Below are 54,415 nucleotides of genomic sequence, written 5' to 3'. Positions count from 1 at the left end.
CCTTGACTTCCCAGGCCCAAGCGATCCTCCCACCTCAGCCTCATGAGTAGCTGAGACTACAGGCACTTGCCACCATGTAAAGCTAAATTTTAAATTTTTTGTAGAGATGAGGTTTTGCCATGTTGCTCAGGCTAGCCTCGAACTCCTGGGCTCAAGCGATCCTCTGACCTCAGCCTCTCAGAGTGCTAGGATTACAGGTGTGAGCCACCTGGCCAAGATGTACAATCGCAGTTCAGAATCCATTAAATCTCCATGGTGCTATATGACCTCGGCCAAGCCACAGGCTCTTTGATCTTCAGTTTCCAGGGATATTTCCCCATTGTTCCATAATGTTACCTTACTCCTAGAACTGAACCCCTGAGGTATTCAGCATTTTGGAATTTTTGACCTAGAGAACAACCATTCCTTCAACCTTTCCCCTTCCTGATCTCTTCCATTCTTCTCTGTGCAAGGCCCAGGTAAGCTGTGCCTACCTTTATGCAGCTGGCTTCAGTTACTAACAGCTCCAGGGACCGCTCTCTCATCTCCCAAAAGCCCTGCTGGTTTGACCCCATCAAGTTCTACTTACCCAAGTGTTATACAACCCTCCCCTTAATTACACACTCAATCAGTTCCTCCCAAGCTCAGCAATTTGTGGTCTCTGGGCATCCCCCAGCTGCTTTTCCGGAGGTAGCTCCCAGGCTGGGTCCTGGCAAGCCTCTGAAGCACTGCTTGGGTTTTTAAGGCCATGGTACCCAGAGTTGAAAGCCTTGCTGTTATTTCACACTCTATTTCCTTCCAAATTAATTCTCTGATGAATACTGTCCTTTGCAGTGATTCAGTGCAGGCCATTTCCTTACATCTTTCCCCTACCTTTGAGACTTTTAATCTCTCTCAAATCCAGATTTTCCTTTGTGAAAGGCTTGCCTCAGAGAAAAATGCCCTGCTTTCCTACCAATATAAACAGCTCTACCAACACTGGCCCCAGCCTCCCAGCACACTCCCTTTACTGGTTGACTTAGCTATAGGCTAGTAGCACACATACTTGCCTTCTCTAAAAATCTCTGTACAACACAGAGCGACTCAAACTTCTTGGCTTACAGTAAGCTGCTGGACCCTAGTTTCCTTAAGCCCCAAATACAAGAAGATGCAGGTTCAAAATTTGTATCTGAGGAGGTAGCGCCTTCCATACCCTTTCACATGGTTATTTTGCTTACATCCCCCTCCCCTAACCCCAGCAGATAGTATCACCATCCTTCCATGTGGATAAACAGAAACTCTGCCATGCTAAAGGAGTTGCCCAAGGTCACAGGGCCCAGGAAAGTGGTAAAACTGGAATCCAAATCCCTGGCTCTTATCTCCAAGGTAGGTGCTTCTTTCAGCATCCTTCATGTGGCTTAAACACCCCTGAAACAGCCTAGTCTTCAGCCACCAAGATCTTACCACCCAGGGGCAAGCCATCTAGGTCCCCAGGCACCCACTGCCCACAGCCCTGAGGAATGCTCCGGAGGAGCCACAAAGAGGCTCCTCTGGCATAGCAGGAGCAATGGCTTATATTTGTATAACACTTTTCATATTAGGAAGTGCTTTCCATACCTAATCTAAGTGATTCCTAGGATAATTCCATGAGGGAGATGCTATATTAGAGTCCCATTGCACAAATAAAGATATACAGGCTTATCAACAGGAAATTAATGGACTTGCCCAAAGTCACACAGGTAGTAGGTACAGAGCAGGACTTGAACTCAGAGCACATGACTCCAAGATGAGTGGTCTCTTGAGTTCTCAGACATGGTGACTGTGGGCCACTGCCCCCCTCCCAATTTCTTCAGGAAAAGGTACATTTTATTTAAAGGCCAAATGGAGAGCGGAATCCTGAGAAGACCAGCTTTTTACTGGGGAAAGTGTTTTTCAGTTCTCTCCAGCCAGCCTTAGACAGGGGTCAGGTTTCTAGAGGCTGGCAGGGTGGACTGGGAGGGGCCGGGCTGCAAAGTCCCCTTGGCCACTAGAGGGCAGGGTCTGAAGAGAGCACACAGCCATCTCCCCGGGGAATTCCCCACCCAGCAGAAGAGACTCATCGCTGCCTAGCAGCCCCAGGACACGCTCTAGCCCAAAGCCGAAGAATGATCCCTTCCTGGCATGTAGTAGACAGGGTAGGTGCCCTTAGCCCACCCCTGCCCCCACAGCCCGCCCAGCCTCCTCTGCAGGTAGATGGCGGTGCCCTAGAGGATTCCAGCTGAGGAAAAGGGGTGCCAGGTGCCACTGACAAAGACCTGAGTTTCCTACAATGAAAATAAACAGGTCAGCACTCCAGGTCCCGGTGCTTCGAGGACTAGGGGAGGGTGGGACGGGAACTCTCTCCTCCTCCCTCTTCAGTTGGGCCCTTCAGGGTTTCTGTCCTCTTGCTGTAGTTTTTAACGATCCACGTGGAAGTAACTGTTACAGGGGAATAGGCACATGGCAGTGAAGGGTCTTGTCTAATGACAGTCCTTCATCCCAGGGCCTGCCAGAGCCAAGAGCTCTGTAAGATAAGCCACGAGGCCCTCGGGAAGAACTATCAGGGGAGCCGCAGATGAAGTCAGCCTTCCCTGGCAAGCCTGGCTCTCCTCCCTCCTGGGAGGCCTTTCACTTTGCCATACACGGGTGAGAGCCTCCTGTGGGAATTCTTTAAACTTCAACAGCACTCTGAGGCCCCTTAGAGAAAGGAGTCAAGGCAGGGACAGGTTAGGAATTTATGAAGAGCTTTTCACACCCTATTTTCCATCCTCAGGACAAATCGTCAGGTAGATAAACATTAACTTCCCCGCTTTATAGTTGGGAAAATGGAAGCTCAGAGAAATTAAGTGACATGCCCACAGTCACACAACTGGTGAGTGAGGAAGCCAGGGTTCTGTACAAATCTCCTGCACACACAGGCACAGTGCCCCGGGAAGGGCAGGCGGAGGCGGGGCGCTGCCTGCAGAGGAGCATCCCCAAAGGCTCCCTTGGCTTGCGAAACCTACCACAGTTAAGAATCTCGTGGGAAGTGAGATGAAAGAGAAAAGGGAAAATAAGAATACTTGAAGGCACTTATACGTTTCCTTAATTGATTCTCACAACAACCCTAATTAGTACGTATCATTATGCCCATTTTTACACGAGAGGAAAAACAGGCTCAGAAACACCCGTCCAAGCGTTGCAAGGAAATAAATACGCTGTCAGAATTTGAACCCAGCGAAAGCCTTGGTGTTTTCCTTTACTCCATGCTTCCCCCTAGTGGTGAGTGGAAGGAGAGTGCATAGAAGCCACCTGGGTGCCAACAGAAGGGTTGTCAGCGTTCTGAACTCATTTATTCATTCATTAAATCTTTGCTGAGGTCCACTTTGTACAGTCTCTGCACTTGGTTCTAGAAATACAATAAAAGACAAGACAAACAACCTTCTATTGAAGGACAAATAGAAACACGGGAGGCCTAGAGATAATTGGACTACACAGGAGAAGGGAGTGTGGGTCAGGGGTCAGGTGATGGAAAAATGTGTGCCAAGGTAAAGAGGCCAGAGGAGTGCGATTTCCTTTTTTTTTTAAAACATACTATAGGTCTGGCTAGGGAGATATGTGAGGGTTGAAGCTGGAGAGGTAGGCAGGGGCCAGGTCTCAGGGGGTGATGGAAAGCAAGTGAGGGTATAGCCCATTAGGAAGCCACTGTGGTAACCTAGGAGGGTGGCCTTGGGCCCCAGAGAGAAGTGACAGAGGGGATATGTCATTCAAATGTCCAAGTGTCTGAGCACTGGCATGCACTAGGCACTATTCCAGGTGCTGGGGACACATCAGTGAACAAGAGGAAATCTGCCTTCATGGAGCTTCCATTTTAGTCAGGGAGATAAGCATATAGATACACAAATATGTAATATTCAGCACTGATAAATATCGCAGGACGGGGGAAAGACAAGACAAAGTGTATTCATTTGCTAGGGCCTGCCGTAGCAAAGTATCACAGACTAGGTGGCTTAAACAACAGAAATTTATTTCCTCACAGTGCTAGAGGCTAGAAGTCCAAGATCGTGGTGTCAGCAGCATTGGTTTCTTCTGAGGCCTCTCTCCTTGACTTGTAGATAGTCATCTTCCCTCTGTGTCTGTCTCCTCATTTCCTCTTCTTATAAGGATTCCAGTCATATTGGATTACAGCCTACCCATATGACCTCATTTACTTTACCTCTTAAAAGGCCCTATCTCCAAATACATTACACCTGAGGTACATTCAGTCCTCAACATCATTGATAGGTTCTTGGAAACTGCAGCTTTAAGTAAAACAACATATTAGAGAACCAACTGTTTTGCTCATCAGTGTTACAAGGCAACGATGTTGAACAAAACACAACGTTATTCAAGGACCTGCTATATGTCCTTTCACTGAAAGCTGACATTTCCAAGAGCCTATTGATAGCATCAAGTGAGGACTTACTGTACTAGGGGTTAAGATGTCAACATATGGATTTAGGGGGGACACAATTCAGCCCATGACAGAAGGTGGCAGAGTATACCTAAGGCAGGAGGTAGAAGGAGGGCAAGGAGGGCCTCTCTGAGATGACAATGAGCTGAGATCTGAATGAAGAGAGGGAGCTAGCCACGCAAATGTCTAGGAGAGCATTCCAGGCACAGGAACAACAGGTGCTCACCCCGAGGTGAGGACATGGCTCAGGGCTACTTGGCATACTCCATCTTCAACGATAGTAAGAATGGGATGGGATGATGGGAAAAAGGGAGATGTTAGTCAAAATGTACAAAGTTTCAGTTAAACAGGAGAAATAAGTTTTTGTGATCTAGTGCACAGCATGGTGACCATAGTTCATAACAGTATACTGTTGTCTTAGTCCATTTTGTGTTGCTATAACAGAATAGCACAGATGGGGTAATTTGTAATGAACAGAAATTTATTCTCTCACAGTTCTGGAAGCTGAGAAGTCCAAGATCAAGGCACCAGAAGGTTAGGGCCTGGTCTCTCTGCTTCAAAGATGGTGCCTGTTGCTGCATCCTCCAGAGAGGAGGAACACTTTGTCATCATATGGCAGAAAAGCAAAAGAGAAGGAACCCATTCCTGCAAGCCCTTTTTATAATGGCATTAATCCATTAAACATCCCCATTAGGCTCCACCTCCCAGTAACATTGTACTGGGCACTAAGTGTCAACATCAAATTTAGAGAAGACAAAACCACTCAAACCACAGCGACTGTACACCTGAAAACTACTAAAGAGTATATCTGAAACATTTTCACCACAAGAAAGTGATGAGTAGATGAAGTGATGAATATGTTAATTAGCTTGATTTAATCATTCCCTTATGCATACATATATCAAAACATCACATTGTACTCCATAAATATATGCAATTATTATCTGTCAACTAAAAAGAAAGTAAAAAGTTTTTATTACAAAAAAGAAGAAGAATGGTAAGATGGCGAGTATGGCTGGGGTGCAGTGAGATGTCATAGGACCGTGAGGGCATTATGACTGGCCCTTAGTTTGAGATGAGAAACCAATGGGGAATTTAGAGCAGAAGAGTGGCACGATCTTACTTTGTTTTAAAAGCAACACTGTGTTGAGAATAGATGGGCAGAGAAGGGAAGGGCAGAAACAGGAAGACTAGTTACGAGGCCTTTACAATCATCCAGGTAAAAGATGACACTGGGACTAAGACAGTAGCAATGGAAGTATTGGGACATGGTCAATTCTGGATATAGTTTGAAGAGAGATACAACAGGAGTTACTGATGTAGTAGAGGTAGGATATGAGAAAAAGAGGGGAGTCAAGGGCAGTTCTAAAGTTCTTGGCCAAAGCAACAGGGTGAATGGTGGTGTCATTTACCTAGATGGGAAAGCCTGTGGAAGGAGTAAGTTTGAAAAGGCACAGAAATTGAGAGTTTATTGTGGACAATGGGAAGTTTGATACCTATTGTATATCTTAAACATCCAAATAGAGACATTGATTAGACTGTTGGAAATGAGACTGGGATTCACAGGGAAAGGTCTAGGTTGAAGGTATAAATTTAGGAGACATTGTGTAAATATTTAAAACTGGAAATTCTTTTTTTTTTTTTTTTTGAGATGTTATTTCTCTCTTGTTGCCCAGGCTGGAGTGCAATGGCGCGATCTTGGCTCACCACAACCTCTGCCTCCTAGGTTGAAGTGATACTCCTGCCTCAGCCTCCCAAGTAGCTGGGATTACAGGCACATTGTACTCCATAAATAGACACATACAGCCTTCCGAGTAGCTGGGATTACATCACATTGTACTCCATAAATATAATAATTTTATAAAAATATAATAATTTTATAAAATTATAATAATTTTATAAAAATATAATAATTTTATAAAATTATAATAATTTTATAAAAATATAATAATTTTATAAAATTATAATAATTTTATAAAAATATAATAATTTTATAAAATTATAATAATTTTATAAAAATATAATAATTTTATAAAAATATAATAATTTTATAAAAATATAATAATTTTATAAAATTATAATAATTTTACAAAATTATAATAATTTTACAAAAATATAATAATTTTTGTATTTTTAGTAGAGGCAGGTTTAGTGGAGACAGGGTTTTGCCATGTTGGCCAGGCTGGTCTCGAACTCCTGGCCTCAGGTGATCTGCCTGCCTTGGCCTCCCAAAGTGCTGGGATTACAGGCGTGAGCCACCGCGCCCGGCCTCAAACTGGAAATTCTTGAGATCACCTAGTGGGTGAGTGTAGGGGAAAAGGTGGAAAAAAGGTCCAAGGAGTAAGCCCTGGGACACCCCAACACTTACAGATTAGAAAAAGGTAGATTCAGCAGGAACAAAGTCAAGAAACTGGAGGAAAACCAAGAAAGCATTTGTCGAAGCCAGTGAAGGAAATAGTCTAGGAATACTGATGAGAAGCTTAGTAAGAAGAATGAAAACTGGCTATTGGATTCACCACACAAAGGCTATTGATGATTTTGACAAGAGCAGTTTCCATGGAGTGGTGGGGGTGAATACTTAATTGTAGCTGGTTCATGAGAGAACTGGAAGGGAAGAATCAGAGGTAGCAACTCTTTTGAGGAGTTCTGCTATAAAGGGGAGAAGGAAAAGAGAACAGCAGTTCAAAGATGCAGAGAAAAAAGTTTAAGACAGGAGATTTTACAGCATATTTGTATTGCTAATAGAATAATTGGTCAGGAAAAAAATTGACAATCCAGAAAAAAGATTCTAGGAGTCAATGTAAAGCTAGAGGGTTGGGCTTTGATAGGAATAGTGTTGGTTCATTCTTAGTAAGAGGGAGGAAGGAAGGCTATAAAAGCACCAATGCAACTGGGTTAGCAGATTTGGTGGTTGGGTGTTGGGGGATGTGGAAGTTTTCTTCTGATCTCTTTTAGATTCTTAGTAAAATAAGAAATACAGTAACCAGCAGACTGAGGATGGGAAGGGGATACTGAAGACTGAGGATAAAGATATGCGAATAGATTAAAGAAATAAACAGGTAGTATTGATAAAACTTAACTGATTAGACATAGGAAAATGTGAGACAAAGAAGACAAAGACAGATTTCTGATTTGGCAACTGGGTGGAGAGTGGAGGTGTCTTTCATTCAGATAGGGAAGTGTGTGGGAGAAGCAGGTCTGGGAGGAGGGGGGTTTGATTCTAACATGGAAAGTTTTGTGCCAGTGAAATCCAAGTGGATAAAAGTGTCTGAAGCTCAGAAGAGAAACCTGAGCTTGAGATATCTCAGCTCCCTGATCTGGAAGTTGTCAATATTAAGATAGTAGGAAGTGGAGAGGCTTTTGTGGTTGCTGTTTTCTCTGAGAGGTAAAGGGACTGGTGGTTTGAAATCAGAGAAGGGTTGAAATGATTCTGGAGAAGAACGGCAACATTGACAAGGAGATAGGGGGATCATCAGGTACTCTTAGGGGGCACAGTTAAAGGTGGAGCTCTTATGTTGAGTAGTTCCAGCCTTACCATTGCAGAGCCCTGGGGTCCACATTTGTTTCTGGAACTAAAACCACCAGGGGCCCAGTGTCCTTCCTGCTTCTTCCTGCTGAGCCTCCACATCAGGGTTCCATCTCACCACCCAGCAACGTTCCCTGACCTTGAAGCCTATCCTTTACCCAAACGCAACACGCTTTCGTCCTTGCTTTCCTGGTTAACTCCTACCCACCTTTCTCTACTCAGATCAGGCCAGGACTTTTTCAGAAGCCTTCCCTGACTGTTCCCCACATCCCCTGCCATGTGAGCAGGAAGTTTCTTCTCTATACCCAAATAGCCCCTCAAATACCTATTACAGCATAAAACATACAGCACTGTATCACTGATTTACTTGGCTGCCTCTCCCACTGGACTGCAACAACTTGAGGGCAGAATGTTTTCACCTTTATAATGATCACTACTTAGTAGGTAGCTCAATACATGTGAAATTAATATAGGAGAAAAGAACTAAAGTCCAAAACCAACACAATTCTACAGGGTCATGATGTCCCCAGCCCGTGTCACACAAAGATGCTTCTAACCTTAGAAACCAACTCACAAAATAGAGAAATATCCTTTTGGTCTCAATATTATACCCCTTTTCCGTTCAGGAAGAAATCTTAGTAAACCCACAAAAAGGAAATATCCTTACCTTATATTAAAGTACATTACCCCTTGCTCTCTCCTCTTCCCAAACACACAAAGCAGGAGGCATTGTATAAAGGCACTTTATTTTAAAATCAACACATCCTGCTTGTATAAATCAGTTACTCTTCATTTCCAACTTCCATCACCTGAGTTTGAGAGCAGAGTGCGTGGTATTTTTCTGGGCTTAAGGTATAAACTGACATGGCATTCAAGAACATGTCCAGCGGGCAGAGCCCATCAGGGCAACCTCTTGGCACCTGCTCCTGCAGAAGAAACATAACTCAGCAGGTCCGCCGAGGAACCCGTCCTTCTGCTATTTCCAGCTAAGCCCAGAGATCTGAAAGGTTCTGATCCATGTGGTATACATGTGCATACATATTACAGACAGGAAGGCCCCACTACCCAGTGAGCTTCCAGAATAAAAGCACTATGCTCTGCTTGTAAAAGTCACTCAAAAAGTGTTGAATTGACTGGGAAGAAAGAGTTGAGTTACATCCCTGAGCTGGGAGAACCAACAGGCTCATCCCTGGGGCGTGCTCTGGCCTCTGCCCTGGACCCCAGCCCTGATGAAGCAGCCAACACCACGGGTGCTAACAGCAGCACACATCACCTCCCAAAGATACCACCAACAATCTCCAAAACAGGTCTCACAGCCAGGAGGTGACATCCTGACAGGGACGCTCAGGAGAAGAGGAGGGGGACCCTGTTCCTAGGAGTCTGTAACAGAACTGGGATAAGGCTGAAGCCCCATCCTGCCACCATCTGTCAAGTTCTGCCTGACCCCTGGGCCATAGCCAGGAGTTGCCCTATAGGATTCAGAAAGCTGACTGTACCAAGAGAGACTCCACTGGGCCTGAGGAGGGAGACTTGGTGCTAACTCAGGTGGGTGGGTTTTGCAGGAGGGTGCCTCACCACCACCCAACCCCACCTCAGGGGTATTACCTTCCCATGGTAATAGAGCTGCACAAACCACTCCTTAGATTCCAGGTGCTGGTAGAGTTCCATGGTCAGGTCAACAGCAAACGGTGGCCATTTGTGGTCAAAAATCCCCAGGGTCATTAAGAGCGGTATGAAGGTCACATCATGAGCCGCATAGAGATACAGCTTTCTGCAAGAGGAAACAGCTCTCCACAATTCTCTGCCTCTGGACTCTGAAGGTCAGGATGTGGCCTGCCTCCTTTACGTAAGACACACTTGCCTCAGAAACTAGGTGACATCTAGAAATCAGCTGAGCCTGGTATAAAAGTCCTTTGCAGTAGATCGTGGGAAGAACCCTTGTTCCCACTCCCCGTGTCTTCATGACGAGGGTCCCCGCCCGAGAAATTCTCCTGGCCTCCGCCTTGCCACCTACTCACTCCTCCCTGGTGAGTTTCAAAGAAGAAACTGAGCATTTGTGGCTTAGACCCCACCTCTCTTCTCTCTTTGGGTCCTGCCAGCCTACATGAATGCCCTTCCTACTCTCAGCCATGGGATGAGTTTAGTAGGGCTCCTTGTTGGGGAAGCTTGAAGTTTTGGGGTATTAAGTTTATTTCAAAATAATATTCACAAGCCCATTTGGCCTTCAGCACATTCTCCAAATGGCTTTAATCTGTAATAAGAATGCCATTTTAATCTACATCTGCCTGACACCAGTATCCATCTCTTAGGAAAGACCAAGGATTTTATTTATGGACCCCTATCCTAGAAGACTAGCATTGGATCCTGTGGTGTTCTAAAGATCCAAGGCAGAAGATGGCAAGGTGGCAAAAGCCAGAAAAAAATGTACTGTCATTGCAGGTACTGTGAAGGACAGGAAATGGTATTCACAAGATTTGCTATTACAAATCTTGGCCCAAAGTTCCTGTTTCAACTCACTGTCCCCTATTCCTCTTACGCCATCATGAGTTTCTAGCTGTAATACCACAACAGTGCTTCTCCAAAATTCAGGTGACTATCAGTCACCTGGGGATCTTGTTAAACTGCAGATGCTGATTCAGTAGATCAGGCTGGAGCCTGAGAACCTGATGAGTTCTTGGGCAACGGTGAAGCTGTTTTTCTGCAGAACGCACTTAGCAAGTGCCTAGGACACATAATATTCCACAGCCGTAGTCCCAACCTTGGATTCAAGGCTCCAAAAGTGGCAATGGAGGCTCATGAGCTACTTCCAACATTTTTTTTTTTTTTTTTTTTTTGAGACAGAGCCTGGCTCTGTCACCAGGCTGGAGTACAGTGGTGTGATCTTGGCTAACCGCAACCTCCGCCTCCTGGGTTCAAGCAACTCTCCTGACTCAACCTCCTGAGTAGCTGAGACTAAAGGTGCGTGCCACCATGCCCGGATAATTTTTGTATTTTTAGTAGAGCAGGGTTTCACCATGTTGGCCAGGATGTTTTCGATCTCCTGACCTCGTGATCCACTCACCTTGGCCTCCCAAAGTGCTGGGATTACAGGCGTGAGCCACTGCACCTGGCCACTTCCAGTATTTTTAAATGCCTTATGGATATCATACCTTCTTTACACTCAATGAAAGTGGTTCAAACTACACAATCCATTAAGCAGTTTATCTTTGTTTTGGACTATTATCATATCAAATCAGTGTGATATCATAATTGGCTACTGTTTAACATATCTTCGATTAATAAAAAAAAGAGAGAAAGCAAAAATAAAATTTTCAAAACATGGTAGGAGGGGTGCAGCAGGAAGAAAGGTTAAAAGATTGTGAACCTCTTTGAGACTTGAGGCCTGTTAAACATTACCTTCGGTCACTGACAGCCTGGTTCTTGCCTCACTAAGATTCGGGTTCCCTCCCTACAGCCAGAAGTTCCCACGGCCCTTAGCTGCACAAAGCAGAGTTGCTGTGCCAGGTACCTGATCTTGTCGGGGGCAGTGGCAGAGTCCATGGCTTTCAGCAGGTTGCTCTCTAGGATGTGGAGGAATGGGCCTACTGCCATCTGAAGACTTTCCCTGTGAAAAGTGAACAACATTTAAGCACGTAGAGGGCACTCAGCATTCAGGGGACACAGACTGATTCTGCCCCCAGGACCTCATGAGTCCAGACAGAGCTGAGAAAAAGGCAAGTAATGCATAAGGGCCAGCAACGGGCCAGAAGGAGAGAAATGACACCGAGTCCAGTCTTGGGGTCCTCTGCGAATAAAGACTCCCAACAACACAGGCACCAGCACACAGACCTGTTGTGAACACAACTGAGATGGGAGGGGCTGAGGGAGCAGGAGAGTGGTAACCTGGATAAACCGTGACCAACTAGGCCTTGGGGAATCAAAGAACAAAGCTGACAAGCTGGGAAGAAGAAGGGGTAATAATTTCCAGGAATTCTAGAAGGCCCTTAGAAAAATAATCAGAAGGAACAAGAACATCCTTAATTTTGTTTCCTATGTGCCAGCCTTCCTTCTTTTGGAGTTTGGGCCATAAGGACATTTCTTATTTATGTCTTATTTATTTTACAGAAGAAGTTCAGTGGTCGTGCTCCCAGGCTTGGCTGTGTGGCTCCACCACTTTCATTCTCAGGCCTGTCACATCACGGCCACAGGTGACTACTGCAGCTTAAAGCATGTTCACTCACAGTAGTGAACAAAGTCCACTTACTATAGAAGAAAGAAATGTCTCTCATCTACTCATCCTAGCAGCTGATCAGCTTCCATGGAGACTTCAGGGACTGGTCTTCTCCTTGATTTTGTGCTTCTCACTTTTTATCAAAGAGAAAAAAACACCCCTCCTAGAATTCCCAGAACCCAGTCACTGACAAATGAAAACAAGGTTGCCATGATTGGCTTAGACAAATCCTTATTTGTGGTGATTGGGTAAATGACCATCTTTGTAAGTCAAGGAATGTTGCAGCAATGGATGAAGAGCAGGCAACCAACACTGTATGCAACATATACTTTTCAGAAGAATGTATACAGGCAAAGCCAAGTTGGATGGCCTTGTGAGGTTGTAACCATTTGTCCTTGAAGAAATGTTAGTTTTACAAAACCAGAGCTAATTGGAATGGAATAGACAAGGTCCTGTTTAAAATGATTTACACCAGAATAAAGCAAACTATACCAGAGGCCAAATCTGACCAGTTTTGGTAAATAAATTTTACTGGCACACAGCCATGTCTATTTGTTTGCATATTGTCTTTGGTTGCTTCATGTTACAAGGGCGGAGATGAGTAGTTGTAACAGAAATTGCATGATCCTGACAGCTTAAAATATTTACTAAATATGTGTGTGTGTGTTGATAAAGGAGAGGGAAGTAAGTAACAATTTAGGTACGGTGGCACCCCTTCACAAGCAGAAAAGGGAAGCTGGCAAGTCCCAGGGAGTGGCAGCAAGCTGTGTGGCCTGGCAGGAACCTTCTAGATGCCCTAGGCTTGCACAGAAGTGGACACACTGACCCTGAGTGGAAGGAATGCAGTCAGGGGCTCTTATCCTTGGGCACCCAACCGTGCAAATTCTTGAACTGTTAGATGCCTTTCCCCCCTACTCATCTTTCCCAGGGCTACTTCCTACCTCCCCTCCTCTATCAAGTCACCTATTTTTAGTGCAAGTTGAATGCTCTCAACCAATCAGAAAAAAAGGTGTCTTCCGAAATTTGGTAAGAGAAAAACTTTCCATTCTGGTAGTCAGGAAACAGACCTAGAAACAGAACCCTAACTGCTAGTAATATAGCGAAAACACAGAATAGGCAGTCAGTGGATCTGGGTCCAAGTTCTGGCTCCATCACTTGCTAGCTGGGCCTAGACCAGGTAGGCAATATCTCCCAGCCTCAGTTTCTTTATCTATAAAGCCAGGGAGAAAGGTATCTCTCTCACCTCACAGTGAGAATGTGAAAATGGTTTGCAAATTGTAACATGATGACTAAAGACAGAAATGAATATTTTTTCTTCAGCTCCCCCAACCCAAATCCTTTAAACCTTAAAGCAAAAGGAAAAGGCAAGTGATAAAGTCATGAGGGTGGTGGCTCCTGGTTCTGCATAACAGGGAACAGAAGCACTAGGCCACCAGTCCCAGCTGCAGAAGTGCGAGGACCTAGGGCCTACTGGTAGGTGGGCAGAATGGGGTTCAGCCTCCTTACACGAGGAGACATCAGATGTCAGGTGTGAGTGGGCCTGATGAACTCCTCTTCCCCATACACTTGGATGTCTGACCAAGCGTGACTTCATGCCAGCAGTGAGAGCCCCTCACCTGTCTTCCTTGGGCAGTATGTACAAGGATGTGTCCACAGCTCTCTGTTCGATCATCCGTGCAAATCTCTTCAGCATGGGGCAGCTTGGGAGGCTGTGTGCCTGAAAGGGCCACATGTAGTTTTAGAAAAAAATGCTTCTCACCTACTGATTCTGGCAGCTGATCAGCTTCCATGGAACCTGCAGGAGCCCATCTTCTCCTGGGGAAGAGAAGACGGGCTCAAGAACAGCTACGTCTGTTAACAGGTCAAGAAGCTACGTCTCTAAAGCTCTTCCAAAGCTATTACTAGATACCTGAAGGCCAGGAAAAAAAAAAAAAAAAAAAGAAAGGGTTTCTTCCCTTTCTGATGACTCCTCATCCACTCAAAAATGAAAAGCATTTTTGTTGTTTTTTTGCTTTTTTTTTTGAGACGGAGTCCCGCTCTATCGCCCAGGCTGGAGTGCAGTGGCACGATCTCGGCTCACTGCAAGCTCCGCCTCCCGGGTTCACGCCATTTTCCTGTCTCAGCCTCCTGAGTAGCTGGGACTACAGGTGCCCGCCACCACGCCCGGCTAATTTTTTTGTATTTTTAGTAGAGACGGGATTTCACCGTGTTAGCCAGGATGGTCTCGATCTCCTGACCTCGTGATCCACCCTTCTCGGCCTCCCAAATTGCTGGGATTACAGGTGTGAGCCACCACGCCCGGCCTGTTTTACTGTTGTTGTTTTTTTTTTTTTTGAGATGGAGTCTTGCCCTGTCGCCCAGGTTGGAATGCAGTGGCGTGATCTCGGCTCACTGCAACCCCTGCCTCCCAGGTTCAAGCAAGTATTCTGCCTCAGCCTCCTGAGTGGCTGGGACTACAGACGTGCGCCACCACACCCGGCTAAATTTTGTATTTTTAGTAGAGACAGGGTTTCTCCATATTGGCCAGGCTGCTCTCGAAATCCTGACCTTGTGATCCTCCCACCTCAGCCTCCCAAAGTGCTGGGATTACAGGCATGAGCCGCCATGCCTGGCCTGTATTTTTTAACTTAAAAAAAAAAAAAAAAGATGAATAAAATACAAGGCAAGGAATTCATAAATTCCTACTTGATCTTCATTTTCCCAAAATGACGTCTAAAAAATACGCCATACAAATACATGATATGAACTCTTGCCTTCTAACCTTAAACCTATTTTACACATAAAAGCAAGGTGCGTTTCTGCCTTTAGGGTACACTGTCATTTTATTTTCACAAGATGGGGGAGGATCCTATATAACTTTGGATGTCCAACTTTTAAATCTAGAGAAACCTTTCCCATTGTTAGTCTTCTTTATGTATTTATTACAGAAAAAAGATCCTATGGCTAAATAAGCTTAAGGAAAACAGATTTAAAGATTAACCAGCTTTCTTTATGAAGGGCATCTCAGATTTTTTTAATATGCTGATGTACATATAGTACTCTCAAGAAGTGATACAATAAATAAGGATTCCAAAATTTTTAGACCCTACTCATCCCTCCCTACCCATTGCCCCCGCCTGCCCAAACACACACTGCATATTGGGTGTTCTGGGGAACATGCCTCAAGAAGCTCTGGTCTAGAGTTCAGTGTCTGTGTTCCTACCTGGGTAAGGAGTCTTCCTCGACTGCTCCCTATCCCTCAGTCCCCACATCCATTCTATCTGTAGGTCCTATCACAGTTGCCTTCAAACCAGGAGGCCTCCACCCACTTCTCTCCACCCAGTTCTAACTCCGGAGCCAGCCCACCAAGGCTATTATCCCAGGCTCCCCAACCCCAGGACTCACCTGCTCGGCAGCCATGTTGTCCAGGAGGATGAAGAAGTCCACTTTATCACTACTGTCAATGCCCATCCTGTCCTTCACCTTTTTCAAATCCTCTGAGATTCCTGGCTGTAAAGAGGCAGACTGCCTCCGGCCTCTGACAAAAAATAAAAAGTAATGCCTTATATTCTATAGTGATTAACAGTTTACAAAGTGTGCTTCACACTTGCGTTATCATTTGGGATATCATTTAATCCCCACAACCCAATGGGGTTAGCTGGTATTATCCCAATTTTATAGATGAATAAACTAAGGCTCTATAACGTCAAATGACTTATAACGTTAAGTTAGCAAGTACCAGGGTTAGGATAACAGGATGAAATTTTCCAAATCTCACTCTAGCATTTGCATTATATCAAAAATGATGCAAGCATGGCCCAGGTCTGTCTGAAAACAGCATTTTCTTTTCTTTATGGAATAAATACCATATAGTCTTAGTGCAGCCTAGAGATACCTGAAAAGTGTCATCAGCCCAAACCGATCTATCTTACATAGAAACATATTGGTAAGAGAAGAAAAATCTGTGTCTTGTTGGGCTTGTACAACTGGACTTGCCGGTTAAAGACAGTCTCAATCATCTTTTATTTAACCTGTTGGTTTTCTCATTTGCCCCACCTGAGAGACCGGGGTTGTCAGAAGGATCATACTTTGTAAATGGCAAAGGCCCACTCGTGGCTGTATGTATCATCTCGCTAGCCCAGTGTGCGGCTCTTCCCAGAATTCCTGGCCTTCACCATGGGTCTGTCATTGTGAACAAGACTTCTTCGCTTCCTAGACAGCTGATATCACACTTAAGTGTAATTTAAACCTTCCCATCCATTATTCGCCAGTGGGGTAAGCCTGGACAGGCCCTCAGCACAGACAGAGTTCTGCCAGCAAAGGTTGTAAAAGGTTGTCCCCAACTGGTGAGCAAGAATCCAGGGGCAGTTACCTGGTTCTCTGCCTCAGGCTCCAGCAGCTTTGGTAGTTAGGATACAAGACTTCTGAATCTGCTTCATCAGTGTGGATGATGATGGGTCCTGGAAGAAAGGTAGGAAGCACAGGCAGGCAGAGGCTTCAGCTTGTTCTTCCCAGCATCTCCACCCCCTTCTCTTTGTCTACAGAGACGGAGCAGAGATCTGCTCTGAGAGGCAGATCATCAAGGTTACTCCTTAAGGACAGAAAATGCCTTCAACATGCCCTGGCCCTGCCAAAGGAGGCTCTCCTATAATCTGAGCAATGAAAAAAGTTAGTGGCAGCAGCCTTGTTCTGTCTAGCGCAAGCCCTCCTATTGGGCCACAAATAGACTAGAGCAGGTAATAGACCTGAAACAGACTGGCAACTCCGTGACGCCTTCCAAAAAATCCCTGCTGTAAAGCACTACCAGCATTTGGGCATTCTAATAAAGAATAGTGTTATCAGAACTAAGTTGCTTCCTGAAGCCTGATCCTATAGGCCACTATGGTGACTTATCACATAACAAACAGAAAAGTGGACACAAGGCCACAGATCCTCTCAGAGACCCCATAGCCTGGCCCAAAATAAAAAGCCAGGCTTTTAGATGAATTGCTGGTCTAACCAAAGATCTAACCAAAGAAACTACAAACAATGTTTCTCATATATCTCATGGCAGTTCACTGCTATTCAGACCTCCTCAGTACCATTGTCCCCTCCCGTCAATGCCCGAAGAAAGTGTCCTAATGCCTTCCCATGCTTTGCTCTGTGCCAGAGATGGCAAGTGCCATCTCTGTGTGGTAGGTTCTTTTTCCACACTGCTCAAGCCTGATGGCAAAAGAAGGAGCTCCCCAGCAGCAATTTGGGATTCACTGAGGTCCATCTACAGAGTGATCAGCTGAATCAAAGTCCCAAAGGGGTATTTATTCCCAAATTATTGATAGTCAGAACCAAGGGCTTTAAAAATAGCCTATAACTTTACTAGAATATCAGAATTCACACACACATCGTTGGTCTGGACAGAAGAAACCACACTGAAAGTCATGAGTTTAGTCTTCAGTCCAGAACTAACCAGCAGTCGCCCTGGGAAGTCACTACCATTCTCTGGGGTTCATCTGTAAATCGAAGGGGTGGGACTATATCAGCCACAGAACCTCCTCCAACCTACGACTATTATGTGAAGTATAATAATAAAAGAAGAGGTGCTGATGGCTGCAAGGTGGAGATCGAAAGCATAGTCCACTTGCATGTCCCATCCCCTCCTTTTCTGTGCTTCCTCAGACCCCTCTGAAGAATCCTGGGGTTCTGCAAGATTTGTTGTGAAAAGGACAAACCAAATGATCCGATGCCGCCTCCAGATATACATGTTCTCAAATAAACAGTTGAGCATAAAAGGAAAAAGTAGGATTCTGAACCAAGACTGCCAGAGTTTGAATCCTAATTCCACCATTTACCAGTTTTGTGTCCCTGGGCAAGTCATTGAGCCTCTCTGTGTCTTGGTTCTCTTATCTGTAAAAGGGGATAATGACACCTATCTCATAGGGTTACTGAAAGAATTAAACAATATATGCGAAGTTCTTAGAACAAAGTTTGCTGCATACAATTGGTCCTCCATGTCCTTGGGTTTTACATCTATGGATTCAATCAACCATGGATTAACAATATTTGAGTAAAAAAGAACAATACAAAATAACACAATAAAAATAACATAAATTAGAAAATAGTACAGGATAATACACAGCATTTACATTGTATTGGGTATCATGTCATCTACAGATGATTTGAAGTACATGGGAGGATGGGCATAGGTTATATGCAAAGCTATGCCATTTTATAAAAGGGACTTGAGCATCTGTAGATTTTGGTATCTGCCCGGGGAGAGGGTTGTCCTGGAATCAATCCCTTTTGGATACTGTGGAATGACTGTACTAAGTCCTTTATGTGTTAGAATAACTATGACTTAAACTTATAATATATAACACTAATAATATTATAAACCTCTAATATTTCCATCTGGAGTCTGATATTGGTGTCTGGATTTTGGACCCACAGTTTATGATAAATAAGGCACACTTGAGTAGACAAATGTACATTGAGCAAATGACTTGGCCAGTGGGCAGACCAATAATCTCCAGCTTTCCCCATAGCCTGATTCTCTGTAGCCTACACGTAACCTCTGGGATTTTTCTAGGATTTTACTCCTAAAGCAATATTCCAAAGTTGCACCATTTCCATCAACAGTGCCACCTTCTGGGATTCTTTTTTTGTTTGTTTTTTGAGATGGAGTCTCACTGTCACCGAGGCTGGAGTGCAGTGGTGCGATCTTGGCTCACTGCAACCTCCGCCTCCTGAGTTCAAACGATTCTCCTGCCTCAGCCTCCTGAATAGCTGGGATTACAGGCGCCCACCACCATGCCTGGCTAATTTTTGTATTTTTAGTAGAGATGGGGTTTCACCATCTTGGCCAGGCTGGTCTTGAACTCCTGATCTCATGATCCACCTGCCTCAGCCTCCCAAAGTGCTAGGATTACAAGCGTGAGCCACTGTGCCTGGCCCCTTCTGGGATTCTTTGTTCAAGTCCCTTCATATAGGAAAGGCATGGAAGTAGCTACGAAAGAACCCAAACTGGAGTCCCAACAACTATGGGTCCAGTGCAGGGAGCTACTACCAAGACACCTGCACCTGAGGCTAGTGATTTCCTTCCCTGATGGAAACCTGGGACATTCCCAGTCTGGGACCTGCCTAAAGAGAATGTTGCCACCAATAAACATCTTTCCTTCTCAGTACCACTTCTGATGTTTCTGAGAAGATCTTTGCCTTTTAGAAGCTGAGTAGTTGAGAGCTTTCAGAAGATCAGGTGCTGTGGATCATTCCTAAACTCAAGGCCTCCCAAGAAGTAAGGGGCAGCCCATCCTGCTTTATGTGACCTAGACACGTACTGTTTGTGTGCAGCAGCCAACTACAGCCAGAACTAGCAGCAGTATCCAACCCAGTTGGGGGCAAGACCAGATTCCTCTTTCCTGAAGGTTCCATTATTTTACATATTTCTTAAAAAATGTGATGGAAATTTTGTTTCTATTTGAGATACTGCCAAAAAGCTAAACAAAGTAACAAGAACCTTTGCTTTATGGCACCTTTTTAGTAAGGTCATGATGATCTGAAACTCAGACCAGTGATTAAATGTAAATTTGAGCCAATAACGAATGACAAAATGCAGCTTCATGTGATGGCCAAAGGCTCTCAACACATGGGATCCACGAGGGAAAATAATTAATGCAGTCCTTGGGGATGAAAAGGTTGGGAACCACTGACTGCAACCATTCAGGGGCTGAATGTATCAAAACCCAAACTCGATGGACTTTCTCAACTAGGAAAGGCTAGACGGAACAGTGTTCATGCTGTGGATTATCACCAAGATTAGGGCAGTAGCAGCAGTGTTGGGTCCCAGTGTCCTTCCTTTCCAGCAATGTCTCACCTAAACAAAAAGCCCCCTCGATTGTTCACAAAACATGGTTAGGGCTGCCTTGTGCAGCTTGTGTAGAAGCTTGAGGGGAGAAGCCAGGAGCCAGAGGCAGATCAGAGCAGCTGCTGCACTGCTGCTGCTGTGGAGGTCAGGCTGGCAGGGGCACCATAAGGCCAGACAGGGAAAGACCCACTGGACTAGGTACACACTGGAAATCACACATTCAGGAGAAAAAAAGTCAAGGGAACAGGCACCAAGAAAGAGATAGGGGCTTCGGAAGTGAGAAGCAAGAGCCCCTCAGGGACAGGGACTGACTGGGACCCCAAATACGAACCTTCTTTCTGACACTGGAAAAGCCCAGCCAGCAAACAACGGGTGGACTCCAGATTCCGAAAAATGTTAGTGGAACGAATACTGAAAAAAATGAGAAAATAGTGACACTCATAAAAGGAATATTTAATTATATACACTCTATTTTATTCCACATAGGCTCCAGGGGTCTTTCAAGAGTACATAAGGAGAGCTATGGAACCAGGAAGAATGCTTCACTTTTCTGTGGGATGTCAGCCCCTGAGAGACTCTGAGTGCAATGAATGTGACCTCCAGGAACGACCTGTTCACCAGATCCTGTGACATAAGGGTATGCAGCATGACAAGTTGTCCCCCAGAGTACCTTGGGTGACAGTGGGAACCATCTTGGGGAGTCAGGACAGTTATCCTCATGCTCAAGACCTTAAATTAAGTGCAACATCCCCTTTCAAGTGACTCACAAGACCTCCTGTGGGTTGAAGGTTGGTGAAAGAAAGGGAATGTCTTCCACATAGTTCTTCCTCAGTCTCTCTCCCAAGGCAAACATTTGCTGCATGCCCACCTTGGTCAGCTGCCCAGCAAACATGCCCCCCTAAAGTAGGGAAGGAAGAGAAAGAAGAATGAAAACACCTGACAGCCTGCTGAACTCAGCCCAGAGAAAACGACCCAACCTTTGCAGTGGGGCTCCCCAGAGCAAGGAAGCATTGCTCACCTTCAGGGTGGTCTCATGGTATTGAGAGTCGTAAGGAGAATATGGTTTCGGACCACCAGCTAGATTGGTGACTGTGTAATCAAACTGAGTTTGGGGTGGGACCTCTAATAGCTGGGGGTTCCACTCTACCTGTTAGTACAGAAAAAACACACCACATTGTTTAAAAATGGTTCTTGAAATGTACAGCATTAACATCTCAAGCACTCAGAACACATGGCTGGAATCACTGACACTAGGCCTGCAACCTTCCTATGGGATGGAAGGAAAGAAATGTTAGCTAAAATTAAGGGAAGAAAAGATGGTGATTTATTATTCCAGGTGTCCTTAGCCTATGTCCTGTTATTGCTACACTAGTAATGACTGCTAAGGGGCTGCTCTGGCACTTAGCCCACACTGAAGTAAAGGGGAGCAGTGACCAGAATGCCTGGCATGCGGATACGTGGTGAATGAATGAATGAATAGATGGATGAAAGAAATAAGATGTCAGTGACCATATGTAAGAATTTATAAGGAATTAATCTGGAGGTTTATATGCCCTATCCCAGCTTAAGGATTCTACTTAACGTCCCTTGTAACTAATATACTTTTTTCCTCCTTTCATGCAATTCGTGAAACAAGCAGCTGCCATCTCAGAAGATGTTGCTTTTTCATCATCTTCCATTATTCCTTGCAATCTGGCTCCTGCCCCAACTGTGCTGTAATGATTTCAAAACATCACTAGTGGCCACAGGTCTCATAGCTCCAACTGTCCATGAAACTCTGACACTCATTGAGTCAGATGTGATTACTTCAATTTTAAAAACAAGTCTAATCCCATAGACCAGTTCCCCTTCCCAATCTACTATGTCCCTCTCAATGTTACCACAGTTCTCCTAGGCCCCAAACCTCAAACCTTTGGCTCTCTGTGGATCCACTATCCCCACACCAAGCCCTGTTGATCACTGCCTAGAAGAAAAGTCCCTCCCAATGGTCCTTCCATTATCTTATTGTAGAATGTAAACCTTATTACTGCCTGTGACAAACTCCTCCCTTTGACCTGCACAATCCATCCATCCATAGCCAACTAATTAATCGTTTTGGAAAAAATATTTTTATTGCATTTAAATATTTTGTTTTATTTTTAATTGACAAATAATTGTATATTGTATATATTTATGGGGTACAATGTGATGTTTTCATATATATTTACATTTGATATATGGTTAACTAATGTAAACAAAATCCATCAGCTCACATACTTTCATTTTTACGTGATGAAAATATGTAAAGTCAACCTTTTAGTAACATAGGCATACATCATTTTATTGCTCTTTACAGAGATTGCATTTTTCACAAATTGAAGGTTTGGAGAACTCTGCATTGAGCAAGTCTATCAGTGCCATTTTTCCAACAGCATGTGCTCATTCATGTCTCTGTGTAAAATCTGGTAATTCTCATAATATTCCAAACTTTCTCATTACTATTAAATCTGTCAAGGTGATCTATGATTTATGATTTGTTTTTCTTTTTGAAATGGGGTCTGGCTCTGTTGCCCAGGCTGGAGTACAGTGGCATGATCTTGGCTCACTGAAACCTCTGCCTCCTGGAGTGCAGTGGCATTACCTTGGCTCATCCTCCCACCTCAGCCTCCCGAGCAGCTGGGACTACAGGCATATACCATCATGCTCAGCTAATTTTTTTTTTTCTGAGAGACAGGGTTTTGCCATGTTTCCCAGGCTGATCCTGAACTCTGTGATCTTTGATGTTACTATTTTAACTATTGGGAGCGCCACAAACCGCCCCCATATAAGATGGCAAACTTAGTCAATAAATGTTGTGTGTTTTCTGAGTGCTCTGCTGACTGGCTTTTCCCCCATCTCTCTCCCTCTCCTTGAGCCTCCTTATTTCCTGAGACACAACAATATTAAAATTAGTCCAGTTAATAACCCTACAATGGCCTCTAAGTGTTCAAGTGAAAGGAAAAGTTGCAAGTTTCTCACTTTAAATCCAAAGCTAGAAATGATTAAGCTTAGTAAGGAAGGCATGTAGAAAGCTAAGATAAGCCAAAACCTATGCCTCTTGCACCAAACAGCCAAGTTATGAATGCAAAGGAAAGGTTTTTGGAGGAAATTAAAAGTACTACTCTGGTGAACACACAAACAATAAGAAAGTGAAACAACCTTATTGATAACATGGAGATATTCAATGCAGAAGAAACAGCCTATATAGGAAGAAGATCCCAGCTAAGACTTTCATAGCTAGAGAGAAAAAGTCAATGCCTGGCTTCAAAGCTTCAAAGGACAGGCTGATTCTCATTAGGGATTAAGGCAGCTGGTTTCCTTAAGGTGAAGCCAAGGCTCATTTACTATTCTGCAAATCCTACAGCCCTTAAGAATTATGCTAAATGTACTCTGACTGTGCTGTATAAATGGAACAACAAAGCCTGCATGGCAGCACATCTGTTTACAGCATGGTCTACTTAATATTTTAAGCCCACTGTTGAGACCTACTGCTCAAAAGAAAAAAATCCTTTCCAAATATTACTGCTCATTGACAATGCACCTAGTCACCCAAAGGCACTAATGGAGATGCACAAAATTAATATTGTTTTTGTGCCTGCTAACACAATGTCCTTTCTGCAGCCCATGGCCCAAAGAGTAATTTCGACTTTCAAGTCTTTATTATTTAAGAAATACATTTTGTAAGGCTATTGTTGCCCTAGATAGTGATTCCTCTGATGAATCTGGGCAAAGTAAATTGAAAACCTTATGGAAAGAATTCACCATTCTAGATGTCATTAAGAACATTTATAAGGAGGAGGTCAAAATAGCAACATTAAGAGAAGTTTGGAAGATTTGATTCCAACCCTCATGGATGACTTTGAAGATTCAAGGCTTCCATGGAAGAAGTAACTGAAGATGTGATGGAAATAGCAAGAGAACTAGAATTAGATGTGGAACCTTAAGTTCTGACTGAATTACTGCAATCTCATGATAAAACTTGAATGCATGAGAAGTTACTACAAAGAAGTGGTTCCTTGAGAGGGAATCTAGTCCTGGTGAAGATAGTGTGAACACTGTTGAAATTACAACAGTGGATTTATTACATAAACTTAATTGATAAAGCAGTGGCAGAGTTTGAGAAGATTGACTCCAATTTCAAACGATGTTCTATAGTGGGTAAAATGCTATTAAACTGTGTCATAAGCTACAGAGAAATCTTTCATGAAAGGAAGAATCTATCAATGTGGCAAACTTTACTGTTGTCTTATTTTTAGAAATTGCCACAGCCACCCCAACCTTTAGCAACTACTACCCTGATCAGTCAGCAGCCATCAACATCAAGGCAAGACCCTCCACTGGCAAAAAGATCATGACTCACTGAAGGCTCAGGTAATCACTAGCACTTTTTAGGAATAAAGCATTTTTAAATTAAGGTATGTACATTTTTAGACATGCTATTGCATAATAGGATACAGAAGAGTGTAAACACAACTTTTATATGCACTGGGAAACAAAAAACAATTGTGGGTCTCATTTTATTGCGATATTTGCTTTATTGTGGTGGTCTAGACCTGAATCTGCAATATCTTCAAGGTATGCTTGTATGTGTAGAATCTAAAGAACTCAAACTCATAGAATTAGAGAGTAGAGTGATGGTTATCAGAGGCTGGGGGGGTGCAGTAAATGGGGAAAGAGAGATTTTTATCAATGGGTACAAAATTTCAGTTACACAGGAAGAATAAGCTTTAGTGATCTATTGTACAGGATGGTGACTACAATAAATAATAATGCATTGTATGTTTCAAAATCACCTAATTAATCTTGCTAAGCCAGTGTCATCCTATCAGTAGCTTTTTCCTAATGTCTCAGAGGAAAGCATCTGTCCTTCAAGGCCTTCTACATCGTGGCTGGGTGCAGTGGCTCATACCTGTAATCCTAGCACTTTGGGAGGCTGAGGTGGGAGCATCACTTGAGGCCAGGAGTTCAAGATCAGCCTGGGCAACACAGCAAGACCCCATCTCTTAAAAAAAATTTTAAAAAAGGACTTCTACCCCCTTTGTCCAGCCCCTGTACTCAGCTTCACTGCCTCTTTCCTCCCCTCCAACCTAGACCCTGCCCACTGTTTCTGCATCTTCTTCCAGCTTGCTTCTCTTGCTTGGAGGGACTCCTGTTCCTATCTGCCCATCACCTTGTCTTCAATGTTCAAGGATAGCTCAAGTCTTACTTCCCTATCACTGACCACTCCGGCTTTTGATGGTTATCTTTTAAATCTGAATTCCTATAACATTGATAACAAAAAAAAATTTAACTCAATTTCCTACTACTTTGTTTAGTTTTAAAACTAACATTTGGAAACCTACTATGTCACATATCGTCATATTTATCTTCATCCCTCCCCGAACTATCCCAGGAGAATGGTACTGGGAGCCTCAGATTCTCTTTGCATCTAGGGAGCACTCCATTCTTCCCAAAGGCATGTGTCAGTCCCACTGGCACCTGGTCTCCAACACCTGAACCTCCTTCTGACACATCAGAGGACCAGGTGTTCACAGAGAGGCCTTCTTCCTTCTTTCACAGTTAATCACTGCTCCCTCTTTCTGACCCTCTAACCCCTCTGGATAAAAAAAACCCTTCGAGGGTTCATGGCTCATGTGGCCCCACCTCCTCTCTAGCAGCCCCCTTACCACTTCTTCCCTATTCTACACACTTACTTACTAGCCACGCAACTTCGTTTCCTTTCTCATAGTTCATGGCCTTTCAGTATCATGTTTCTTATGCCTGGAATTTTCTCTCCTCATTTCATTTAGAAAGACTTTTGTTCATTCATTAAGACTTAGCTTAAGTGTTCCCAGAAACCTTGGTCATGGCCTTATGCTTTCACAGTAGCTTCAGTGGCTCTCTTTAGTAGCCTTTACCAAAGTGTATTAAACGAGCTCCTTTACTGGTCTGTCCTGTTCAGTAGACTTGGCTTCCTGAGAACAGAGACTCGGTCATCTATTGACTTCTGTTTCCCAGCAAAGGGCCTCACACACAGTAGGTACAATTAATAGCTCCAACAATTTGCCAGCTCCTGTGGAAGATACCCATCTTGAGAAAACTTGACCCTGCCTTTCCTGGGTGTTCAAGTTAGTAAGGAAAAAAGGCCAGCTGTGAATGTAAATGACAGCAATACCATAATAGAAGCTGACATGTGCTGCAAGAAACCATATGAAGGCCATAGCAGTTCAAAGGCAAGACAGACCTTCTCTTCTGGCTGGGGATTCAGGAGAAGTTTCATTGAGGGAATAGCATTTTAAATGAATAGTATTTAGACAAGCAAATACCTGTACTTATAAAGGGTGACATTCAGAATTCCAAAAATAACTAGAAAGCTTGCGCAAAGCAGAGATGGTAAAGAATGTGTATGGCAAAGAAGTGGTTTGGTTTGCCTCAACCTGGGAATGGTTTTCCAATTTTTAAATCAGAAAATACCACATAAAGTTTAACTTTAGATTTGTACGTATAAAGGCAAAAACTCGAATTTCTCTAGTTGAAGTAGGAGGGAATCCCACAGCCCCAGCCGCTCAACATCCTCTTAGCCCACAGGCTCCACAGAATAAATATGAAACCTGGCAGCATACATCACAATTGGAATGGGAAGACTAGATGCAGAAAAGCCCATTTTGAGATGTTAGCAATAGTCCACATGAGAGCCTAAGGCCTCATCTAAGCCAGTAGCAATAGAGGAGGTAGATGTAAGACATTTGAGTTAGACTTGGCAAGTGAGTAAATAAAAGCTTTATTTGGGGACTGTGTTGGTAGGTAAACACAGAAGAACAAAAAAGAGACTACTTTGATTTTTGAGCCTCGTAATGGAGATATTCCTTGACTAAAACTAAGACCAAGACAGAAAAACAGGTGGAAAGCTGATTTCAGTTTTGGACATTTGGAGACACCTCCTTTGTGTTCCCAGTGCTCCCAGCATATTGCCTTAATTGATATCTGTTGTCTCTGCTTTATCACATTGAAACTCCTTTAAAGGCAAGACTGAATTATCCATCCTTGTAGTTCCAGTGTCCACCACAGGGCCTGACACAAAGCTCCACAGGGCCATTCAGCCTCACTAAGAAATGTCCTGTTAGGCACATTCACCAAGAGAGGACCCTTGGCGTCTCCTAGGAGACTGGAGTCTAGGTCACGTCAAGTCTAAAGTACAGTTTTCAGATTTTCAAGAATGGATGATACATCAGTTTCATATAATAGTGTCCACCCCACATACACACTCTCATTCTCATTCCTGCTCTTAAGCTTCCCAGTTAGTGGCAAAGACTAACTTGACAATTTTACTTATTTTGTGTATACCCATCTTCAAGGGGTAATAAAGTAGATATAGCAAAAATTAAAATATAGTAAGACAACCAATTCAAAGTAGGCAAGAAAGACAAAAGCAAACAAATGTAGGGACAAAGAAATGGATGCAGTAACACGGTTACTAAAATATGTACACCATGAAGATCTGTTTACTTACTATAGGTGGGCCACAGACTTGGCACCCAGCTTCCTGACTTTTACATAAAGAAAGAAACTTGATCAGCTAGACTAGTTTAAAGAAAAAAGCAAGCCAATTGTTCAGGAGAAGCACACCATTCCTAATGCTAACAGACAAATTCCTCCCAAGGGTCCTCATAAAGGTGATAGAGTAATATAATGAACATCTTTTCAGCAGTCACAGCAATGAGTTCTGTGGGATTGTTTCTCCTGGTTCTCTCAACACAGAATGATAACCTCTTACCAAAGCACATTTCAGAGAAGGCAATTCTGTACTGGGATTGATATACTACATTCCAGGTAAAAGAACAAATCTACATAAAAGTAAACAAAAACCTTCCAGGTGTAGATTTTAAAATAAAGCAATCATATTAAACCTTGTCTGTACACTGGTATTACCAGGACATTTTTTTTTTTTTTTTTTTTTGAGACAGAGTCTTGCTCTGTCGCCCAGGCTGGAGTGCAGTGGCACAATCTCGGCTCACTGCAAGCTCCGCCTCCCAGGTTCACGCCATTCTCCTGCCTCAGCCTCCGAGTAGCTGGGACTACAGGTGCCCGCCAGCACGCCCGGCTAATTTTTTGTATTTTTTTAGTAGAGACGGGGTTTCACCGTGTTAGCCAGGATGGTCTCGATCTCCTGACCTCATGATCCGCCCGCCTCGGCCTCCCAAAGTGCTGAGATTACAGGCGTGAGCCACCGCGCCCAGCCTACCAGGACATTTTTAAAAAGTTACTGATGCCTGAGTCCCATCCTGGGATAACTGCATTTGCATTATCCCCCAAAAAAGTGGGGCCTCCACTTTTTTAATGCTCTTCAGTCCAGATAATTCTCAAGCTTCACCAGAGAGTCTTTTACATTATCTGGATACCCTGGACCAATTAAATTAGAATCCTTCGGAGGGAGACCCTAGCAAGTATATTTTTTAAAGCTTCCCAGTTGACTCCAATGTTCCACCACGGTTAAGAACCATCGATCCTGAAGAATGGGTGGACCTCATGTAATGCTTCTTGAATACCGCTTCTTTTAGCTGAGTTTTGGAAAGGTACTAAGCAATAAAAGATTCTTACATTATGCTTCCCAGCTCATCTATATTGTCAAATAAATAGGGACCCAAATGTCTTAATCAACAGTGAAGCTGGGGTAGGTTGGACTTTATTTTATAAAAACTGAGGAATCTCCCTGGGTGGAGGCCATCTTGACACCCAGGGGAGTTAAGGGAAGCCTGGAAGCAGTGCCAAATCTTTTCTTTTGATAGTGCATTTGGATCTGCTCTAATGATCAGGAAAAAAAATGGCCAATCAAGTTCTATGTTTTTATTTCCAAAGCACAATCTTTTAGCAAAACAGGTTAAACCAACAGCCATTCAAGCCATGAGAAAACAACCCAATAAAACATCTAGTTTTTTGTTTTTTGTTTTTGAGATGGAGTCTTGCTCTATCACCCAGGGTAGAGTGCAGTGGCCCAATCTTGGCTCACTGCAACCTCCACCTCCCGGGTTCAAGCAATTCTCCTGCCTCAGCCTCCCGAGTAGCTGGGATTACAGGCGCCCACCACCACACCGGGCTAATTTTTGTATTTTTAGTAGAGATGGGGTTTCACCATCTTGGCCGGGCTGATCTCGAACTCCTGACCTCTTGATCCACCTGCCTCAGCCTCCCAAAGTGCTGGGATTACAGGCATGAGCCACCACACCCAGCCAAAACATCTAGTTTTAAATCATGCTACTTTCTGAGAATTTGTGAGATGGCTGAATGAAGTGACTTGTCACATATATTAATCTATAAACCAGTCAGAAATCAGGAAACATGTACCAAAGACAAAAAATTTTTGCCAGGCAGTCCCTTCTGACTATAATTAATAGCAGAACCAAGAAGATTAAAAAATCCCAATAACGGCCGGGCACTGGCTCACGCCTGTAATCCCAGCACTTTGGGAGACTTGAAGCAGGCGGATCATGAGATCAAGATATCGAGACCATCCTGGCCAACATGATGAAACCTCGTCTCTAGTAAAAATAGAAAAATTAGCCGGGCCTGGTGCTGTGCACCTGTAGTCCCAGCTACTCGGGAGGCTGAGGCAAGAGAATTGCTTAAACCCGAGAGGCGGAGGTTGCAGTGAGCCGAGATCGCGTCACTGCACTCCAGCCTTGCAACAGAACAAGATTCTGTCTCAAAAAAAAAAAAAAAAAATCCCAATAACAACCTCTATCAAATTGGATCTTGAAATGAACACTGGACAGAGACTATCCAGAAACAAGTTTTAAGAGGCTAATATTTGCTCATAGCCTAAATTGAAAGAGAGTTGGTTCACCCCTGATTTTCACGCACACAACTTTATACTAGAGAGCCAAAGATGTTTAAAGCATCTGTCTAAAGTCTGGAGAATATGAGCAGAAAGGAGAGGTAATATGCCTTCTCTAATTGCAAAGTCAGGCCATGGATTCAGATGCTATTTTGTGGCTACACAGATTGAAGATGAATGAAGCTGGTATCCTAAGCTACAATGGACCTTTCAACCATAAAGGCAGAAGATATCCATCACACACCCACTCTCCCTTAGGGATAAAGCCCTAAAAGAATCTAAATCTTTTCCTAGGGCCTTCAGGATGTGTGTGTATATATATATATATATATATATATATATATATATATATATATATGGTACATACTAGGTCTAGGCCTACACATTCAAAGTTTTACTCTCCGTTACCACTGATAATTTTTTGTCTTCTACGTGAATATAATATATATTCCTACATGTGATTCCCCAGTCCTTCGGCACCAAGAATAAATAGAGAAGAATTGGGGGAAGGGGAGCATCAGAGATGGGCTGTATACAAAATCATAAGGAAAATTTAGTGATCTAATATAAAAAGGCAAAGTAAGAGACTGAAAAAAAAATCAAAGAATCAAAATGAAAGAAGAAATCCCGGTTCCAGAGAGCAAGTGGTAAAGCCAGAGTAAGGCTAACTAGAAACCTGGTAATAGAATTAAGTGCCTTCCAAATGTATTTATTTATGTGGAAAATGCTTTAGAAGTTTAATTTCATGTGCAGCCAACCTTGAAAAATGGGTTTCCAGTTGTACAATGTAAAGACACAATCCTGAAGGTTTCTAGAAAGCAACTGTTATTATGAAGAGTATACCTAACATCAATTTTGGACAATCTGTTCGACCTCCTCCAACATCAACCTGGAAGACCAACGATACAAAAGCACTCCACAGGTGTAATACCTGGGAGTTTGGGGATTTCAGGTTGCCTGTTCCTCTTCACTAGGCCTTTCTGCTATAAAAAGTCACATCCAGGAAAGATAATCATTTTTTTTTAAAACTGTGCTTTAGTCATAATTATCCTGACAAAACCAGACAGATTTTTAAAACATTACTGCCACAGACTAGCCCATTTTTAATTTGTTCCGACCTCAAATCCCTCCCACTATAGGTTTAGTAACCTTAAATAGAAAAGGAGAACCCTAGAATACAACACTTGTTACAAAAAAAAAAAACTTCAGGAGATCTCAAATGGCCTCCAGCAAACCCTGAGAAAAAGCAGTTATAAAGTTTGTTTCCAAAGGCAACGACCTCTTATCCACTGTAATCTCAGTTAAGAGTGGTTCCTATCACTAAACTCCCTTCAGCCCTTCAGCTCTGACAAACCACCTTCAAAATGGTCACACAGAAGTGCACTGCACCCTTGTATTCAAGTTCACCTAGACCCTTAATACAAATGCTGACCTGGGGCACTACTCCACACCTGCTGAATCAGAATCTGCAACGTAGCAGGATCCCCAGGCGACTCCCATGCGTCTTAAGCAGCGCTTACTGATGGCTGCGCCATCAGGGCAAAACTGGAAGTTCCGGGGCTGTCCTAACCCCAGCAGGTCCTTTGCTCAAGAGCCTGGGGAGTCACTGGCTACTGCTGTTTTCCCTTCTTCTGGACCCAACCCGAGCCCCGCTCCGCGCGAGTAAAGCTCTGAAGATATGTGTCAGGGCGAGACTCCTAGCCTGGCACACGGTCCTCGCCCCACCAGCCCGGGCCGACCTCTCACCTGCTCCTCCAGCGGGAGCGGCTTGAGAGGACTCCGAGCCCCGTGTCGAAACACGACCTGCACCATTTTCAACTTCAGCAGGCTGCGGTCGACCGGACGCTGGCCATCGGCCTCCTGCAGCTCGGCCAGGGCCACCCGCCGCTGGTGCAGGCAGTACGCCAGCGAGGTCAGGACGCCCACTGGGGTCCACAAGCGCATGCTGAACACACCAGTGATCATGGTGGTAGGCCCTCGCTGCCCTCCGGGTTGAGGCTGCAGGAGGCAAACAAGTCTTCTGCGGGCGCCGGGGCTCAGCGGGCGCCCCCAAGTCCGCGGGAACCTGCGGATGCGTACATCCAGCCCCTCAGCAAGCAGGGACCGCTGTGCCTCCCGGCCCTGAGGGAGACCCCGAGTGGGAACGGGGGAGAGAACAAGAGGTGGCAGCAGCGAAGAGTCCCTGGGAGTTTTAACCCGGGTTGGGGTTGGTCGCTCCTGCTGCACACCGGGCCAGGGGAGATCGGATCCTTATCTTTTGCCCGACGAGGAACATTAAACTTGTATTTCAAGTTTGGCCTCCAGCACTCTTGAAGGAACAGGAGCCGGCCCTGAGTTCCCTGGCGGCAGCGGCTCCACCAGCAAGGACTACTCGATTCCACTTTTCTATAAGCAAGCTCCTACCCACCTCCTCACCTACTCAGGGAGCCGTCCCAAGTGGACCCGCGCACAGGAGCACGGGAAAACGAGTCCTGTGGTGACACCTCGCCTGAAGACTCAGAGCTGCGGAAACTACAACTCCCACAAGGCTGCGCGGACCGCGGCTCCCAAGAAGTGGCTTGTACCCGCCCCCCTCGCCTGCGGGCCTCGCCCCTCCGGCCCAGCCAGCCGTTTTCCAGGCGTGGATGGCCCACGGACGTGCCTGGTCCGGCAGTGGAGTGGTAGTGAATCTGTCGGGCCATGGAGTTTGCCAGGCAGGAGGATCGCGAGCACAGGAGTAGAATTGGGTGGTGGAGGGGAGTAGTTTGAGTCTAGTTTTGAATGTAGAAGACTTCCTTCCAGTCCTGGAAGCCTGGTTGCTGCAGCGAGGAGCTGAGACACCTGCCGAGTGATTGCCATTTGCGAAACACAGCACTAGGTGCTTTATATTTAGTCATTTACTACTCCCTTCTCTGTTTTTAAAAAAATTCTCAAGCTTAAGTCATTGTAATCATGTAGAACTTTAAGCTCACTGATGTGTTTACTTCCATCCAGAATACTTCTTGTGGAAAAAGCCAGGCCTTGCCCGTGGGTGTCCCAGTGATTAAGAATCTAAGAGGCGCCATAGCTCACGCCTGTAATCCCAGCATTTTGGGAGGCCGAGGCGGGCAGATCATGAGGTCAGGAGATCGAGACCATCCTGGCTAACGCGGTGAAACCACGTCTCTACTAAAAATACAAAAAAAAAAAAAAAAAAAAAAAATTAGCCAGGCGTGGTGGCGGGCACCTGTAGTCCCAGCTACTCGTGAGGCTGAGGCAGGAGAATGGCGTGAACCCGGGAGGCGGAGCTTGCAGTGAGCCGAGATCGCGCCACACGACTCCAGCTTGGGCAACAGCGCAAGACTCCGTCTCAAAAAAAACAAAAACCTAAGAACACAGAACAATGCCAGCCTTACCACCTGCTAGTCTGGTTTCTGTTGATATACAGGTATCCCAAGCCTGTGTTTCCAGATCTTTGCAACAGGACACAATCTGGGACCCACTATGTGTCTATCTCCAAAGATCAAACTGGGCCAGATGTAAAGACAACATACTTACAGAGCATGGCTCCTGGCCTGAGAACAAATTCTGTTCACCAAGCTGGAAGGTTCTGAGTGCTCCCTGATGCAGGGACGAGGGTCATTTTGGAACACTACATATTGTCACAATTTTCTCCCTAGCCCAGCCAAGGGACTCACTTTTCAGAGTCTTATTGTGTGTGCTGATGTGATTAAAAATCGAATACTGTTTGCTATGGACTCAGTTGTGTCCCCCGCCAAATTCGTACCCACTAAGTGACTGCATTTGGACATAGGACTTTTAGAAGGTGATTCTGTCAGAGGCATTTGAACCATAGTGACTCCATCTTGAATAGCGGCTGGGTAAAATGAGGCTGAGACCTACTGGGCTGCATTCCCAGAAGGTTAGGCATTCTCAGTCACAGGATGAGGGGGGAGGTCAGCAGGACTGGTATCACAAGAAACCAGTCAAAAAGACCCTGCTGATAAAACAGGAAGTGGTAAAGAAGCTGGCCAACACCAACCAAATGCAAGATGTTGATGGAAGTGACCTATGGTCAAACTCACTGCTCATTTTACGTTAATTATAATGCATTAGCATGCTAAAAGACACTCCCATCAGCACTATGACAATTTACGAATGTCGGGGCCAGCAGTTACCCTATATGGCCTAAAGTGGGGAGGAACCCTCAGTTCCAGGAAATCCCACTCCTTTCCCAGAAAATTCATGAATAATCCACCCCTTGTTTGGCATATAATTAAGAAATAACCATAAGTATTTTCAGTTGAGCAGCCCATGCCCCTGCTCTGTCTATGGAGTAGCCATTCTTTTGTTTCTCTTTTTCTCTAATAAACTTGCTTTCACTTTATGGACTCACCCCAAATTCTTTCTTGCCCAAGGTCCAAGAACTCTCTCTTGGAGTCTGGATCAGGACCCCTTTCCAGTAGCAATTTTGGTTAAGTGAAGATATAAATGTGAGGTCCTAATCCAGTAGGATTGATGGCTTTATAAGAAGAGAAAGAAGGATCTCTCTCTTCACACAGGAGATCTGATGGTTTTATAAGTTTTTGGAAATTCCTCCTTCTTTCTCCTCTCTGGTCTGCCAACTTGTGAAAAAGGTGCCTGCTTCCCCTTCTGCCATGATTATAAGTTTCCTGAGGCCTCCCCCTGTCCCCAGCCATGCAGAACTGTGAGTAAATTTACTCCTTTGTTTATAAATTGTAGTATCTTTATAGCAGTGTGAAAACGGACTAATACAGCAATGGTCCTGTCAGGGCTCACGTGTTCTGTTGGAGGGGGAGTGTGGGGAAGTGTGGGGAACAACTTAGCAGCAGATCTCCAAAAGAAACCAGAGTGAGGGTGGAAAATAGCAGATTTCATGTGGTTGTTAAAAGCACTGTTTGTCAACACATGTGAGACAAACCATGGGGAGTCCAGATGTATTTTGTGTGTGATAGTAGTGGCAGTGAGCTGCAATTTAAAAGAGGCTGGGCCGGGCACGGTGGCTCACGCCTGTAATCCCAGCACTTTGGGAGGCTAAGGCAGGCAGATCACCTGAGGTCAGGAGTTTGAAACCACCCTGGGCAACATGGTGAAACGCTGTCTCTACCAAAAATACAAAAATTAGCCGGGTGTGGTGGCACACATCTGTAATCCCAGCTACTCGAGAGGCTGAGGCAGGAGAATCGCTTGAACCTGGGGGCAGAGGTTGTAGTGAGCCGAGATTGCACCACTGCCCTCCAGCCTGGGCGGCAAAGTGAGATTCCATCTCAAAAAAAAAAAAAAAAAAAAAAGAGAGAGAGAGAAAGAGAGAGACTGGAAGTCCTGACCCAGGGTAGGACCGTGTGGGTGGGGGTGTTAGGGTGGTTGCAGGAAGCAGGGGAACACTGAGTAGCTGTTATTTTGACCCTGGTTTTAAACTACCAGGCAGGGATGGCTCGGGAAATAAGCCATTTCCCAGCCAAATTGTCTTCAGAGGATTGCATTTAATATTATGTAAAAACTCAGTTTTAATAATGAGATTAGATAAGAAACAACCACATTCACATTTTTTTCCCCAGTGGTGAGCACAGTGCCTGGTTTGTAGTAAGTACTCCATAAATACTTGCCAAATGAAATTATAGGATATGTCATAGGAATGTTGTTGAGCCATTGCTCATTACATCATTTATTGCTTCCTTTATAAATCTCCTCCTGAGAAATTTGGTTTAGAGTGTTAGAATTAGAACAAGCATTAAGAAGTATGAAGATTACTTTTCCTTCAATTTTGTCTTGGTTGTCAGGAAGCTTGGTGCCTAATTTTCAAACTTACCTATAGCAAATATTTAGAATCTAGTGGCCAGTATAACTATGATCTTTCCCTCCAGAGTATTACTCTGGATTGGATGGGAGCAAAACTGGAGAAAGGACCGTTAGGAGGCTGTTGCAGCAATCCAGCTATGAAACATGTAAGAGGTAGTTAACAAGTGAGAAGGAGGAAGGAGTCAAGGATGACTACTCTACGTTTCTGGCTTGGACAACCTGCAGATGATGCCATGCACCTGGGAAGGAGGTTAAGCAGAAATTACCAAGTTAATTTTGAATATGTAGATCATAAGGTACTTAGGTATCAAGGAAGCCAAGAGAAAAAAGGTTTTTTAAAAAAAGAGAATGGACAATAGTGTCAAATGGAACTGAGAAGCCAAGTAATGTAAGGTCCAGTGTCCAATGGATTTAACAACAAAGTAATCTTCTGTTAGTTAAGTGAGAGCAGTCTCAGTGAAATAGTGGAATCCTAATCCAATAATGGGGCAGAAATGGAATGCAAGTGGGAAGTAAGTGTAGACATCTTTAAGAAGCTTAGCTGAGAAGAGGGAATGAAAAAATGCAGTAGCTGGAGGTGTTTGATTCATGAAATTAAGGGAGAATTGTCTTTTGAAGATGAGAGAAGCTTGTATATATGTTTAAATGTTGATAGAAATAAGTTTCCAGATAAGGAGAGACAGGATAATAGATCTGATTAAGTGCTTAGGAGGGCAGGATAAAATCAGAAATGAGCTTAAGTGGCATAATTAGCTTCAGAAAGGAAAAGTATGTATTTTCCATGTTTATAGGAGGGAAATAAGAAAGAATAGGCATGGGTGAAATACATTCATGGCATGGAGATTCATGGGGCTTTTTTCTTTGTTTTTTTTTTTTTTTTTTCTGCAAAATCAGAGTATGAGTTAGAGGGGTGGTGATTGGTGCTCTTGACAATTTGAGGAATGTGAGAAAGTAAAATACCCACAGTATACACAAGAGAGAGGGTCACAGCTAGGTAGCCAGAGGTTTGCCAGGTACCATGGAGAGCCCAATAGAGAACAGTTTTCTCCAACTTTATGGTACATCATAATCACTTGGCTTATTTGTTAGAATGTAGGTACAGGAGCACCAATATGTCTTACTATAGCCGAGTGGAGTCTGGAACTCTGTGTTTTAAACAAGCATCCAGGTGATTCTGATACAGAAGCTCTTCAGATCACACATTGAAAACTATGGATAGAGAGTCAAAGAGGGGTTAGTTTTAGTTTTAGTATGGAGGTGTTTTTTATAAAATGGGTACTATAGTTTGGATGTCTGTCCCCTCTAAACCTCATGCTGAAATTTGATCCAGTGTTAGAAGTGGGGCCTAATGGGAAGTGTTGGGTCATGGCAGTAGATCCCTCATGAGTAATAGATTGATGCCCTCCCTCAGAAGTGAATAAATTCTCACTCTCCAAAAGCTAGTTGTTAAAAAGAACCTGGAACCTCCCCACCTCCTTGCTTCATTTCTCATCATGTTATCTCTGCACTCACTGGCTCTCCTTCATCTTCCACCATGAGTGGAAGCAGCCTGTAGCCATCACCTAATGCATATGCCCAACCTTGAATTTTCCAGCCATCCAGAATTATGAGCCAAATAAACTTGTTTCTTTATAAATTATCCAGCTTCAGATATTCCCTTATAGCAACACAAAATGAACTAAGACAATGAGGACAATTCCCAATGGAGGGGAAACAAGAAGACAAAAAGAAATAATTAGTAGAGAAAAATTCCTAAGGAGTTGAGAGAATGTGTGATAAAGAAGAAAATAGGAAGGGTCACCCTCAGACAGGAGAGAAGGGTTGCATCTTTCATTAAGGGTCGTCACTTCTATTAAAATGAAGAGGAGGAGGTAAAGATAGATGGTGAAGCAGGGAAGATTGGTAGTTTCACCTCCAACAAATTATTTCCCCCAGTTATATCTCCAGGAAGCTTGGAAAAAGGAAAAACATCGATAATAGTAATTGAATTAAGTGCTTACCATAACCATATACATGGCATTATGTAATGTGACATTTAATCCTTATAGTAACTCCAGTTGTAGGTACTATCACCATTTTGTAAAGGAAGAAATTGAAATTAGAGAACAGAGAAGTAACTTGCCCAGGAATGCACAGATCTTAAGTGGCAGAAACTGAGTAAACTAAATTTGAACCCATGTTTGTCTGGCATCTGGGCCCACACTATGAGTCACAGATATTACAGATATTATAATGCTTAACTTGTAGTAGGGAGGGGGTAGCAATTTGTGTGATATTTAGCATGGATAATACCCCTGTAAGATGAGAGATTAAAACTTTCCTTTGTGACTTCTCTCCAATAAGTCTCTTTTTTCCTACCATTTCCTCAATCCTGATGGATGGCTTCCTGTTTTTTCCTTAGTATCACTTAGGTCCTTTCTGCTGCAAGTGGCAGAAGACCTGATTCAAGCTGGTTTAACAGGAAAAAAGACAAAAGAATTGATTAGCCCACACAATTGAAAATTTCAGGAGAACTGCCTTCAGGCTTAGCTGGATAGAAGCTCAGTTAATATTGATTTTTTATTTCTTTTGTAGCCTCCAGCTCCATCTCCTACTGTTTTGCCTTTGTCCTCAAACTTTTTCTGGTGACTCAGAGCTCACCCCTTCATTACACAATGATTCAAGCAGTCTAACTGGAAATAAAGAGCTCTTTTCCCCACACAAGCAGAAATTCTGGGCCTCAGAATTTTTTGCCAGATTTGAGATATATGCTTAATGCTTGAACCAGTCATTTCCAACCATCCCTGAAGTTGAAGGGGAAGTCAAACCCACCCAAACTAAATGAGCTACTAGGGGGTACAGGCGATTCTTCAAAAGAGGTTCAGATAACTGTTTTTACTTTAAAAAGAGTGAATGAATGATGAGGGGAGAATAATAGATGTCTTTCATGCCTTTCTCCAATCTCTTCTTTCCTCATTAATCAACTTCCTGTGTGCATTGTTGGTGACTCACGCTGAAGTTGCTGACCTTTCCACAGAGGGACAGAGGGAGGTGGGCTTAATACTCTCTACAACTCCTACAACTCTAACAGAGTACGTCTGTGTCTATACATCTTTGTGACTTCCTTGTTTAAACATCTTTATTGGCTCCCCATTGCCCACAGAAGAGTGACTTACAATACCAGTTTTCAATGTTCCACCACTCTGATATTCCATGCTGTTTTCAAAGGTACTAGAATACTGGTATTTCTGTTGGTATGATACTGTTAGTTTGAAGTTAAAAGAAATCTGAAATCTGAAACATTTATGTTCTGAGACATACCAGAGACACGTTTCATTAAAATTTGGGAATCACGTATAGGTGACTGTGTTTAGAAAGCTGTCTTATATGCCTTTATAATTCTCAAGAAAAAAGAAAACAAAGCAAAGCTTCTAATACAAGAATAATTATTATCTATCACAAAGACTTTCCAACACATGGACATGAATGGAATACTATTAGTATTAACAAGGTGTCTGTATTAGAATCTTCATTTATGGAAGATGAGATGGAAAAATAAAGACAAACCAGAAATACTTTCTTTGAAGCAAAAAAAAAAAAAAAAAGTTTGTTACTGTCTTAGTCCATTCAGGATGCTGTAACAAAATATCTAAGACTAGATAATTTATAAATAATAGAAATTTACTTTTCACAGTTCTGAAGTATGGGTTATCAAAGATCAAGGTGCCAGCAGATTTCTCATCTGGTGAAAGTTTGCTCTCTGCTCCACAGATGGTCCTGTTGTTGCATGATCATATGATGAAAGGGCAGAAGGGCAATAAAGGGCTAAATAGGGAGAACTCACTCCCTCAAGCCCTTTTTTATGGGCACTAATCCCACCCATGAGAGTGGAGCCCTCCTGAACTAATCACCTTCTAAAGACCCCACCTCTTAATACTGTTGCACTGTGTTAGAAATGCTTGTTTCCCGGTGCCATAAAGAAATAGCACTTGAACATAAATTTAATTTTCTCAGCAAGGCCATTTTTACTTTTTGCAGAAAGGGTACACTCACCAGCAGTTTTGCCATGAGAGTACACCGAACAAAGGAGACAAGGTTATTTATAACCTCATGCGTCCACCCTACTGCTGTGTCCGGTTTCCATTGGTTGGAACGGGACCTCACATTCTGTATTTGTCCCAATTGGCTTGCAACTTAGAACTTTTTAAAAGAGGCAAAGGCAGTGGAGAACAAAGGAAGGAGAAGGTAACTTGTGGAATGCTGAGAAAGGTAAAAAACACCTCCAAATAAAGAAGAGGAACAGGCGATGACCTAACGCTTGCTTGGACCAGTATAAGCATGCCAGGGCAAATATTTAGGCTAAATTGTGGGAGCGAAGAACACAAAGTACATTGATTTCTTTATTACGGCTAGCAGATATCTAAGAATGTTAGCACAGTTCTTTGAATAAATTTGCTTCTAAGTGAAATCACTATTTATTCCTAATTAGATGGGGAGGAAAGTCTTTTTGAAGAGGAACCTTTACTTTACTTTTTACAATTGGAATTATGTTTCAACACGAATTTTTCAGGGATACAAACATTCAAATCATAGCAGTTAGAAATTAAAAAAAACTGTTCTTGCAAAGAAATGTAACCTTGGCCCCTGAAAAAAATCTCCTCAAAGTTGTTAACCAAGAGATAGGATTGTTGGTAGATAATGGGTGTCTTAGTCTATTTTGTACTGCTACAGCATTAATACCTGAGACCGGGTCATTTATAATGAACAGAAATGTATTGGCTCACAGTTCTGGAGGTTGAGAAGTCCAAGATTGAGGCACTGGCATCTGGTGAAGGCCTTCTTGCTGCATCATCCCATGGCAGAAGGCACAGGGGTGAGAGAGAGAAAAGGGGGCTGAACTTGTCCTTTTATAAGGAACAGGTTCCTGTAATAATGGCATTCATCATTCATGAGAATGGTGCTCTCATGGCCTAATCACCTCTTAAAGGTCCCACCTGTCAACATACTTGCACTGAGGATTAAGATTCCAATGCATGAACTTTGGGGGACACATTAAAACCATGGCAGTGGATTAGAGAAAAATATTTAAGAGCAGTTTATAACAAGATCTTTATCATTCTCTTAACTAGCATAGATTCAGAAAGAGGTTTTCAGCACTGGAAAGCTTTACACAGCTCAGTGATGACATCATTGATGGACTAAGTACACATTAAAAAATTATAATTCTATTTTATTTTTAAGCTCAAACTTTATGTAGTATGTGGCCAGGTGTGGTGGCTCACGCCTGTAATCCCAGCACTTTGGGAGGCCGAGGCGGGTGGATCATGAGGTCAGGAGATCGAGACCATCCTGGCTAACACGGTGAAACCCCGTCTCTACTAAAAAATACAAAAAATTAGCCGGGCGTGGTGGCGGGCACCTGTAGTCCCAGCTACTTGGGAGGCTGAGGCAGGAGAATGGCGTGAACCCAGCAGGTGGAGCTTGCAGTGAGCCGAGATTGCACCACTACACTCCAGCCTGGGCGACAGACTGAGACTCCACCTCAAAAAAAAAAAAAAAAAAAAAAGTTCAAGTATATTTACATTTTACTTATGGTTATTAATTTTTGTATTTGAAAAGTGTTGTGTCTTAATCAGCAAGATGGCAGAAAATAACTTTCCAGTGCTAGTCTCTCCACAGAAACATCAATTTGAAAAACTATCCATGCGTAAAAATACCTTCACAAGAGTGAAGAAAACCAAATGAGAGATTACAGCACCTGAGTGTAGCACAGAAATAAGAAAAGACACATTGAAGAGGATAGGAAGGACAACTTTACATTACCCACATCACCCTTACCTCCATACCAGGCAGCACAGTCCACAGAGAGATACCTTTCACTTCGGGGAAGATGAGGAAAATAAGCATCAGACTTTGCCTCAAACCCCAATACTGGGCCCACCGATAAAACCCAGCACTGGGAAGGCCCCCACAGCCCCAGATTCTAGGCCCATGATGTGTCCAGAATTGGTGGGTTCTTGGTCTCACTGACTTCAAGAATGAAGCTGCGGACCCTGCGGTGAGTGTTACAGCTCTTAAGGTGGCGCGTCTGGAGTTTGTTCCTTCTGACATTCGGATGTGTTCGGAGTTTCTTCCTTCTGGTGGGGTTCGCCGTCTCCCCGGCTCAGGAGGGAAGCTGCGGACCTTCGCGGTGAGTGTTACAGCTCTTAAGGCGGCGCATCTGGAGTTGTTCTTTCCTCCCAGTGGGCTCGTGGTCTCGCTGGCTTCAGGAGTGAAGCTGCAGATCTTCGCGGTGAGTGTTACAACTCATAAAAGCAGTGTGGACCCAAAGAGTGAGCAGTAGCAAGATTTATTGCAAAGAGCTAAAGAACAAAGCTACCACAGTTGTGGAGGGGGACTGGAGCGGGTTGCCACTGCTGGCTTGGGCAGCCTGCTTTTATTCTCTTATCTGGCCCCACCCACATCCTGCTGATTGGTAGAGCTGAGTGGTCTGTTTTCACAGGGCACTGATTGGTGCATTTACAATCCCTGAGCTAGACACAAAGGTTCTCCACTTCCCCACCAGATTAGCTAGATACAGATTGTCAACACAAAGGTTCTCCAAGTCCCCACCAGAGTAGCTAGATACAGCGTGTCAACACAAAGGTTCTCCAAGTCTCCACCAGAGTAGCTAGATACAGGGTGTCAATTGGTGCGTTCACAAACCCTGAGCTAGATACAGGGTGCTAATTGGTGTGTTTACAAACCTTGAGCTAGACACAGAGTGCCAATTGGTGTATTTACAATCCCTGAGCTAGACATAAAGGTTCTCCACCTCCCCACCAGACTCAGGAGCCCAGCCGGCCTTACCCAGTGGATCCCGCACCAGGGCTGCAGGTGGAGCCGCCTGCCAGTCCCGCACCATGCGCTGGCACTCCTCACCTCTTGGGTGGTTGATGGGACTGGGCGCCATGGAGCAGGGGGCGGCACTCATCGGGGAGGCTCGGGCCCCACAGGAGTCCACGGAGGGGGTGGGAGGCTCAGGCATGGCGAGCTGCAGGTCCCGAGCCCTGCCCCGCGGGAAGGCAGCTAAGGCCTGGCGAGAAATCGAGCGCAACGCCGGTGGGCTGGCACTGCTGGGGGACCCAGTACACCCTCCGCAGCTGCTGGCCCGGGTGCTAAGCCCGTCATTGCCCGGGGCCGGCAGGGCCAGCCGGCTGCTCCGAGTGTAGGGCCTGCCAAGCCCACGCCCACCCAGAACTCCAGCTGGCCCGCAAGCGTGGCGCACAGCGCCGGTTCCCGCTGGCGCCTCTCCCTCCACACCTCCCTGCAAGCTGAGGGAGCCGGCTCCGGCCTTGGCCAGCCCAGAAAGGGGCTCCCACAGTGCAGCGGTGCGCTGAAGGGCTCCTCAAGTTCCGCCAAAGTGGGAGCCCAGGCAGAGGAGGCACTGAGAGCGAGCGAGGGCTGTGAGGACTGCCAGCATGCTGTCACCTCTCACTGACACCAGGCCAGATCCTACATTCCCAGGCTCCAGGTCTGCTCCCCAGTCTCAATCTCCAAGCCAACCCTAACATCCCTATACTCCAGTCTGACCCCAGCATCTAGCTGGCCCCCATGCCTCAGGCTTTGAGCTCACTATAGTGCCAGGCCAGCCCTCACAGATCAGGCTCCGGGCCTACCCTGAAGATTCCATCTTCAGGTTTACTCCAGGGTCAGACCAGTCCCAGTGGTCTCAGGCTCTGGATGCCCCCCACCCCAGCATCAGTCTGGGCCCCATAGCATCAGGCTTCATGCCTATCTCAGAACTAGGCCAACCCCTACAGCCCTAATCATCAGGCCAGCACTCAGCCTTCAGGCTGGCCTGCAGATATAGGTTCCAGGCCTGCCCAGGATAAGGCTAGCTCCTGCAGCTCCAAGCTACAGGCCCGCCCTAGTTTAAGATCAGCCCAAAGCCACATCAGCCCACACAGCCTGATGCCTTAGGCCCATCTCAGTGCCAGGTCAGTACATCTCAGGCACAAGGCTGATACCATAGACACAGGTTTCAGTCCTGCCTAGTGCCAGGCTGATCCCTGTGGCCCCACACTCCAGGCTGGCCCCTGCAGTCCCATGTTCCAGCAGATGTAAGGGCCAGATTTGTCCCAGCTGACCTCAGTGCTAAGCTGACCCTCATGGACCTAGGTTCCAGGACTACTCCTAAATACCCAGGTTCTAGGCCAGCCCCCATAGACCCAAAACTCCATGAACTCAGGATACAGGTCTACCCCAGTGTCAGGTCAGTCCCCATGGACACAGGCTCTGGGCTTATCCTAGTGGACCCAGTCTCCGACCCATTCCAGGGCCTAGCCAGCCCCTACAGACTCAGGCTTAAGGCTCACCCTAGTTTCAGATCAGCTACTATGGAACCAGGCTTCAGGCCACCCCCAATGGATATAGGCTCTAGATCTGCCCTTGGACCTAGGCTCCAGGCTCACCTCTGCAGACCCAATCAATACATCTACCTCAGTGGATCCAGGATCCAAGCTCAACCTTATGAACCCAGGCACCAGGTCTTCCCACTTGCTAACCCAGGCACAAGGCCCACTCACCCAAGGACTCCAGCAGCAAGTACGCCAACAGGCCACGCTAGATGGACTGCCCAGAATCTCTGGACATGCTGACTGGCGAAGGATTTCCCAAACAAACCTAGTTTGCAAAGACTGGAATAAGTCTCCACTTCTTAAAATAAGCAGACACCAGCAAATGGCCACAAAGATCAAGAATAATCAGGGAAACATGTCATCACCAATGGAAGAAAATAAAACATGAGTAACTGACACTAAAGAAATGGAGATATATAAACTGCCTGATAAATAATTCAAAATAATAGTTATATAGCAAACTTCAATAAAATACAGAGAAATAATTCATTGAAATCAAGAAAACAATAAATGACCAAAACAAGAAATTTAACAGAGATTGAAATTATGAAAAAGTAACCAAATTCTGGAGCTGAAAAATACAATGAATTAAATTATAAAATGCAATAGAGAGCATTGACAGCAGAATTGATAAACAGAAGAAAGAACCTGCAAACTCAAAGACAATTATTTGAAAATATGCAACAAGAAGAGAAAAAGGAAAAAAGAATGAAAAGGAATGATGAAAGCTTATGGGATTTATGGAACAGTATCAAAAAAGCAAATGTTCAAGTTATAGGAGTTAAAGTAGAAGAAAGAGAGAGAGAAATTTATGTTTATTTAAAGAAATAATAACAGAAAATAAATGAAATCTGAGAAAGAAATATCCAGGTACAGGAAGGTCAAAGGACTCTGATTAGACTCAAGCCAAACAAGACTGCAAGACATATTACAATCAAACTGTCAAAAATCAAAAATAAAAAGAAGACACTAAAAACAGGAAGAGGAAAGAAGCAAATCATCTATAAAGGAATTCCTAAAAGGCTATCAGTGGATTCCTCAGCAGAAACGCTGCAGGCCAAGAAATATTGGGATAATATATTAAAAGTGCTGAAGGGAAAAAAACCCTATCAACCAAAAATACTATACCCAGCAAAGCTGTCCTTCAGAAATAAAAGAATGATGAAAACTTTTCCAGATAAACAAAAGCTGAGTGAGTTCATTCCACATGATCTGTCTTACAGGAAATGCTAAAGGGAATTCTTCATGCAGAGCAAAAAGGATGCTAATTATTAATAGTAACACAACATATGAAAGAATAAAGCTTACTGGTAAAATTAAGTACACAGTCAAATTCAGAACACTATAAAACTGTGATGGTGGTATGTAAATCACTTATATCTTTAGTATGAATGTTAAAAAACAAGTATTAAAAATAATAATAGTCACAATAATTTTTAAGGGATATACAGTATAAAAAATGTAAATTGTGACCTCAAAAACAGAATGTGGGAGTGGATAAAGTAAAAGTGTAGTTATTTTATGTAGTTAACATTAACTTCTTATTAGCTTAAAATTGCCTGTTACAACTATAAGATGTTTTATGTAAGCCTCTTGGTAGCCACAAAGCAAAAAATTATAGTAGATACATAAAAGATAAAAAGGAATCAAAGCATACCATTGGAGAAAATCATCTAATCACAAAAGAAGACATCAAGGGAGAAAAAAGAAACAAAGGATCTATAAAACAACCAGAAAACAATTAACAAAATGGAAGTAGTAAGTTTTTACCTATCGTTAATTACCTTGAATGTAAATGGAGTAAATTACCCAATCAAAAGACATAGAGTGGCTGAATGGATAAGAAAAGAAGACCAAATATACACACCCTACAAGAAACTCACTTCACCTGTAAGGACACACATGAATTGAAAGTAAAGGGATGGAAAAAAATATTCCATGCAAATGGAAGCCAAAAGAGAGTGTGAGTAGCTATACTTATATCAGATAAAATAGACTTTAAGTCAAAAGTTGTAAAAGGAGACAATGAAAGTCAATATACAATAATAAAAGGGTCATCAAATATGTAACAATTGTAAATATGTATGTTCCAACATTGGAGCACCTAAATATATAAGGCAAATATATTAATAAATCTGAAGAGAGAGATGGATTGCAATACAGTAATAGCAGGGGACTTAAATACCCTACTTTCAACAATGGATAAATCATCCAGGCAGAAAATCAATAAGGAAACATTGAACTTGAACTATACTTTAGACCAAATGGACCTAATAGATGTTTATAGAATATTCCGTACAATAGCAGCAGAACACACATTCTTCTCAAGTGCATTGCAATATTCTCCAGGATAGATCATATGTTTGGCTATAAAACATGTCTTAGCAAATTTAAGAGGATAGAAGCATATCAAGTAGCTTTTCCAATGACAATGGTATGAAACTAGAAATCAGTAAGAGAAGAAATTTCAGAAAATTCACAAATATGTGGAAATTAAGCAACATGCTTCTAAATAACCAATTGGTCAAAGAAGAAATTAAAATAGAAATTGAAAAATATCTCGAGACAAATGAAAATGGACATGCAATATACCAAAATTTATAGATGCAGCAAAAGCAGTTCAAAGAGGGACTTTTATGGCAATAAATGCCTACATCAAAAAAGAAGAAATACATAACCTAATGTTACACCTCAAGGAACTACAAAGAAAAAGAATAAACCAATCCCAAAATTAGTAAAAGGAAGGAAATGATCAGATCAGAAATAAATGAAATAGAGACTAGAAAACAATGGAAAAGATAAACTAAGAGCTGGTTTTTTGCAAACAGAAAAGAAACTAACAAACCATTAGCTAGACTAGCTAAGATAAAAAGACTCAAATAAATAGAATTAGGAATAAAAGAGGAGACATTACAATTGATATTATACCATAGAAATACACAGTATCATAAGAGACTGCTATGTGCAATTATATGCCTACAAATGGTATAACCTAGAAAAAATTGATAATTATTGGACATATATAACCTATTAAGACTAAATCTTGAGGAAATAGAAAATCTGAACAGAATAATGAGTAAGGAGATTGAATCAGTAATAAAAAGTCTTCCATTAAAGAAAAGCCCAAAACCTGATGGCTTCATTGCTGAATTTTACTTAACATTTATAGAAGAACTAATAACAATCCTTTTCAAACTCGTCCAAAAAATTAAATAGAAGGGTGCTATGGTCTGAATGTTGGCTTCCCTGAAAATTTATACCTTTAAATGTAATCCCAATGTGATAGTATTAAGAGGTAGGGCCTTTGGGGACGTGGTTAAGTCATGAGGGCTCTGCTCTTGTGAGTGGAAGTAGTGCCCTTATAAAAGAGATGAAGGGATCATGTTTGCCCCTTCTGCCATATGAGAATGTGACAAAAGGCACCATCTTTAAAGCAGAGCAAGTTCTTACCAGACATCAAGTCTGCTGACATCTTGATTTTGGACTTCCTAGCATCCAGAACTATAAGCAACACATTTCTATTGTTTATTAATCACCCAGTCTAAGGTATTTTGCTATAGGAGCCTGAACAGACTATGACAGAGGGACAACTTCCAGAGTCATTTTACAAGGCCAGCAATACCCTGATACCAAAGTCAGACAAGACCACCACGAGAAAAAAAGTTACAAGCCAATATCCCTGCTGAGCATAGTTATAAAAGTTCTCAACAAAATACTGGCAAACTGAATTCAGCAGCATGTTAAAAGGATCATTAATCACTTTGGGAGGCCAAAGCTGGTGGATCACCTGAGGTCAGGAGTTTGAGACCAGACTGGCCAACATGTTAAAACCCTGTCTCTACTAAAAATACAAAAAAGTAGCTGGGCGTGGTGGCCCATGCCTGTACTCCCAGCTACTTGGGAGGCTGAGGCAGAAGAATCACTTGAACCTGGGAGAGGGAGGTTGCAGTGAGCCAAGATCGTGCCACTGCACTCCAGCCTGGGTGACAGAGCAAGACTCTATCTCAAATAAATAAATAAATAAATAAATAAAAGAATCATTTACCATGATCAAGTGGGATTTATCCCTGGGATGTAGGAAGGGTTCAACATATATGAATCAATAACAGATGAAGGATAAAAACCATAATGATCATCTCAATAGATGCAGAAAAGGAATTTGACAAAATTCAATATCGCTTTATGATAAAAAACATTCAACAAATTAGAAATAGAAGGAATGTACCTCAATACAATAAAGATCATATACAATAATCCTGTAGATAACATATTCAATGGTGAGAAGTTGAAAGCTTTTTCTCTAAGATCAGGACTAAGACAGGGATGCCCACTCTCACCACTTTTATTCAATATGGTACTAGAAGTCCTAGTCAGAGCAACTAGGCAAGAAAAAGAAATAAAATGTATCCAAATTGGGAAAAAATAAGTTAAATTGTCTCTGTTTACATGTGATATGATCTTATATAAAGAAAACCTTGAAGACTACTAAAAACTGTTAGAACTAGTAAACAAATTCAGTAAAGTTGCAGGATACAAAATCAACATACAAAAGTCAGCAGGTTTCTATACACTAATAACAAACTATTCAAAAAAAGAAATCAAGAAAACAATCCCATTTACAATAGCTAGAAAAGATAAAATACTTTGGAATAAATTTAACTAAGGAGGTGAAATACCTGTACACTGAGAATTATATAACATTGATGAAAGAAACAGAAGAAAACACAAATAAATGAAAAGATATTCTGTGTTCATGGATTGGAAGAATTAATATTATTAATTCTATACTGCCTGCTAGAGTTTGAGTGTTTGTCTCCTCCAAATCTCATGTTGAAATTTAATCCCCAAAGATGGAGGTGGGGCCTAATGGGAGGTGTTTGGGTCATGAGGGTAGATCCCTCAGGAATAGATTAATGCCCTCCCTATGGGGATATAAGATCATGTTATAGGCAAACAGTGAGTGCATTCTCACTCTGTTAGTTCCCATAAGAGCTAATTGTGAAAAAGAGGCTGTCGCCTCCTGCCTCTCTCTCTTGCTTCCTCTCTTGCCATGTGATCTCTGCACACACTGGCTCCTCTTCACCTTCAACCATGAATGAAAGCATCCGGATGCCCTCATCAGAAGCAGATGTTATCACTATGCTTCTTGTACAGCCTGCAGAACTATGAGCCAAATAAACCTCTTTTCTTCATAAATTACCAGCCTCAGGTATTCCTTTATAGCAACACAAATGGATGAAGACACCACCCAAAGCAATCCACAGATTCAGTGCAATCTCTATTAAAATTTTAATGACATTTTTCACAGAAATAGGAAAAAAACCTAAAATGTATATGGAACCATAAAAGACCCCAAGACCCCAAATAGCCAAACCAATTCTGAGCAAAACGAACAAAGCCAGAGGCATCACACTACTTGCTTTGAAAATTTACTACCAAACTAGAAGAATCAAAAGTGTATTGTGCTGGTATAAAAACAGACACATAGACCAATGAAATGGAATAGAGAGCTCAAAAATAAATCCATGCATTTATAGTCAATTGATTTTTGACAAAGTTGCCAAGAACACAAAATGGAGAAAGAATATCTTCTTCAATAAATGGTGCTAGGGAAACTGGATATCCACATGCAGAAGAATAAAATCAGATCCTCATCTCACACCATATATTTATACGAAATTAACTCAAAATGAATTAAAATCTTAAATGTAAAACTTGAGACTGTAAAATCAGCAGACCAAAATCTCCATGACATTGGTCTGGGCAAAGATTATTTTGATATGACCCCAAAAGCAAAAGCAACAAAAGTGAAAGTAGACAGACGAAATTACATCAAACTAAAAAACTTCTACATAGCAAAGGAAACAATCAACAGAGTGAAGAGACAACATATAGAATGACAGAATATATTTGCAAGCCATACATCCAATAAGAGGTACAAAATATAAAATATAAAAGCAACAAATACAAAGCAAAAAAATACAAAAAAATACAAAATATAAAAGCAACTCAAACAACTCAATAGTAAGAAAACAAATAACCCAAATAAAAAACGGGCAAGGGACCTGAATAGACATTTTTCAAAAGAAGACATATAGATATCCAATAGTATATGAAAAAATGCTCAATAACACTAATCAGGCTGGGCGTGGTGGCTCACGCCTGTAATCCCAACACTTTGGGAGTCTGAGGCGGGTGGATCACAAGGTCAGGAGCTTGAGACCAGCGTGGCCAATATGGTGAAACCCCATCTCTACTAAAAATACAAAAATTAGCTGGGTGTGGTGGCGGGCACCTGTAGTCCCAGCTACTCGGGAGACTGAAGCAGAAGAATCCCTTGAACCCAGGAGGCAGAGGTTGCAGTGAGCCAAGATCACACCACTGCACTCCAGCCTGGGTGACAGACGGAGACTCCATCTCAAACAAAACAAAACAAAACAAAACAAAACAAAAACCACTAATCACCACAAATCAAAACCACAATGAGATATTATATCACACTTGTTAGAATGACTACTATCAAAAAAGATGAAAGATAAATGTTGAGGATGTGAAGAAAAGGAAACCCTTGTACACTGTTGGTGGGCATGTAAATTGGTACAGCCATTACAGAAAGCAGTATGAAGCTTCCTCAAAAAATTAAAAATTGGACTACAGTACCATATGATCCTGCAATCCCACTCCTGGGTCTATATCCAAAAGAAATAAAATCTGTATGTTGAAGGGACATCTACAATCCCATGTTCACTGTAGCATTATTCACAATGTTCAAGATATGGAACAACCTAAGTGTCCATCAAAGGATGACTGGATAAAGAAAATGTGTTATATATACATAATGGAATACCAATCAGCCTTAGAAAATAAAAAAAAATCCTCTCATTTATGACAACATGGATGAACTTGGAGGACATTTTATTAAGTGAAATAAGTCAGGCACAGAATGACAAATACCACATAATCTCGTATGTGGAGTATTTAAAAACTCAAACTTGGCCAGTGGTTAAGTGGCACATGCCTGTAGTCCATCTACTCCAGGGGCTGAGGCAGGATGATTGCTTAAGTCCAGGAGTTCTGGGCTGTAGTGTGCTATGCCAATAGGGTGTCTACACTAAGTTCAGCATCAGTAGTAGGTGACCTTTTTGAGAGCAGGGGACCGCTAGGTTTTCTAAGGAGGGGTGAACCAGCCCAGGTCAGAAATGGAGCAGGTCAAATATCCCATGCTTATCAGTGGTAGGATAAGCACTCCAGCCTGGGCAACATAGTGAGACCCCATCTCTTTAAAAAAAAAAAAAAACCTCAAACTTAACAGAAATAAGGAATAAAGTAGTACTTACCAGAGGCTGAGGGATGGGAGGATTGGGGAGATATTAGTCAAATGACACAAAATTTCAGGTAGACAGGAGGAGTAAGTTCAGAAGATATATTGTTCACTTTGTTGACTATAGTTAATGACAATATATTATATATTTGAAAATTGCTGAGAGTAGATTTTAAATATTCTCACCATTAAAAAAGTATCTTAGATGATAGATATTTAGATGATGGTTAATTAGCTTGATTTATCCATTTCACAATGTATACACATATTAAAACATCATGTTGTTGTATACCACAAATACATACAATTTTTACTGGTCAATTAAAGTAAATAAATAATTACAAGTATTGAATACTTAGTTTTACTGATCTCAAGTACTGAAAATATGTCAATACAAAACATACTGAAATACCAAAATATACTGAAATTATACTCCAGTATTTAAATGACCCTTCAGTTTGGTACTGGAGGCCCTTTCAATCAGCTTCCCGTCTACATTTTCCACTGTTTCCATCCCAGAGGTAGATGTTTTTCTCTATGTGTCCTTTTCCAAATAGACCTTGGATCTGGCTACCTCGATTCCTTTTATCAAGACCCATTTTCCTATTTCTATCTGTAATGTTTATATGAAACAAACACAACTGGTAGAATGGAATCTTAAAGCAAATTCATTTTTGACTGTCTCTTTACATCTCCACTGAGGGGCTGTCCTCCTTGACCCTAGGAAAAAACAGAGGTTGCCCCTCAGAGATATTAAAGGCACTCAGCCATTTTTAAAGTCACAAAACATGGTGGAAATCAGGAATTAAAATGGCAGTCATAGGTAAGAATGATAATTCTTAACCTTGAAGTTTCTCCTCCTCTCCTCCAGTTTGTACTGGCCACAGGCTAGAAGTCTGAAATTTGAAAGTGGGGTAGGGGATAATCTCATGATTCTTCTCCTTTTACCATCTTTCTAAAGCTGATTCTGACCACTCTAGGATCTGGAGCTTAGGAAGGGAGATCAATGAAGGAGTACTAGCAAAGTTCTTAGTTGGTGCTGTGCAGGTGATCAAGTTGGTGCTCTCTGGCCTTTGCAGATGTTTAAAGCTGATTGCTCTTTTAAGGGATTTTCATGGGTTGCTCTGAGACTCTTCCTTTTCCCCACCTTTCTGCAGCCTTAGGTAGCCAGCAGCAGTTCATCTCCAGCTTTCCTTTATTGAGGCTCCTCACTCCTGCAGGAGGTCATTATAAACAGGGGCTAAGCAACACCACACAACTCCCTTTCCCTCATGGGCCACATCTGGTCCAAAGGAAACATGTTTGTCCAGGAAAACTCTGGGAGTGCAGCCCCTTCCCCACAACTCAGCACTCTGGATTTAGATTTCTCAAGCATGAACCAGTCAGAAGTCCCCTGTGTCCCTCAAACTTTAGAAGACACATATTAAGCTCCACGGATGGTTCCATAAAAGTTCTGTCCTTTGGTTTGATTTAAGGAGCAGATATCCCTCCTTCCCACCCCCACCCTCTTTCTCCCCCTTTCTCCTCTCCTCTCCTCTCCTGTCCTTTCCTCTCTTCTTCTCTCCCCTTTTTCCCCCATAATGAGAAGGATAGAATTCTTGGAACCCAATACTTCTCTCCGAAGAAATCCTTTTCAAAAGTCTTCCTGATCTCCAATTCAGCATACCTTTATGCCATCAGTGTGGGTAATCATTTAAGAGTTATCAACCCAGGGCTAGGCACGGTGGCTCACGCCTGTAATCCCAGCACTTTGGGGGGTCGAGGCTGGCAGATCATGAGGTCAAGAGATCGAGACCATCCTGGCCAACATGGTGAAACCCCGTCTCTACTGAGAATACAAAAATTAGCCAGGTGTGGTGGCACGCGCCTGTAGTCTCAGCTGCTTGGAAGCTGAGGCAGGAGAATCGCTTGAACCCAGGAGATGGAGGTTGCATGGAGCTGAGACCACGCCACTACACTCCAGTCTGATGACAGAGAGAGACTCCATCTCAAAGAAAAAAATAATAAAAAAAGAGTTACCAACCCTTCCACCCCTTTTTACCACCTACTTTGAAAGTGTTTGCATTTTGGTCCAACACATAGCTCTAGAATGTGCCTTAGCTGAAGCTTTCCTTTTAACATCTTGTTACATCCCTAAAGCTCACTTTTATACAACTATCTTTTAAAAAAATCTTCCCCATCACACTCAGGTAGTAATTTTTACTTCTTTGAACTATTAGGTGTCAATCATTATGCCGTTTACATAGCACATATTTTCTTCCTTGTTTTGTAGGTATTTAAGTCTACTTATTTTTGTCAAAAATATATAAGTTCCTCAAAGGTAGAGACTATGCCTCTTTCATTTTTATATCACAAAAAACTTACACACAGTTTATATGTACTATTTATTATATTTATAAATGGATTGTTCAGTATTACTGCAGATTGTAAAAGTCTTGGAAAATATCTTCAATTCAACATATATTTATTGAATATGTGCTGAATTTCAAGCACTGTGCCCAGTTGAGGATACGGACATAGACAAGACATAATCCTGCTTCTGAAGAGCTTACTATTATCAGAGGAGGCTGGCATACATGAAAAATTGCATTAGTCCACAATAAAAGTGTGCTCTGAAGGTTGTGCACAGGAGGGACTGGTTAGTTCTAACCATGAGGCTCAGGGACATCTTCATGAAGTTGGATCTGTCTGAATTGTTTTGTATGTTAAATGAGCTAAAATTCATGTACCATAAAATTCACCCTTTTGAAGACTACAATTCACTGATTTTTAGTATGTTCACAAAATTGCACAATCATCACCACTATCTAATTCCAGAACTCATTTATTACCCCAAGCCCATTTGCAGTCACTCTTCATTCTTCCCTCCCCTGAACCCCTAGCAACCAGTAACCTACTTTCTGTCGCTATGGATTCCCTAATTCTAGGCATTTCATATAAATGGAATCATCCAATATATGCATTTTGTGTCTGACTTCTTTCATTTAGCATAATGTTTTTAAGCTTTATTTGTGTTGTAGCATGAATCAGTACTTCATTTTTATGACTGAGTAATATTCCACAGTATAATATACATTTCATTTATCCATTTATCTGTTGATAGACATTGTGAATAATGTGCTATGTGAATAATGCTATTCACGTAA

At 42.9% G+C, this 54,415-nt stretch overlaps 1 protein-coding gene across 3 annotated transcripts; it reads right to left on the bottom strand.

The window, feature by feature from the left end:
- Positions 1-8,659: 8,659 nt before the first annotated feature.
- Positions 8,660-41,997, bottom strand: ACP6 (acid phosphatase 6, lysophosphatidic). 3 transcript variants are annotated; one of them, XM_055356922.2, is made up of 10 exons: positions 41,388-41,997; positions 20,982-21,110; positions 20,731-20,861; positions 20,295-20,374; positions 16,496-16,583; positions 15,529-15,661; positions 13,761-13,861; positions 11,443-11,538; positions 9,540-9,705; positions 8,660-8,860 (listed from the first exon to the last, which is right to left on the bottom strand). In XM_055356922.2, the coding sequence occupies exons 1-10, from the start codon at positions 41,658-41,660 to the stop codon at positions 8,717-8,719; spliced, it is 1,341 nt and encodes a 446-aa protein (XP_055212897.1). In that variant the 5' UTR covers positions 41,661-41,997; the 3' UTR covers positions 8,660-8,716. The 3 variants fall into 3 exon arrangements, with proteins under 3 accessions (XP_055212897.1, XP_004026556.1, XP_018877002.1); XM_004026507.5 differs by lacking the exon at positions 41,388-41,997 and adding an exon at positions 31,539-32,257; XM_019021457.4 differs by lacking the exons at positions 20,982-21,110; positions 41,388-41,997 and adding an exon at positions 31,539-32,235.
- Between the last annotated feature and the right edge of the window lie 12,418 nt (positions 41,998-54,415).

This window comes from Gorilla gorilla, chromosome 1 (genome assembly GCF_029281585.2).
Source record: "Gorilla gorilla gorilla isolate KB3781 chromosome 1, NHGRI_mGorGor1-v2.1_pri, whole genome shotgun sequence".
Taxonomy (NCBI): Eukaryota; Metazoa; Chordata; class Mammalia; order Primates; family Hominidae; genus Gorilla; species Gorilla gorilla.
The sequence above is the reverse complement of the archived record's forward strand: the minus strand, read 5'-3'. Positions and strand labels throughout refer to the sequence as shown.

Coding starts and splice junctions, on each gene's coding strand:
- ACP6 (XM_055356922.2), bottom strand. CDS start 41,660: ATGTCAGAAGGAACAAACTCCAGACGCGCCACCTTAAGAGCTGTAACA. Junction 16,584..20,294: donor TTTCCAGTGTCAGAAAGAAG/GTTCGTATTTGG, acceptor CCTTTCTTCCAG/GACCCATCATCATCCACACT. Junction 13,862..15,528: donor ACAACATGGCTGCCGAGCAG/GTGAGTCCTGGG, acceptor TGGCCCTTTCAG/GCACACAGCCTCCCAAGCTG.